Source organism: Onychostruthus taczanowskii, unplaced genomic scaffold (genome assembly GCF_017590055.1).
Source record: "Onychostruthus taczanowskii isolate IOZ18803 unplaced genomic scaffold, ASM1759005v1 scaffold40, whole genome shotgun sequence".
Taxonomy (NCBI): domain Eukaryota; kingdom Metazoa; phylum Chordata; class Aves; order Passeriformes; family Passeridae; genus Onychostruthus; species Onychostruthus taczanowskii.
Window position 1 is genome coordinate 4,718,353 of NW_024501460.1, and position 58,360 is coordinate 4,776,712.

General features: G+C 41.7%; 1 protein-coding gene across 1 annotated transcript; it reads right to left on the minus strand.

Moving 5' to 3' along the window:
• Positions 1–3,983: 3,983 nt before the first annotated feature.
• Positions 3,984–30,455, minus strand: LY86 (lymphocyte antigen 86). Its single transcript, XM_041413184.1, has 5 exons — positions 30,146–30,455; positions 16,273–16,359; positions 14,741–14,869; positions 7,720–7,772; positions 3,984–4,731 (listed from the first exon to the last, which is right to left on the minus strand). The coding sequence occupies exons 1-5, from the start codon at positions 30,264–30,266 to the stop codon at positions 4,636–4,638; spliced, it is 486 nt and encodes a 161-aa protein (XP_041269118.1). The 5' UTR covers positions 30,267–30,455; the 3' UTR covers positions 3,984–4,635.
• Positions 30,456–58,360: the final 27,905 nt, after the last annotated feature.

Consider the following 58,360-nt stretch of genomic DNA (forward strand, 5'->3'; position numbering starts at 1 on the left):
TCACTTAGTGAATGTGGTGTTCTTGTTCAGTCTCGCTGGTTGGGGAAATACGTGAAGAACTTCTAGGAGGAGGTACATGGGTGAGAAACAGAGTAGTCTCATGAGAGAAACAGAGGGAGGAGAAGGTTTATAAGTCCTCAGGGATGGGATCATGGGATCTTTCGATGCAAACGTCTTGCATCTCACTTTGTGCTAAGGGTAGAACAAAGGCAGCTTTTCTTCTGACTTTCTTTCCGTGTTTTTTTTTTTTTGTTTTTTTTTTTTTTTTAATCCTTACCTGTTTTGTCCATTCTGTATTACTTTTATGTATTACTTTTATTTATTTTGTACTCTGTTGGGGAGATTGTTGTAGACATCTGCATGCTTGAGTTCAGATTCATTTTAAGGCCAACTCATAATGTGTTTGCACTAGAGAGGCAAGAATGAAGCTGGGCTTGAATGTAGCTCTCATGATATGAGCAGCTCTCCTTCCTGGGTCAGGGCAGTGCTGAAGCGCCAGAGAGAGTTCCTGCCTCCAAGGGGAGACTAGGCTGAGCAGCAAGGGAAGAGCAGGCAGAAGGAAGTTAATGCTGTGGGTGTTAGACTGCAAAGGATTGCTTCATAATACATTTTGTTTTTACAATTCTTATTTTTAAATAGCTCCACATTATCCAACCAATGCTAGGCCAGAGTACTTGTTTTTGAGGCCTCCTGGCGGTATGAGTGTTGAGGGGAAACGGAAGCAATCTGTAAGGCTGACAGAGCAATTCAAACAAGACTTCCCCCTTTCCTTCCCAGGGTAAAATGTGTGACTTTCTGCCCTCATATCTGCCACAGTCAGCATTCTTGCACTGCATGAGGAAGGTCCTGCAACCATGTGTGAGGTCTGGGAAGACTTTCCTGTTCTCAGCTGCTTGATCCCTGTAGCATATGCCCCATCCTACTGCTGCACAGAAATGAGGGTCTCAGCAGCTGCAGCCCTGTAAGGAGGCTGGGTGAGAGCTGGCTTTGTGGGTGGACCTTCACACTGAGCTAGGGATGTGCTGGTATGAAGGAGTGGTGGGAGATTTGTTCGTGTCTGGCAGTTTGGCACTTTGCCTGCTGGGACATAGAAGTCCCTGTTAGTGGGGTGTGCATGACTTGGTAGAAACATGTAGTAGCTGTTTTATCTCAGCTTTAGCTGATCAGTCAGTGTATTTGTAGCACACGGATCATTGTGTTTGCCTGAGCCCTGTGTGAGCTCCAGGGGAGCAGACTCCCATCCCATCTGTCTCACTGAAGCATTTGTCAGTCCTGGGAAGGTTACTTCAGAATGATCCATGAAAGAGATTGGAGTTTGTGCTCTAGGTGGATTCTTCCTCATGGTCCTTTACATAAGAGCTGAGGGTAAAAATAAGATACTTTACCTTCCCTTGTGTCTTTTGGGACAAAAACTTGATTTCAGTTGGAATAGCATCATTTAGATGTTCCTGCTCTCCCTATTCTCTTTTCTCATGCTGCAGAACACCATCAAAATAACAAAATGCAGCCACACTGGGATTATTTTAGGGTTGCACTGGAGAGTGTAGGAGACTATATATGAGAAATTTAAGCATAAGATGCTACTCTTTCCATAAAAATGGATTTTTATGGAAAGAGTAGCATCTTTCAACATAACAGAAGTAACAGCATAAAGACACTTCCAATTCAGGCAATCTTCCCAGCAAGGGCTGAGATTCTGGCCCAGAATCTGACCATGGGGTTCACTTGTGCTTCATACCCCTCACTTCAACAAGATCTCTGTGGAAATGTGCAGACCTTTGTTCTAGCAAAACCCCACCACCTTCTTGCTCAGGCTGCACATCCCTGGAGGATATTGCTTTCACCTGTGCACAGCTGAGCTGTGTTCAGAGCCTAGTTCTTGCTACAGAGCCCTTACTAAGCTTTTTGAGGCTCCTTCAGAAAGATAACTGCAGTTGCTGCTGGGTGTACTAGAATTCAGGTGTAATAGCGTGAATATACCATAGATCTTCTGGGACAGCAAGGGATTATTTTGCTTTGCTGGGATCAGTGAAGATGAACTTTGGTTTTGTTGCTTGACTGTGCCAAAATGGTGTCTGAAACAGGAATTCAAGAAACAGGAATTCAAGAAAGAAACCAAGGCAATTCTTAGGCTGAAGGAGTAAAGGTCTTTTTTAATTTAGAGGACAACAGAGATCTTGAGCTTCCAACCCCTGAAAGATCTTTAGACAACAAATCTCTCTGTCTCTGTGATATGACAAACATACCTTTCTCCTGCTATGGAGAAAACCTCACATTCCACCACTTAACCTGAAGCTAAGATGTAGTGTTGTTTTTTCAATTTAATTCCCTAGAGAAAAAAGGCAGGCAGTTTTTGTGATAGGAAGCCAAATGCTGTTCAGCTGGTGCTGGGAGTGAGGCTCTGCAATTTTCATGTGTGAGATGGGCAGTGAAGAGTCAGAAGATCTCAAGGGCCAGAAGTTTGATGCTTTAGAGATCGAATTCCTGTTTTTTAGTCAGCTGAGACCTCTTACAGCAGATTCTGCTACAGATGCTCTTGGGGAGCCTCTGTACTGTGTGGAGGCAAAAGCTCATGTGTTTGCTGTTGTGGGCCTGGGGGCTCCTTCAGATGTACCCAAGGCTATAAGGAGCCCGTTGAATTTGGCAAATGAGGATCTTGGCTAGTATGGAATCAGTTTCAAATACAAGTGCTTGAACTAGCACTGTGTCTGTTTTTAATCTGCTGAGTCTTTCATCAGATAACAGACCAAGAAGCTTGGTGGCAGGAATTTGGGTTTTAGTCATGCTTTTGTTGTGTGATTGCAGTGAAACAGAGCTGAGCAAGTGGACTCTGTCATGAGTGCTGCTGCTGAATGGAATTTTGTTAGCTTCTCCTCGAGGTATGGCTCTTTTGTTATCTCATGGGAATCATGGGGGTCATATGAAGTTAAAGAGCTGCTGGCCTGAGGAGAAAAAAAAAGTTCCTGTGTCTGTATAGTGATACTGTTTTATTGTTTATGTGGACCTAAAGTGCAGCAATGATGGTGTCTTGGATTGTTTCCAAAACAGCATAATTTGAAACTTGATTTGGGGAGTGGCGATCAAAGCTGTGATGATCACCTCGGCCTTCTCTCTTTCCTCTTTTCTTCTTTTTTCCCCTCTCCAAACCAGGGTGTAATAGAAATGGGCTGAAAGAGCAATGTATTTAATGTGCTCTATCCCATCTAGTGTGCTTGCTGGGTCGTGTTCAGCTGTGGTAAGCCTCCCTGTGTGAGCAGGTCTCAGACTTGCTCTCTGTTGCTGGGATAGCAGGTGAGAATTTTGCTGCACAAGAAGAAAACAAGAGACTCTTCCTTGCTGCTAGCTCTTGGCTGCTGTGAGGTGTTGGTCATCTGTGCACCAGGGATTCTTTCTTTGGCTGCTCAGGAATTTGTTTGAGCTGCAGAATGTGGGCGTGTAGGATGGAGGCCATATGTCAGAGCTCCTGGGTGGCCAGATGTGAGCCACAGCTGCCCTAGCTGTATATATTGAACCTCTCCAACATGAGTCATGCAGCCCAATGCTTGTGACCAGCCTTTTTAAACTTGTGCTCAGCTCCAGGAGCCTCCTGTGTCTCTGATTCCTGCCTATACCTTTCAAATCATAACTTAACCCTACTCCATGGCAGGATCCCAAACTGGTCTCTATACTCTCCAAGCCAAGATCCTAATCCCATGTGCTGCCCTGTGCTTGGTTATCTATCTACCCATCAGCTACATCACCTACAACGGCTCCTGGAATGAGACGGTTTGGGGATGTGCTCCACTTGGAATATAATTTGTGTTACTTCTCCTGGGGCTTCAAAGCAAGGAACAGTTTGTCCTCTGTGAATATAAAATATGTGTTAACATGACTGATACTTCATATTTAAAATGTGCTCTTTGAACCTGTTTCCTTCAGCATCCTTTTCCCCCCTTAAACTTTGGAGAGATCCGAGAATCATGACAAAAAAAGAGAAAAAAACAGTCTTTCATATGAATTTATTGAGAAGTAAGAAGAGCACATAGCCTAACTACAGAATGATTCACGCATCACTTAAAAGACATTACAGAACAAAAAAATTCCAGGTAGACTCCAGAAGACTAGAATGATATGAATCTTATGACATGACATCGATCACTGGAAAAAAGGCATGTTCATCTTATTTCCTTTTGTTCTGTGGTTATAGCAAAAGCTGTGCTAGTGGAATCTCCAGACAGGCTCTAGAGAAGATTTAAGATGTTGAGTTCTGTAACTGCATAATATGTGATATATGTGAAAGTCATCTTCTAGCCTGTGTTAGAAATGGATACCTCCATAACTTACTGCGAAAAAGTGTTTAGGCTCTCGCCTGTTCTGCCTCATGCTATTTTCATCCTAAGATGAGAGTGTTGGTATTGGATACTTTCTTTTCACAGCTGTATATATTAGAAGAAAAAAGTAGGCTACAGCGTGCATTTAGAGATAAAATTACCACTAGAGAATCTAGTAGCTTCTTGAAAATAGCAAATTATAAAGAGGAACAGCATGAGAATCACCATGTGAGGATTATTTTCTTCAGAATCATTGTAGAATGCAAGCAGCCTATTGACTTGAATAGTTTTGGTAGTCTGTAGCTTTCATAAAATTGGTTTGTTGCTAATAATAGTCTAAATAATTTTTCACAGTAAAATCGGCACAAGCGACAATGACGTGATCTTGATTAGTCAGCTTTGCTGAAATAGTGTAATCTCCCTGTATGAGAAAAATGCAAAGCAAGAGATTAGCCCGTCAGTACTATATAACTGCTTAAATTTCTGACTCCTCCTTTTAGAAACAGAACAATTCTTTTCCCATCAAGTTCCTCCAAAACCTTCCTGGTCCAAATGTTTCAGAGGTGGTAAATGATGTGCCCATATTTTCTGCCAAAAAACTCTCCTCACTGACATCAATGCTGACAGCACAAATTGAAAATTAAACAGTACAAGGGGAATGAAATGTTTTGCTGCATTAAAAAAATCCCTTCAAATCTGTAAATTCTGTAAATCTGTAAATTCTCATGACTCTTATAAGCAAACACAATATGGCCTGTGTTGTTTAGTAACTAGAAAAAGAGGTGCTCAGTTCTCTGGCACTTCTCTTACATGGATCTTGTTGTTCAGTGTTACTGATATGAATTTTTATAACAGAGCACGCGGGGGGAAGTGTGTGTATTGATGACTCAATCTATAATGAATTCCTATATAATGAAACAAGAAGTAGTCTGATTTCCAATTGTGTAGTTGAAAATATGAATTCAGGCTTTGGGATGAACTTATTATCATTACAGTGCAAAAAAAAAAAAAAAATCTGAACTTTAAAGAAGCCATGGCTAACTCAAAAGGTCAAAATGGCTCTCTCCAGACACTTGGAGAAGCACTGTACAGGGAAGTGACCAAGGTGGCTTTAACAGATTTGGAAGAAGAGGTGAACTAGATTTATTCACTGTGTATTGCTGGCACTGCAGTAATTAATTCTGGGGTTTTTTTGCTGGAGCATGGAGGGGAGCAAAATGCGGGGTAGGAGAGGTTGACAGCAGTGATCTCCTCTCTTTGAACCACAGAATGCTCGTGCCCTGTTTAGAGCCCTTCTGGTTGTGGAGTAGAAGAAGGCATGGATAGAATGAGTCCGGCTTCTTGGCATTTGCCTTTTACAATGGGATTTTTAAAGCAATACCTGGCCTGTGTCCTCACAGAGAGGTTCAAGTTAAGAATAAAATCTAAATTTAGAGAGAGGCCCAATGGCAACATGCTCTTGAGAATAGAGCCTGGTTGTAATTCCTGTGTGGAGCGTGCAAACATCCCTCAGGCTTCTTGGATGAGGCTCTTCTTTGCAACGAGCAGAAGATGATTGCTGTATGGAATTGTTCCTTTTTGTCAGCATGGGAGGATGGTGTTATTTGCCTGATTGATTAATTAACAAAAGAGGCTTCCTATTCCTTTTCTCACAAGCACATTAACTCTCTAAAAGCTTATAGTCTAATTAATGGAAGAGACTTCATAATAACTAATTTTCATTGCTTATTAGTGATTCGATTTCTTTTTTCTCCTTCAGAATAATTTTTTGCTTGTGGTGAAAACTGTTATTAAAAGAGGCTTGTGATCAGTCTTGGAGTTTCTGGCTCCAGAAACTAGCTGAAAATTCAGCTAATTTGCCCAGAACTGCAGTTTTACTGGACTGTGTGCATGTTTCTATGGCTTCTTCTTGGTTTAAAGACCTATTCTTCAGTTTGTCTTGAGGCTTTACTATGTAAGTATGTTAGTAAAGCTGCTCCTGGAGCAGCATGATGATTGATGTGAGCTCAGGCACTCCTGTGTGAGACATCAAAAGGCAGAAAACCAGTGTTCAACACAGGCTCTGTAGGTATACCCTTTAAGGAAGCAGGCTGGTTACAGTGGGATAACAGCCTGCATAATGGGGGTCCAGCTCCCTGTGTGAAAGCTTTGGGAAAATGAAGGTCCTGGTTGCTGCTGTCACCAAAGGAAGATTGAGAAATATGAGATGGTAGCACTTATGGAGGCTCGATCCTCCCAGAAGCCAGCTATCCTTGTTATCACCTCTGCAGGTCTTGGCAAGCTCAGTTCTTTGGGACTCATGTCTTTGTTCTTATCCCTGTTCTGATCCTGTTTTCTTTTCCTGCCTGGAGCAATCCAGTGTTGAGCGGATCCCAGACCTCATCTTTGAGCCTCTGACACATATTTTATGTCTGTTGCTGAAGAACGGAGAGCTCATGCTGTGCCTCTCCAAGTAAATCTAAGGGGTATTTGACTGACCACCTGAACTCTATGCTTTTTCAGTGGTAACTGTGATCCTTTCTTTGCTACATTCTCAACAAGATGCCTTGATAATCAAAGACTTTGCCTTCTTCTCTTCAATCCAATCTCTTCATTGTATGTCTCTAAAAAATCCTTTGTTATGTACTGATCAAATATATCTTCATGCTGTGCCCAGTTAAGAGACTGTTGCATTCAGCATTTGAATCTATCTTTTTTTTTTTTTTTGCAGTATGATTCAGTTGAGCTTCTAGCAGGCTTAGCTGTGTGTGGAGAAGGCTGCCAGTAAAAAGCATCTGTAATGGATGACCAGGAAATTCAGAGCAGTGCCTAGAGTACTGCCTGTTTTCTCACCTTCCTAAGAAATTATTTTCTTATTTTAAGGCTCCGTAAATCCAGAGAAAGTGTTCTTGGCCTAATAACTTGTACCTTCAGTTGCCACCTAGAAGACCTTGGTCTCTCTGTCTGACACCATGTACGTACAGTGGAATATGTTCAATTGAAATAGTATCTAAAATGCCTTTATAGCCAGAGAGGATGAATGAGATCCTCCAAATTGTTCAGTTCACTGAGGACTGAGCAAAATTGCAGCCTTGGTCTCTTGGGAGTCCCCTGGAACTGCTTTTTTTCTTGCTATTTTAAGTGTAAGAGAAGGGGAGCCTACTAAAGAACTCTGTGGTTGTCTGACTTAATGCTGGTACAGACATCTGCTATCCCGAAAAAAAAACTTTGTCTCTGGATAGTAGTGCCTCTGTAACTCTTTATAAGCAAAGCCACTTAATTTCATATTGAAAAGGATTATTCATATGAAACACTATCAGTGTGCCAGCTGGGGAAGCCTGGAATGTGCTGGGGTGATTGCTGGTAGTCCTCTGACCATACCTCATCTGGGAAGCCCTTCTGCTTGGGAACATAGCTGCAACCAACTTACCTGAGGGATTTCTTTGATTCCCAGTGTGACTGGCCCCTCATAATAGAGATGTTCTGGAAAGCAACAATGGTGATGGATGGTTAGACATGCAGCACAGGACGGAAAAAGTCAGCTGATCATAGATTCTTTTTTGGTAGTGGCATTTCAGAGCCTCCAGTGCCAAGTATTATGGAACTGCAAAATGCTCCATACGCAGTCCTGCAACAGCCATCTTGAGGGAAGTATCAGGATGAATACTGCTTTATGGGGAAACGCAAGGCAGAGCTTGGGCTCAAGGAGTGTCTGCAGCCCTTGTGAATGGAAAAGGGGGGCACGTTTTTGCACAACCAGGTGGCCATTCCTATGTCATCACACATCCTGAAAATGAAAGGGGAGGGAGGGACTGCCAGGTTCAAGTCTTTTAGGATGAACTATTAAACACCTGCAGCTGCAGCAATTGAACTGTACTGTTTTGGTAACTTTTAGAAAATCCAGTCTGAGCTGAGCTGTAGGTATGGACTTCTGACTGTTGCTGAACATGACTTTAAAGTGAAAGGAACATGTCTGTCTCTCTGGTGAGGGAGTGTACAATAAGAAGTTACATGAGGTATTAAATTCATCACAACTGTGTTGGTGACTGGAATAGAGCCTGGGAGTTCCACCTTCCAATCCTCATCTCCCTAATTGTACGAGGCATGCCTGCTTTTGGCTTTTGAAGAAAGGGCAACTTTGGCATTAATGGAGAGAATTAGCAAGCTGTTCTGCAGTTCCTCCTACTTTTTCATAGCTTACTGGGCCAAATTGTGCAGACTTGACTGAAAATAAAACTTGTAGATGTTTCAGTACTTCAGAATTTCTTGTACAACTTGCCCCACACAAGTCATGGAAAAGTCTAAGAACTGTTTAAGAATTCTTTTTTGTAGGTGTCATGAAATATTCCTTACTTTGACAGTGACAGAGGAGTGTGTCATCGTGTTTATGTGAGTATGTGCTGGCATTTTGATGCTTGTCACTTCTAGAGAGTTTTAGTCTAGTCTCGCTGTTGGTTTAAACTGTTTCTTGTGAAAGGCTGGATAAAAGCTTTGTAACATCTTTAGATTGTATGGGTCCATCTCACAATGCATGGACTTGGAAAACAGTCCACAAAAGTTTTTCCCACAAATGACATGAAATGTTAGTCTTGTAACAAAATTATATGAAACAATGATGACAATAAGATAAACTAGGAAAAGGAGAAACCTGAGATATCACCAGTGTTCTGCATCTTTGCATTAATGAGAAGTTTGTTTAATGTAATGCCCTAATGATCGTGGGAGGTGGAGAAGATGCAAAACAACTCAGTGTTGCCATGAAAAACCTAATCCCAAAACAGAGAACAGAATAAGTATGTCTTGGTTTGTCAATCTCAAACAGATCAGCTATGCTACAGCAATTGTACTGTACTCATTCCCCTCTGCATCCCTGGCTAATTCATGTGGACAGCAAAAAGTCTTGTTTTCAGAGAGCAGTCACCATTGCCTCTCGCTTCTGTGCACGAAGCAAGAGCCCAGGAGTCTGACACATCTCCACTTCAGTGAGTGGTGACTCAAAAATTTTAAAAATATAGTACAGCCTACTTCTCAGTTCACAGCTTTAATAGACTCTAAATGGGAATTAAAGGCACTGAAGACTGCATAATGATGAGTGACTCCCCTGGGACTTGAGCTGTGTGTGTCAATGTGATCTAAGGCACATTGGGAGCTGCTCCCTCAGGGAGGTGTGGACCATGCAGTGGTGGGGCTTGTGCTTTTTGTGTCCTTTTGTTCAGTAGAGAGCCTTGCAGGACTACCTTTTCTTCAGTCAACTCACAGCCTAGCAAATCTTGGAGGACAGCAGAGAAGAGGGGAGAGGAAACTAGGCTGTGAACAATCACCCAAAGTTCTTCTGCATGGGGACATGGAAGCTTCTCTTGGATCACGTGGCTTGTTAGGATCTCAGTTAGGCTCCCAGAAAGCCATCCAGAATCTAAAAACATAGATGCAGCATTCAGGCTCTGCAAAGCCTGTATTTTAAAATGAAGTAGGTGTCATCAGGCCATAAATTTGCTTATGAAATGATGGCAATGCTAATCTCTCATCTAGTGTAGGTAGAAGCTATTTTTCCCCACACACTTCACTGTGATAAAGTAACTAGATGAATGCAGTCTCAGGCCTCTGCCTCAGCCCACTCTGAGAAGTTTTCCTTGATTGCTCTGATATGTTGTAGCTATGCCTTTGCTCAGTTATCAAAGAAATCACTGCCATGGGCTGTATCAACTTTTAGGGAGCCTTCAAAAGTGGAACAACAGGTGCTGCTTGTCCAGTTTGAGGTCCACATTTACTGCTTTATGCTTCAGCTTTACCCTTATTTAGCTCTTGGTAACCAGGGGTCTTGCAGTGGTTCACAGCTGCATCATATGGAGCTACTGGAGAAAGTCCAGTGAAAGGCCACTGATATAATTAAGGGACTGGAACATCTCTCCAGTGAGAAGACTGAAGGAGCTGGGACTGTTCAGCATAGGGAACAAAAACATTAAGAGACAGCACATCAATATGTACAAATACCTGAAATGAGGCTGTAAAAGAGGATGGAGCCAGGCTGTCTCTACTGGTGCCTAATGGCCAGGCAAAGAGGCAGTGGGCACAAACTAAAACACAGGAGGTTTCTCCTGAGCATTAGGAAAGACTTTTTTTGCTGTGAGGGTGAGTGAGCACTGGCAGAGGTTGCCCAGAGAGATTATAGAGCATCCATCCTTAGATATATCTATAAGCCTTGCTCTGGTCATGGTCCTGGGCAACTGGCTGTCAGATGGCCCTGTTTGAAGTATGTGGAACTGGATTAGATGACCTTCAAATGACTTTCCAACCTCAACAATTCAGTGGTTTTGTAACCAGTCCTTTGGAAAACTCCTGTAACCTTCCTTGCTTCAATGGGGAGGGGGAAACTATGCTGCTTTGAAATAGGAAAGCAAGAGCAGCTTTCATTTTCAGCTAGTTGAGACCTGTCAGCAAATACTATGGATTCATAAATCTGCTGAATTTTATCATTCATATTCACTTTGGACCATGGAACCCTCCTCAGTGGATCAGGCTTTTCAAAGACCATTCAGTGTTCTAGTTGCATGGGGATTTCTACTATAATTCTAGAAGTGTAAACATCCTCCAAGGCTTGAAGGACTGCAGTTTATCACAGCATCCTTAATATGCATTTTTTCTCCACATATTCATACATTTTTACATTCCTCCATTGAAAGAGGATGAACACATCTGCTGCAGTAAGTATAACTGTCACAAACACTGAGCCTATCTTATTGAAAGAATTCTATGGTCTTCCTAGAGAAAAGCCCAAATATGGTCGCAAAAAATGCGCACACATTTGGAAGAGCACAAACCATGAGTGTATTTTTCCAATTAAATGTTCCCCTTTTTCTTTTTTGTCTGCTGGTAATTTATGGTACCTGTCAAGCATGCTGTCATCAGTGATTTGCTTTCAGCCCTTTTTCTTATAGATTTATCTGAATTTTTCTGCCTAGAAGACATTTCTATTGTACTACTGAATCAAGGTGATACGACTATAGTTATACGACTATAGCAGCTTTTCACTGTTGTTTCTACCAAAGGGGACTTAGTCCTTTTCATTGCTAGTGAGCATGCCTTTAGTAGTTTCCAGTCTGAGGCAGAGCTTTCAAATGTGTAAGTAAGAATTTCCTGAGGATTACTTCCAATTACTAGTTATCATTTGTCATGAAGATGCCTCTCCTTCCTGACTAAACACCTATAATGAAATTCTCACTCCTCTTTCTCAAATCTTCCTTTCACTGAAAATCTTTTTGCGTTCTCACACTCTTATACTATATAAAGGCCCTGTACATCTGCACCCACCTCTTCCTTTTTCTATGTTTGAAATATCTTTAGAACTTCAATGCTCCATGTTGGAGTTCTTCTAGGACACAATCTTGCACTGATGCAACTGACACACAGCTTCTGTGCTGTGGATATAGGAATGATGTGAATAACTGCCAGCTATAGTTGTATAGTTGAGTGGGGAAAAACATGTAAATACACGGCCAGGTGAGAAAGAGTCATTCTTTTTACTGGTGAGGAAAAGGTGAGGTGAAGGGGCTAAGCAAGATGGCCTTGCGTGTCAGCCCAAAGACCTAGCTTTGTGGTATAGCTGTTTTCTCAGAAACAGCTACCTACATTCTCAGTGTGATAGCCAGTCTTTTAATTCATGTTATGTTCTCTACTTTTATTCACAAATGCTGTTTTAGAAACTTGCTCACTGTAACACCCACTGAAAGGGACAATAATGTACAAGAATGGAGGTCTGAAGCAAGATGGGGAGTTTCTTTATAGTCTGGGGAGTGTGCACAAGGAATTGTACAAGTGCTGTGATGGTGCCTATGTCAGTTGAGCCCAAAAGAAAATTTGCAGAGGAGGCAGCTGTCTTTCTGTCAGGTAGCTTTGCTTAAGCCTCCAAGCTGTGGTTGGCACATTGCTTAATATTACCCTGACAGATCTTCCACTCTGATTTTAGTGAATGCATTGGGAAATCTGTTAAATCTTACGTAACTGTTTTCTTTGGAGGAAATGGAGAATAACCAGCACATTCTACTAAAAAAGAGGAAGGCCTAAGTTCACGTTATGCCACAAAGAGTTTAGCAATTTTGTTGCTGTTCCTAAATAGGCAATGGCAAATTTCCTTGCAAACTTTGAGCTAACAACTTCACAACAGACTTATAGCTCAGAGAAAAAGATCTTGGAATCCTATTTATGAGTCTGAGTGAGCAGTGCCAGACATGACCTTTGGTTAGCAAAAATAGTAAATACTATATGATTATGACGAACATGAAATCTCCAGCTATTTTAAGTCTTTCCAGCACAGAGAGTATTTCCAGTCATGAAAAAATGGTAGCATTATAGGAGAGCAAATATAAATAAAGAAAAAAAGTAAACTTCCCTCAAATAACTAAGACTTTGCCACATCCGACTCTTAAAAGTCTCTTTTTATTGTAACTGCTGCTCTGCTTTTCCCCAGAAGTAAGTAAGTGGATCAACAAAACCTGTAGAAGGATGATGTTCTGTCTAATTTTGGGAGAGGGAGGGGCAGGCAATTTTTGGCCTCCTTGTGAAAGACAAGCAAATTCTGTGTGAGACTACATTTAAACCCAGGTTAGGTCTGGCCAGATGTTGGAAATGTTGCCCATAGATCAGGGAAAAAGGGGCTCTCCATGAAAAGCTTCAGTTGAAAGGGCTCTCTGCTCTCCTCTGTTTTAGTAGTCTGCATACTTGGTCATTCACAAGTTATCCTTCCTCCATGGGCATTAGGTCAGATTTACTGCTGTGCTAATATGGTAAATTATGCCCGAACTGCCTTAAATTGGTCTTCAGCTCAATTCTCTGCCCTAAAACACGGGGTAGATTTGACTGTCAACTAATTAAGAAATACCCCATTTTCAGTTTGAACCTGTCTGAGAAAGTTCACTTCTTTCCCACTGTGACTTAATTACTAAATAAAAACAGCTACTGAACGAGAGGGTGTGTATTAAAAAGTGCATGGCAGATATCTTTGCACTGAAGTAGGGGTACTTCTAAATGAAGATATATAGTATTATTTAAACAACCAACTATGTGCTTATATCATAATGTACTTCAATTAGCAGAAACAATCGCCTGTCAGTTTAGGATTAAGAGACTTGGAAACCCCAGGAGGTTTTGGCTTTGTAGCTTAATGAGTGAATAGCAGTTTGTGCTCAGCTCAGGACTGACTCTACTTCTCCTTAATGTATTCACTGAAGGATGTTATTAAGTGCTTCATCAGAATAAGATAGTTTTTCAGTAGGTCTGTGGGTGGGTTTACTCCTCTTTTAATTCAATACACAATTGAAGAAAATTCTGAATTTAATTTTTTTGTCTATCTGGCTTACAGGATTTACATAATTGGTTGCTCATGCAGCATTTCTCTATTATTATTTGTGATAGTTTTGTGCAGTATGAAATGTCTTAATAATTTTCCAGGAACTGTCTTAGCAGTAGTGCTGTGCATGGTCTTTAAACTCATGGCCCTCGCACATGAGTTATTTCAGGGTTATCATCTTGAAGATGTGAGTGAGTCAAGGAAAACAGAGCTTCTGTAACTATCTGGTGCTCTGACAATTCAAACTTGTCTGTGGCTCTACTTGTTTTTATAAAATCAGCCTAAATAGATGATCATGGTATGAGGGGGATTTAAAAATTAATGGATATATGCTACTGCAGTCCAGAAGCAATACCACAGCTCTTCCAGACATGGCACAGCTAACTTGGCACTACCTAGCCTGGGAGCCTTGAGGAGCCCAGGCTCACCTGGGCCCAGAGATGCCTGGGGGGGGATTTCTGGGGGCAAGCAATAGCATTCTAAACCAACTAGAGCAAGTCTTTGCCAGCCGGCAGTGTGACTGGCATGAGCTGAATTCATCTGACTGCTGCATAGGCACACATTGAACTGAAAGAAGATGCAAACCATAATGGTAGCAAATAGTATCTGGTTCCAAATATCCTTATTCAAGCATATTTCCTCATAAAGTGATTAAAGAATTGCCTTTAAGGACAGGAGGTGTGACTTGCTTAATAGTGAAGAACGTGTTCAGAATGGTTGTTTGTTTGCTCAGCTATTTCTTTTACAGAACTAGCCTTTATTTTTGTCATACTTCTTTCTCACATGACAAGCACATGCTCCTAAATAGGGCTTATGAACCTCCCTGCTGGTGGATGGGGGTCACATAACCACAGTAATTTTTAATGGACTTGAAATCCCATGTGCGTGCAATATTTTGTGATTAAAAGTAAAGCAAACAAACAGGTTGGGGGGAAAAGCAAGCCCTTAAATTAAGATGTCTCTGTCCTTCTGCGTTCCTGTCACCCACTAACATGCTGCTGAAGTAAACAGAACATTACAATGTATTGGTGCAGTCAAGAGCACAGCGGGCACATCCTGCTTGGAGTATTCAGTAGCCATCAAACACTTAGAGTGCCACCTAAATTACCTCCTTTCTTCTTTCCACAGAAAACAAGCTTAGCATGACCCGGCCCGCAAAGCGTCTCGGAGTAGGTTAAGACAGTCTTGCCATTTACGATCATGTCCAGCTTGACATAGAGTTCCTTGATGTTGTGCCCTACACACAAAGCAGAAAGAGAGCTCAGAGAAAGCACAAGAATAAACAGGTTTACTACTTTATTTTAAAAAAAAGATTCTGGTTTTTCCTCCCTGCTGTTTGAGGCATTAGATGTTTTCTCTTCACGGAGGACTCCTGATACACAGAAATCTGTGCTTCAGGCCCTTCAAGGTATATGACAGGGGACATAGTAGCCGTTCTCTTGATTGTTAAATAAACTATACCCATGACCATTTTCTGACTCTGAGGTCAAATGGTGTAGCAAATTTCATGTCCTTACATCTAAACTTTTCTTGTGTTCTTAGCAGAGGGATCATACCCAATGGACCCCGGGAGCAACTTGTGACCTGTAATCGCTGCCTGGGAAAACAGTGACTGGCCTGAGCACAACCTGTGCCAGGGACATGCTTGGCACTGCTAGGAGGATGTCTACTTGTGCCTGGCTTGTTGACACACGCAGAGCCAGTGAGGCTACTGGATTTAGATGGAGGTTCTGTACTCTGACTTGTGGGAAAAGCATTTGCAATATCTGTAGTGTGATTTTTTTTTTTTTTCATGCTTGTTTACCTTTGCAGCCACCTGAAAACTGATGCTCCCTGGACAAATAGCCCACATGTCTCACAGGAAGGGAGAGCTTTTTCATGCAAGGAAGCATTCCCAGGTGCTAAAACAAACTTGGCACACAAATTTCTTTTCAGCACCAAGAGCACACAGCAACACTTTCATATTTATGCTCTGGTAGTACAGGATCTAGATGAGCTTGGGGCTCAGGTTTGCAAGAGGTGCCTTTCCTGTGAAAGAACCACAAAGCAAGCTATGGCTAATATTAAATTGTGCACCCAGTTTTTACCTTTTATTGCTGATCAGTCAAGTGCTGAAGGGTGTAATTTCAGCTAGTGCAGGTGGCAAACTGATGGTGTGACTGTTGCCTCAGGCCAGCACTTTCCCAGAATGTATGCCCAGGAGGGACAGAGGGGTGTCCCCACATTGCTCTGTGTGAGTTCATTCAGACCCCTACCTGCAAGGGTCACAGCCTTGGAAATTTGGTGAGGTAGTGACACAAGAATGTGTGTGAGAGTCAACAATACTCTCCCCAGAAGACTTAGCTATGAAGATGATGAGCTCTAGAGAAGCCCCCCTTGGCTCTCTGTGTGTACAAATGAAGAGTAGAAGCTGAATAGGGGCTGAAAGCTGATATGACCTCTTCAGGGTGACATATGTAGTCTGAGGCCGAACTGATAACAGAACTGACATTTTTGTAACCCTGCACAGGTTTTGAAATTTCTAAGAAATGAAGCTCATTCATGTTTTATAGGAGATTGTCACCCTTGCTTACTTCTTAAGATCAGCACTCATTGTATGAATTACCTGTGTACAGCGTGAGAAAACAGCAATTCACTTACCTAAGACTGTTGCAGCTCTGATGTCAAAGGTGTGGGTTGCAATATCAGAACAATGGTCAATGCTGAGAGCAAAATCTTGCTGGGGATCTGTTTGAAGACACAAAGCAGTGGGTTACAAGTTGTATCTTTAATGAGATACTGAATGTATATATAGTATACAAAATATAGAAGTGTTATAAAAAAGAAATTACATATTTCTTAAAAGTTCTCCAAGAAGTGCTTAGAGCTCCCATACCCTGCATTCAATAGCTACTTCTGTCCTTCCTGCTCCTTCAGTCTGAAGTGCACTCAGATGATAAACTGGGCAAGGTTAGAATCTACTGTGTAGGAAAATTAACCAAGCTCAAAGAAGGAAAGTTTCCCACAATGCTGGGTGGCCAATACTTATTCAATGATGAAATCTCAGCACAACTGCTCTTCCCAGACTCTGCACATTGCCATTCCTTCCTCAGCACTGAGGAGCAATTGGTTATGAAGGTGTTTATTAATTAATTTACATCACAAGATGGCTTGGTGAAGCTGATTAGGAAACTGAATTCTGGAGTGGGATGAAAAGTCCAAAACTGAAAATAAAATTGTGTTTACTGAGATTCTGCAGCACTTTTTTTCTTTTTTTTTTTTTTTTTTTTTTTTTTTTTTTTTTTTTTTTTTTTTCCCCTGGGTCTGTCATCCTGTGATATTTCTAAACCAGAAAATATTCTACATTTCTCTTTTTCTGGGAGACTTCAGCAGAGCTGTGGGGCCAAAGGCAGCCCTTTGACTGATAATTGTAAAGAACATTATTCTTTCCAATTCCTGCAGTATCCCTTTCTCTGCAAAAAGCTCTAAAACTCTTGTAAAAGCATAATTGTTTTCCTACCACTTCTACCTTTTCCCTTGCTAGCCTCCATGAGCCTTGATGCTGTGCCTGAAGGCTTGCTGACATGTCACTCTCTGGTGACAGGCAGCAGCAACCACTGACAGCTCAGCTGCCACAACCACTAGAATGTGCAATTGTTTTCCAAAGCTCTGGCAGGAGGAGAAAGATTTGGCCTATTTGGAAAAATACCTTGAGCCTCAAACTTGCTTTAGGCATAGTTTTGTCCCTCATTATGGCATTCCAGCCAGCCTGTACATCCAATGTAGTTCTCTGTGGAAAAAAGAGAAGCAACTGTGGCATGTGCAGAAGCAGCCATAGGCTCCTTGGTTTACACAGACCTGGTAGTGATAAACATAGACTTGGGAACTGAGTTCTGTTTCTAAGTTATTGTTGCTTGAACTAATCTTCTCACTGAGTTGAAAATAACAGGTTGGGAGAATTTTCCTTTGATGCTGTGGTGAAACTTGAGTCACAAGTGTCCTCTGTGAGGCTGAGCCAGCATCCCCATAGTCTAACCCTGTTTTTGTGGCAGTGCCCCGCAGCTGCAGCAGCTGGCAATCAGCAAGCCTGTGTGACCAAAACCTGATTGCTTAGAGGAGATCACAGAATGAATGAAAGTGTTGAGAGGACATGGAGGGCTCTAACTAAGCCAGGCTTTGTGAGCCCACAGATTATCAGTGTGGTCTAACAGCAGAACCCTAAATTTTGGTCAATTAGAATGACTGTTCAAAGAAGGGAGATGAAAAGAACTGATATTTCTAAAGCTCTGTGTCCCTGTGCTGGATTTTGTCCTCCACACCACTAAAGCAGTCTCTGCAGTTGCATAATCTACTTGGGACAAAAACTTAGTGCCTGCAGTTGTTTATCAAGTGTGGCCACAGTCAGAGGTTGTTTTTCCTCTTTTTTTTTTATTCCTGTCAGTTCCAGCTTTGTTTTTGCAGCTTCAGAAGTTGTTGGAATCGGTTAGAAGAGCAGTTTCCTGCTCCAGCTGGAAAGCATGTCAAACTTCTCTTTTCTTCAGGACCGTTGCTCCTGCTTCCCCTCTGGTTTCTACCATCTCTCAGGGCTTGATTTCCGCATTCCTCTGGGCTTCTGCTAGAGCTCCTCTTGTTTCTGTTTTGTGTGTGCTGTGATGATAAGGTTGAGGAAGCAGCTGCTCAGATTCAGAGCAATTTGGGCATTGATGCCTACAAATAGTGCTGGTTGTCGAGTTACTAAAATGGTTGATTCTGCAATTTCAAGAGGGAGTTATGGTCAAACATGGCAGTAGAACATACATAATGCCCTTCTCTTTTCAAAGAGACTAGGCTGTACTTTAATGAACAAATTAAATTGTGGTGCTAGGGCTAGAATTTGAACTTTGAGTTTAAAATTTCTCAGCAGTAACTGAGTGGAAAGGGTATGCTCATGAAACCAAGATTTTTTTGAAAGCTTGGTCTTCTTACAACGACCCTGATCTCAGGGTTATTTTAGTTTGGATGTCTGTTTATTTCTATGGGTTGAGCTCCTTTGACAGATGACACATTTCATAGCGCATTGTAGCCATGGATGTCTTTTACTGCACTGCTAGTAATGCAGCGTAGGATCCTGACATATCCAGGAGGTGCTGTCTGGTCCTCAGAGAAGAAAGTGTGAAAACACTCACATGAGGAATTCCAGAAAAATTTGTGAATTGGAGCACTTGGGTATTGTGTTACTCTATTGCTGACAAATGTAAAATTTTCCACTGCCAAAAGAACCCCAATTAATTTTCTGACCATCCTTGTGGAAATTCCTGCTCAGATTTAGCAATCCAACTTTGCAATCTTAAATAGTGTGGCATATATGGGGACCTCCTGCTGAAATCAATTGAAAGAATGGCTGTGTTGCTAAAGCTACGGTGCCAGGGAGTCTGGATTCACAAACATGTAGGGACAAACGTTTCTACTATAAAGAAATTAATGAAACTAGTGGGGTTTAGCTGCATGATAAGTGAAGGATTCTGTAAATTCAGCTGGGCTTTATACACTAAGGGATTGTGCCATACCCCTCTTTCCTTAAATCGTGAGGAGTCCCTCCTGTGGCCAAGGCAACTCAAGGCAATTGCAGTTTTTGTTTTTCATCTCAGATGAACAACTGTGAGTTGTGTGTCTCCTGTGGAGGTTTAATACTTATTCTTCTGTGTTTGCCTCAATTTGAAGTGAGCTGGTTAGACTGAAAAAAAATACGTTATGTCTTTCACATGTGCAGAGCAATAACATTTACTGTTAGATCTCTAAAATACGTGGGGCTGCCCTTCAGCCTTCCACTTCCCTGCAACATTTCATGGTGCACAGTACTGTATGTTCCCAGACTTCCCTCCACCTACTCCCTTCAATCTGCTCCCTCTCCCATAATTAAAGCTAGAAACTCTTTAACTGGTTGCAGAATTTTGCTTTTCCAGTTCAGCTTTGATAAATCACCAACACTCATAATGTTGTTGGAAATTTTGCAAACACATTGAGGTTTATCAGTGAAAATCTGCTTACTGAGGGGGAAAAGGGCATTTTTTGTGTATCTAGTGAGAAGGACTTAGGCTGCAACATATTTACAGCTAGGATGAAAGGTGTCTGGAAGCAGAATTTTGACTCAAGTTTCTGTCTAGGCAGTACTAAATTTTGGGCAACTGCTCTGGGAAACGGGAAAGTCTTTGGCTTTGTAAACCATCAATGCACTCCAAGATCTTCCAGACCTGTTATTTGAACCTGATGCTGTGGCTGAGGCCGAGCTCCCAACTGTATCTAGTGCTGAATGTCCAGCTTTCACTGAAGACTGGCTTCTGTAGTACAATCCTGCTTTGTGAGAGGTGAATTTGGGATGTACCTGGCATCTTGCTACCCATCACCTCTGACATGGCTTAGTGCCAGCTGAGCCCATGCATCCCACCACCCATTTCACCCTTCCCCAAGCACCCTGGTGGAGATTTGTTTCTATAATGACTTGGGATGTGGTTTTCCATGTGCACTGGCACCACAGTGCAAGATTTCAGCCTGACTTACTATTCGAGGTGCTCACAGTGATGGGTTTGGCTGGGTTTTTAGAAGATGGAGCAGGAGCATGTAGTACAGCCTAGAAGCTCAGATGAGTTCCTGAACTTTTTTTTCTTGAGTTTTTTTCCCCTGATTTTTTTCTTGGCAGAAGGTTCATAGGTAAATTAGCTCAGCCATATTTGCAGGAGTGTAATCTCAGTGACAAGGACAACAGATGGGAGCTCCCTTTGGTGCTCTGGTTACTGCAATTGTGGGACCAGTGACTCCTGCCCCTGCTGAACATGGGTGTGCACAAAGGCACAGGGCTGCGAGCTGGGGCTGCCTTTACAGCCTCCTGGGAGGGGATCTCCAGAGCACAGGATGGAGTGGACAGCTGGGAATGATAATGTGCTAACCCACTGTGGCAATGACCCTCAGAGCCTGAGCTGCTAGATTGCTAACTGGGCATTACAGAAACTGCATGGCCAGATGGGAAGCACCTGTTCAAGGAATTTTGCTGCGCTGGTGTACAACAGGCTGTCTTTTATTCTTCTCTTTCCCTTCCCCCCTCTCCCCCCTCCCCCAGTCTTTTTAACTATGCTGTACTGGCTTCCCTCTCTTCTGAATCTGCTGTAAAATCACATTGTTTCCATATGACCATGAAAATCAGTGGTATGAGTGAATAGCAGCAGCAAGCAGATGAGCTTTTCTTGTAAAAGTCCACATCTGTAGGCCTTGGAGTGGTAAGAAGACCCTCCAAACTGGTTAGCTTGGGTGTTTCAAAATAATATTTCTAGGAGCAGATAAGCCACAGAATGGAATGAAATAGCACAACTGCACTTGGCTAGGGTCAGGTAAGGACAAGCTGGTGCTAGAGGAGATGGAAATTAGCACAAGGAAGAAACATTTAGCAATTACCCAATACTCCTCACCTTCAAAGCTCTTAATAAAATTAAATCATTAGTCTTTACAACATTCAAGGTGATGAAAGGAGAAAGAAAGAATGAGGAACTGTTTGGGATTTCAGACTTTATGTATTCGTTCAACAATTTCCCTTTAATGTCTATTTAAATGAATTAACCTGAATGCTCAAGGTTATATTTGACACTGGAATCTACTTACAGGATAGTGAGGAGGAAGCATCAGGTGAATTAGCAACTCTCTGGTTTATGCATCTGCATCTCCCTGAGCACTTTCAGTTTAATGAACTTCCCTTTGGGCCCGCCTTCACCACATGCCACTGCCACATCCAGACATGTTTGGGAGGGGCAGAGTGACCCTCTGTTCAGAGGAGAGCAGAATAAATTGTGAGACTTCACTGGCTGTGTCTACCTTATCATCAGAATGCTTCATCCCAAGACATTTTCCTTAGCCATGACCAGCTCCAGGCTTTTGCCTAATTCAGACTGGAATTCTGGCCTAGTTCAATTCAGTCACTCTGGCCTCATTTGCAGAAGTCACTGTATGTCTTATCACCTAAACTTTTCTGGCTTGCTTAGGCAACATAGAGGAGATGGAATAGAGAAGATTAGAGTTTGTGTATCCTTAATGTCCTGGGGTTACAGACTGTGGGAGTTCCCCTTTGCAAACAGTGCTATCAACTTGTGGTTTCTGAGGTTGCTTAAACCCAAACCTCCAGAGCTTTTGGAGATGTCCAGTGGCATGAATAACTCTACTTACTTTTTGATAAAACTTACATGGCTGTAGAGGGAAGCCTGAAGATTTGGTTTCAGTATAATCTATAAACTAAAAAAGACCAGGACACTAGCAAAAGAAATTTAAAATGTGACTTTAAAAAAAAAAAAAAGGTGTTTATAAAAGTTAAATAATCCCAAGTCGTCTCCCAATAATACTGAACACTGGTAATGCATAGAACATGTTTCTTGGTTAGATTAAGGCACAGGCATTACTGGCTGATGCTTATGACCTTAGTTTTGGAGCAAGGTAATTTCAGTGTCTTACAAAATTAGTTTAAATAAAAGACAAAGATTTTGTCTCTTGGTATTTCAAATAAAACTCATTGTGAAGTACAACTGTTGTTCAAATGTGCAAATATTAAGAAACAGTAAATTAGAAGGCTTCTCCAAATATCAGATGGAGAAGAGAGGAAGAGATTTTGTGGCACCAGACTGATGTGATGAGGTGGAGGGAAGCCCCTGTGAAGACAGAAGTGTGAGGGGCTCTCTGCAGGTGCAAGGCTGTATTTGGGGATGGGGGTGTCACTAGCATGCATAAGGCAGCCTTGTCAAAGAAATGCCCTGGGTCTCCCTGCCTTTTCCTCCCTGAACCACCTTTCCTGAGAGCAAGCTTTTTATGGCTGTTGGCTGAGGCTTGAAGTATGCTCAGTATCTGAAGGCTCTTTCCTTTCTTTTGCCAGAGGTGGTATTTGGAAAGGGGGGGTTTCTGTGCTTTGTGTGGTATGACAAAGCTTTATCCAAGCCTGTTTAAGAGGACAAAACTGAAAGATGCAGGCTTTGAGAGATAGCACATACAGATCTGTACTTGATAATCCTGATTTGTCCTAGTTAGCTTGAGAGAGAAAGGCAGACAGGGCAGGCTTCAACTACAGCAGTGTAACAAGAAAATACTGCGTTAATCTGAGCCCAGCAGGGACTGTATTAGAGAGAGAAAGTCTTTGTTCTTCTGTTGGTGAGAAATCATGCACTGGATGAAGAAGATGCTTACAGTAACTGCCTGTATTCCTAATCAGAGTTGTCTCTTCCCTCTTCAATGTGTTATTTTTTTAAACAACTTTTTCATGGTGCCCTACTTGAGACTGAGATCTCTGGACATCAGTGCTTGCCAAAATGACTGGGGATTCACAACAGACTTTCAGAGTTGTGTCAGAAATAGAACCAAACGTTGCTGGAAACTGCCCTGCTGTCAGACACATGCCATGCTCTGGGATAGCAGCTATACTGCTGATTATACAGAACAGTAATCAGCAGCATATAAATGGGCTAAGTGTTCCCATTTTCCCATGATGGGTTTAAATCCACTACAGAAGCATGGCAGTAAGCTACAGCTGGAATGGCATGCACCCTCTGCTGAGGAAACTAGCTGGGTTCCCACCTGCCTGATCACCTCTGGATCATTTGACAGGAGCCATCTATCTTCAGGTGAAGAGGAAATGGAAGCATTGAATTAATTTGTGGTAGTTTTCAAAATGCTAGCTTTTGGCAACTAGAAGCTCTCCTGAGTCTAAAAGCAGCATCTGGAACAGACAAAGGGTTTTGATTCGGTATGTGGTGAAACTGTCAAGGGCATTTGGACATCTTGTCTAAGCTGGCCACTGTTTCTCCCTACTTTTAGGTTGCCTCCTTAAAGTTGGTTCAGTGACACCAACACACAATAATGCTGATGTAGTTTTTTCATTTTGAGTTGTTAATTTTTCTTAGAGTACTTTGGATGTTTTTCCTGATGGATATTAAATTAGTGTGAATGTCTGATCTCCTGCCTCTATTTGCTAAACTGTAAGAATAGTAGGGTCCAGATATATTTTGAGACCTTGATGACAGCTTTAGGTGAGATGATGTGGCAATGTCAAGAAAAGTGTAGCAATGCTTTATTGCTTAGAGGCTTAAAGAGAAAGCTTTGCATAGGAGAATATATCATCAGCTGTGGTTTGTTCTTGCTCCTGACTTTATGCAGTTAATGTGCCTTTTGATAATTTCTGCTTTATGTAGTACAGGAGCTAATCTCAAATTTTTATCAAATTGTTAAAATGGCTGTGACTCACCTGTTTAGTGTATTAGAGTGCTCCATCCATAGACTCAGATTCAGTATCTAATAGCGAATGACAGTATTGCCTTGCTCACAGAATTTCATGACTGTAATGTAATATACTATTTTTTAGGTATGTCTCTCCTATATGTTTCCAAAGGGGAGAACATATTTTTCTATGGCTTGCCTTCTGAGCTGTTACTGCTCATCCTTACATTTATCTTAGTGACTCAGTGGCTACAACAACCAAAGATGTGGCAAAAGTGAGTAGGTGTAAAGCATGCCAACCAGTTTAGATTTATCAGCTGGAGATAAGCAGGAGAGGCTGTCACACATAAACAACCCTCTTTTGCAGTCCATGGTGCAGGACCTTAATTGATTTGGTGAAGAATTTGGCTCTGTGAGGAAACCACTGAGAACTAAATTAGATGGGAGAATTTAAAGCCTGGTGGGAGAAGTTCAGCTGAGGTTAATTTGCTCCACTACTAGTCTCACTGAAAGCATTAATATTGATTTTACGGAAAGATTTAAAGTCTAGGTACTGAATCTAATGTTTTTGCCAGAGTACCTTGGAGGTATGAAATTGTCTCCTGCTCCTCTATGTCATTTACTTTTTAAAACTTACTAAGTACTCTCTCCTCTGAAAGAAGGATAAAATGATGTTCAGAATCACCTCAAGAGTTCACATAGAAAAAAGAAAGTTTAAATCCTCTAATGAGATGTAGAGAACGAAATAGATGGGATAGTTTTAATTCACGGAGGGACCAAAATTTTAAAAGAAGATTTGCATGTGCACTCATAACTATGCTACCTTGATTCTGATGATAGTTTAAGTTTGTTAGTATCTGGTGCCAGAAATATACATGTACACATCTGGTCTTCCCCTTGGAATAAATAAGTTATACCAGATGAGTTCAACAGCAAAGCTATGACAGTAAGATGGCTCGGACAGAGTAAACAAACAAAAAAATTGTTTTCAAGTGGAATTCTTAAGTTCTTTGATTGTTTGCCCATTAGCAATCTATGCAACAAAAGATCAGAGGGGAGTGAGTGTCATGTGGCTTTAAATAATTTAGGAGCAGAAGCAATTGCTGGAGACTGTTTGAGGGAAATAAATAAATAAGTCCAAGAGAAGCATCTGGCTCAATCTGTCTGCCAAAAATCCAAAGAATAATGGAAAAAGAACCTCTTTTTACCAAGTGTCTAGAAGAATTTTTGCCCTGAAGAGGCAGGAGTGAGAACTTTTTCACAGACCTTTCTTTCCCAGCTGAAACTATCAGATTACTTACATCCTTTAAGTAAAGAATACAAGTGTGGTCAGGGAAGGAAAAGGACTAGTTACATTGGTTGACATAGAGAACAGAAGGTGATATGCTGTAAAATTAGTGCTGCAGTGATGCCAATTTAACAGTACTGTTTACAAGTTGGTATGGCTGATTGAACAGGTGTATTTTTAAAAAAGGAACAAGTGGAATTTAAGAAAAATAGTATCTTTGATCTCTCAGTATGTAGGAGAATGTATAATGAGTGTGTGAGGGGGACCCTAGTGAGCCTGAAATGCTTCAGAAAGGACAGACAAATCATCAGGAAATTGTGAGCTAATTGGTCTCTGTCTCCACTTGTTTTATTTTAAGCACTGAAAAGTTCCCTCAATACAGACTTTAATGGGAGCATTTCTGTAGTGCACTATCTGACCAGAGTGGGTTCTACACCCTGTTGAGTTCAAGGGGCCATTTTAACAAAGATCCAAATCTGAGCTCACACATTTAAAGAAAAGCCATACAAATGAGAGTTCCTCTATCCATGGATGCAATTTAATCCAAGTGTGTACTGAAGTGGGCAGTGCTACTCTCTCCTATTGCACCACTGGAGGCCAGGAAAAAGGTTTATAGAAATGACACTGCTTCGAGTGTGACATAGAACTATGCAAGCAAACATGGAGCTCACTGGACATAAGTTCAGCATGACCTTCCTCTGTTTTGGAAGAGGCATTGTCATGTAAAAATAATTTCCTAGATGACCAGATTGCCCTGGTTCTTTGTCTAGCAGAATGAGTTATAACAAACGTTTACCCCTATTCCTATATATGTTTTATTATTTTAAAATTTGTAGATATACAGATATAAAACTTATGAAGGGTGCAGCCAATTTCATATTTAATTCAGAAGGTTGAAATGAATACTGATTGTTTGCTCCTTCTCCTGAAACTTTAATGGCTATTAACCTTGCTTCAAATGAAAAACAGAAGAAAAAGAAAACAAAATCAGATATGAATTAGGGAAAAAATGTTTGTCTATATTTAAAAATCTCATGTGGTCTAAGCAGTGTTTTATATAGTCCTGGGAATATTTCTGAAGATGTCATCTTTAAATACTACTACTTTGACTCTTCTGAAGAGCTCTCTGAAATTCCTTGTTATTTATTCCAGTGCATAGAAAACAGACTCCTTAATAGTTGATGGTGTCCATACCCTTTTTTAGAGCCTTCTGTCTTATCAGTGTTTGTTTCTGAACTGTAAAGAAACCTACAGTTTCAGGCAGTCGGCAGCTCTAAGGTCTCCCAGGTCCTAATCTATAATAATTAAATAATAAATAATCTATAATAATTAAAATAATTTAATTAAATAATCACCAAACTTGCTGGTCAAAACAAAAGCAAGCATTCTGAAGCACTGAAGTGTTAATATAGGCCCACCTAACATTACAAGAAAGAGCTGTAAAAATAGTTGGAAAATATTCTTTGTGTGTCTGCAGGAGCAATCACGTGCTTTCCCTTATGAAGGGGGGTCCAATTTGAACACTACATACTAAGAATGTTTCCATGGCTAATTAAGACAATTAGGCTTTACATAAATGATCTAGAAGCAGGTGCTGGTAGATGTGTTAGGGAGTTATGTTCTGTTGTCTCTGACTGCATTGCACTTTGCACTTCCAAGTGGATGCCTATTACTCAAATAACACTGGAATCTGCCCAAGGCACTTTGTTACCATTGCCTACCTGCCCTTCCCTTCCCAGACAATTGCCTTTTATAAAGTAGCTAAAAAGATCAAAAGCATTATTACAGTGAAATTAAAAGGGGTAGAAATTGGTCATTTATGTAGCAGGTTCTTTTCATGTCTGTGCATAGACTTGCCAATTACTGTTCTCTTTTCTCAGTCAGAGATGTTAACCTGTGCTGCTTTTATCTCAGGATCTCTGCCCAGGTTTCTAAAGTGATTTGTGGTCATTTGAAATCTTCCTTCATTTTTGTCACTTGTTCCTGGGAGGAAGAGTGGCCCTAATAGGAAATGTCTTGCTATTTATAGGCTGTCTCGATGTTATGTCTCCTGCGGTTACATGGAGGAGGCAGCACGCTGTCTATTTACTCTACTTTTAGACCACCTGCCTCTCAGCTTGATTTTCTTACCATGGACTTGCTGCTGAGATGTTTTGTCTGATTACTTTTTTACAGTTGCATTATACTGATCACTAGTATCTTGTCTAGCCCCTTCTTTTGATGCATGACTCGGAGTCCTGGTTACAGAATATTTAGTCTGATGTAGCTGAGTGGGAATGGGGATGTCATCTATAGGATCCAGAGCATAGGCTGAGGCTGGGGGCCTGATGCATGCCTGTATCTTATGTGCTATAGGAGCAGGATGCAGCTAGAGCTGAAATTGCTTGTGACCAGCAATTTCAACTTACTCCTGGGTACCGGAGATGGCTTAAATTTCTCAGTTATCCACCTAAACTTCTCTGTTGCATTAATCACAGTTATATTAGCCCATATTTTTTAATTTAGTCAGATTTTTACTGTGTTATAGGAGAGGATTTGGTAAACAGCAAAGCAAAAATGTGTACTTGTCTCCTCTTTAAATTCTCAAACTGAATTCTAATAATTTGTTGAGAGAGGTCACTGAGCTCCAGAAACAAGTTGTGAAGTACTTTGTAAAAATTCTTTTAACATCCTTATATTTTACTTGATTCAATCCTAATTCCCTGGTAGCATCCTAGAGTCTATAGTAACAACATTAGAGGTGCAATTGTCACCCTTGAAGCCAACAGGGCAATCCTTTACCCAAGATTTTGTACTTGTTACCTCACTGTGGCTCCTGTTATCCCCCAAATGGGACATCTTCTGATGTCTTCAGCGGAGCAGGAAATACCAAAAGGATTTCTCAGACTGGAGGGACATATAGGGCAGTATTCCTCTGAAATAGCTAAAGGGTGTGGGCAGTTGCCTAATATTAACTCTGCAGTTGCTGCCATTACAAATTTGTTATGAGAAGGTTTGATGGGAAAGGGTCTCATCAAACACTAACAAGTCTGTGTCCTCCTGGGTGAGAACAATTGGCAGGACACACGAAAAATTGAGTTATGGTTTATAGAGAAATAAAGTAGGGACAAAGCTGCCCTTCTCCTGAAAGGGTGATCAGCACTTTGTGCACCACTGTGAGCTTGCCAGTGAGCTCAGTAAGGACAGGCCCTTCTCTGAAGCACATGTGCACTAGTGTACTTGGATTGATCCTCCTGACCTGTAGATTTTGGGGCTCGACCCAAAGCACCTTAAATTCTTCTCCGTTATGCAAACTGCTGGATTATGAACTGCATCAGCAGCATTGCAGATGGTATATCCTGGGGTGATGCTACACATGTGGTAGCCTCTGGAAAAAGGCAAGGCAGGACATTGTGATGGCAGTTGTGAGTTGCCTCAACTTGAATCTGACAGAGCAGTAGGGGAGAAAGGAACCTGACTTCAAACAAGGCATCTTATATAATTCTTTCATTGTTTCCACATCTATGTAATCTTTTCGTTCCCATAGCTGTGCCCAGGAGAACAGAAGACTGCTCTAAGTGGTGGGACCTGACCTTTATGATCTCTGGCTCGTGCTTCTCAAGCTGTGAATTCCCCCTGAATTAATGTATCTCTTATCTTTCTGTTCATGGCAAACCAAAGGAAGTGACAGAAACAAATGACTCTAAAGAAATGCATATTGTTAGCTAGGCCAGTGATGTGCACAGTAAGAAGCAACATTTAACTGGCACATGCCAGCGGACAAATTCATCATACTCTGAATTCACTCAGACTGTAGCTTGTGTGTCTCTGTGTCAAGGCATCTCATGATGACTGAGACCTGTTGAGGGAACAGAACTCATGCAACAAATTTTTACTAAAATGAAGGCAAAACCAAAGTCTGTATTCAATATCTAATTAAATATTTTCTTAATGCATTATACCCATTTATAGAATGTGAAGTCTGACTTTAGTCCCCCTGGGAGCAGGCCAGTAAAGAATAGCATTGCAAATATTTATTTACTTCTCTTGTCCCTCACTGGCTTTATTTTAATGGGTGTGCAAAAACGCATGAAAGCTACAGGCGAGGAAAAGCCCCCGGGAAAACCCTTTGTAACTGGATGAATTGGAAAAACAAACTCTAGGGTGCTCATTTGCCATGAATCGCTTTTCAAATCACGTGCGGAAAATGAATGAGGCGTCTGTGAATCTAATTCCCTTTGTCCCAGTTGTAAAGCAGATCAGCACAATAGGCAAGGCACACGGCCAGCAAAGCAAGAGGTGGAAAGCAGGCACGATTCAGTGAATTCATTTTCAGTCAATTCCAGTGTCGCTTGCTCCTTTTCTTTTCTACAGATTTAAAGAACAAACAAAACCCTGTGATCCTTGGGAAATGCCTCTGGTAAGGGCCGCTGCTGAAGTCTCACTAAGCGCAGTGGCAATGGCAGAGAACATGAATCCTTCCCACTGTCACACTGGGTCCCTTGTCATTCCTAGTGGGAGGACAGGAAGCACATCACCACAGCCTCATCGCACATTAGCAAAGCAGCAGATCAGTGCATTGAAGAGCCTGTTTCATCCCAGGGGTAAAAAAGTTAAAGACCTAGGGTCTACTTATTTTTTTTTTTAAACTTAACTTCAAGATAAAGATCTTAGTCATCTCTTTCATGCTAAACTGGGTTTTTCACAGCGGTTTATTATTCTGATCTTATTTTTTTAAACTTAACTTCAAGATAAAGATCTTAGTCATCTCTTTCATGCTAAACTGGGTTTTTCACAGCGGTTTATTATTCTGAATTGTTACATTATTTCCTCTTTATTATCTTCTGAATACAGTTAGGTATGTGTGTGTGTGTGAACCAAAACCAGCTGTACTTGAAACACGAAAAATATTTTAGATGTGAAACCCAGTGCAGGTTTGGGAGTGTAACCCTTCTATCCACTGCCTGGCTTTATAAGCATCTCTCACTGCATATAAGAACAACTCTGTTGAACAGCTGAAAGGAAAATGGAAATGTAAAAAAATCTCACCGCAGCTTTTGTAATATATTTCCAAGTTGTCCTCTTTGCAGACTGTGTGCGTAGGCCACTGTGTGCTGGCATTGATGTAAAGCAGGAGTAAGATGAAAAGAAGAGCATTTGATGTCTTCATGGTGGTGGTGGTGGTGGTAGTTTGCAGGTTCACTTCTGTCTCTTGCTAACACTCTGGAGGGAGGTGTTCCTTCCTTTCTCCAAGGGACACGGCACTTACAACATTCGTGCCTGCAAAAAGGTTAAGTGAGCCAGTGCAGCCTCAGCTTCCCACAATGTGGTATAAACAAGAGGCTAATCAGAATTGGAGGGTGTTATTTCCGTGTACTTCGACTTCTGCTTTCTGCTTGATGTTAAACTAATGACAAATGAGCTAATCACACCTACTCACTGCCCGGCATAGTCCTGCCTTGGTGCCTGCTGGAACAATGCGGCAATGTGTTTATTTCTGCCCTTGCTGCCAGTTTCTTCTCTTGAAGTCAAAGCATTTGGGACAAAACTTCAAACAGGCTTATTTTGCAGCCTTCTGGCTGAAAAAAAGTTGCAATCCAAATTGCCCCATCTTAATCACACAAAGTCAGCCCAAATTTTGGAAGACGAACAGTTTGGTCTCTGTGTTTTTCCTAGTAACAAATCTGTCGTCTGGAGGGAAAGGAGGTGTGTCTGATAAAGCTGACACCACATAAGCAAGTCTTGAAACTTTTAGGAATGAATTCCTTCTGCTTGACTATGCTAAATCCTTCATTTACATTGATTTTGTTCAGTGGTTTTTGGGAATATATAATTTAGCAGTGTACCCAGTTGGACAAACCTAGACTTATTTTTTTTTCCTCCTGTCTTCCTGGTTACTTAATGGCCCTCTAGTAAAAATGTGCATTTGTTATTTGCAGTAGCTCTTTTAAAGCTGTGCTTTATGCAGAAATTAGTGGCTGGTGCAGATGGCAGGGAAGGAGTAAGGGAAGGAGGGAGAGTTCCTTCATCTCCAGTAAAATTCTCTGATTCAGTTTTAAGATCCAGGGCTGGAATAGAATTTCAAACTGCAGTTGCCAGAAAGGTCTTTTTCTGGACAGAGCACCAACTGGAAAAATGCTACAAGCTGAATTCAACCCTAAAGCAGATGTCTGCAAATCTCTGAGCTCAAGACAAGGAGAAATTGCCTCTGTAGTATAACAGAGTTGGGTAAAAGATCACTTTGGCCACCTCAGTCTTTCTTCCTCTGAAGGCTGCAAGTATCATTTGCTCTGCCACTGAGTAAGCTGAACAGGGGAAAACTTATGTTGTTTAGTAAACAGGAAAGCACCTAACAAGATAATTATGAAATAATGCTAAATGGTAGGACTATTCTTCAGGCAAAATCCTGGCTTCAGTGAAGGTAATAAAAGTAATCCCACAGATTAAAGAGGCAGCCAAGATTTCAGCCATGATGTATTATATTTAAAAGCCAATTCAGTGCAATTCTAGAGACCTTGCTTTAAATAATGAGGCTGAAGCTAGCTTCATATTTTTGGATGCTATCATAATGGTAAATTTTATGTCCAGGGCCAGAGTGAGAATCCAGGCAACTGTCCTTAGGCATGGAACATATATGAGTCATATAATGAGATCTGAATTACAGATCTGATTTGACTGGACTTGGGTTGTACCCTGCAGATAGTTGACAAAAGCAAGAGCAATTGAAAAGGGAATAGTAGGGAGAGACAATGTCTAGAATTACTATAATACATTTAAACTAAAATCACATAAAATAAAAGTCTCTTGCCACAAAAGTCTATAAAGATAGTGAAAATTGTATATAGCAATATAATACAAAACACAAAGTACTTCAGATCAGGACCTTGAGAATGTAACTTTCAGATTTCTTTTTTTTTTTTTTTTTTTTTGGGAAAGATATCATCATGGTCTTTCACTTAAAATGTTAAGCTAATGCTCAATAGCAATGAACAAAGCAAATGAAAAGATAGAATAAATGCTTCAAACAGAGACCTAGTGGGGATCATTCAATAAACAAACCAAAGCAGGATCAGGACCTCTCCTGAGATAAAAATCACTGAAAGTTGCAAGAGTACGTGGGACAAAGCAAATGGGCTTGGCCTGCTTTTATTCTTCTTTGCATGCCTGTTTGTCCACACTACTGGGAACAAGTTAATAGGTTGAATGGAACTTTGATCTGGACTAGAATGATTTCCTGGACAATGGGCTTTTCTTTACCACCCTTCCCTCTGCCTGCCCCATCCTGTTGGAGGAGTGTTGCCTTTGGTTTTGGCTTCGAAGTCTGACTGCAAGCAGTCCTCTTGGCAGAAGGCAGCCTCTCTGCATCTAAGTCTCTTTGCTTTTCCTTGTAGAGATTTTGGTCTAAGAACAAGTAGACAGCCTGCGAACATGAAACAACACTGGACTTGTGGGATACAAGTCTTCCTGCTTCACTGGAACTAGGATGCCTGGAGTAGATCTAGCAGAAACCAAATACAGCTTTGTAGCTGAGATTGGGAACTCTGATATACACAGGCACTGTTTCCCCGTCTGGTGCATAGACTCTCTCTTGCTCTTTTAAAACAGCTTTTTATCCTTGTTTTTTGGCAGTGCTTCTGACACTGACTCAAAATGACAAGTCACAAGATTTTTTTTTTTTGTGAGTGTGAGGTTGGAATGTGTGTCTCAAGAAGGTTTTGGGTAGCCAATGTTCTGAGGGGAAACAGCCATGATATCGCTAATGTTTTGGAAAGCCATGCTGTCACTTCCACTTTGTCCCACCATGTTGTTCTTTCTCAGTGGGAAGGGAATTTTACTTGGAGTGGAATTTTACTTCAGGTTTTACAGCGTGTACTGCAGACACTGTTTCGTCATTTCATTCCCTGTGTAATCCTTGTATCTCCTAGAAAGAGCTTTATTACCAACTCCATATGTTCTGAGAACTACTTTCCCTTCAAACAGCCGAAGCCTGTGGGATGAGAAACTACATCTAAAAGAAATGGTATCAGTTCTGGCAGAGGGAATTCTGTTTTGGCACATTGCTTATCTGGCCAACAAGTGTGTTTCTTTATCTGCCTGACTGAAGGTTTTGACCATGGAGGTAAACAGCTCAAAAATATCTGCAAAGGAAGTTGAGGGGTGGTGGGTTCATATACCTAGAAGACACTTGAGCTTGATCAGATTTTTTTGACATACTAAAGAGTGAAAAAATATCTTGCTCCCTATCAAGAAGGTTATTTTATCTGTAATGTAATTGGGAAGAGATACGAGGCCCATTGGTAAGTAGATAATGTTACATTAATGTCTGTAACTTCTTAGGTTGTCTAAAAAAATATTGCTGATATAGCAAATCACCACCCCCCCACCTCCAAATGGATGGTTTGTGCTCACACAGCATCCTTGCCCTTGAATTGTTTAATTACTCTCCGGGTTCCCGTCATGGGGCTTGGTGGTCTAGAGGGGCCTCTTGCTTGCACTCATACATCTGCACCTACACTGTGACTTTTGCCAAGATAGTTAGAGGGATGTTGTGTTTCCTATCCTCCCAGCCAAGTACTTGTGTTTGCAAAACTTTTTCAAATGTAGACCTGGATAGTGCTTCACCTCAGCAATGGGGGTTTCCTCTAAAGAACGTGTTTTATTTAAGGATTTTTTTTCTTTATTGAGTAAGTCCAGTATCAGGTGAGTCCTAACCAAAGTTTAAGTTCTTTCTTTCAAGAAAAAACACTTTCTTTTTTTCATTCCTTTGGCATCTTTGTATGCCTGTATCATACAATGAAATGTTGCCAGAGGGAAAACTTCATATTAAAAACTTCACTGACTTATCTTCCTTTCTTGTTTAATTCACTCTGAATAAAAGCTTTCTGCCTCATATTTCTTAGCATGGATCTCCTTCTAGTCAGAGACAATGAGTGAAACTTCCTCAGCAAAGAGACAAGACTTTCCAAAGGTGATACCTTTTCTCTCAATAAAAGTAAAATTTTCCTACTGTGCCTGTAATAGTGTATTTAATATTTTAGTTAAAAAAACCCCAGGACCCCAAAATGCAATACAAGCTAAAGTACTGCTCTCTCACTCCCTTTCCAGCTAAGTTTTGTTTTCTGTGATTTCCAGTGCTGGGGATGTTTGAGGTGCTATGCCCTCAGCAATGTGCCTGATGGGGCTCATGCACTTTGTAAGCCCTGCCAGGAGCAGAGACCAGTGGAGCCTGAGGCCTTCGAGGCTTCTTCCTTATGTAGGGCATGAAAGTTTCTGGGATCCACCAGCCCTTAGCTGCCAACCCAGCATCTGGGGTGGGAACCCAGCTACTCCAGTCACCCCTTGTCTTTTCAAGTGCTCCAAGACCAAACCAAGGGTCTGAGAGTGTTGCAAAGTCACAAAATTTGATGCACGCAGGAGTTGCAGATGGGGCTGATGTTCTGTAATTTTTGTAACCACTGTAAAGCTGAGCTTTGCTGAGTCCTGGCATGCTCTCAGCACAAGCCCTTAGTGGCTATCTGGGGCTGAACTGCTTTTCAGGACTGTCTGCTCTTCATGGAACACAGGTGCTGTTTGGAATATATAGCATAAGTCTACATGGTTTTATACAGGTCAGGTTTTAATTTCAATATACACTACTTTATACTACTTTACTTTATACTACTTTATACTACTTTTCACTTTATACTACTACTATATAGTAGCAGACTACCGTGGTAGCTACTTTTTTAATTTTAGCAACTCATTTTAGAATTAAAGCTTTAAGGAAAGAGAGTAGTCAGTAGTATGAAGAAAAGAACTTTCTTATCTTTATAATTTATATTAAATGTTCAGTTGCATGTTGTTACAACTTTTCAGGACTCCATCTGGAGTCTACAGCCTGTGTGACAGATTAAAGTTTCCTGGCTCATCTGCTGCCAAATGAAGAGTGTGTGTGCTTGCACCAACATACACACCTTAGGCTGTGCAAATGTAATAGAGGTGTGCAGTGTGAAGCCTTTCCCTCTTGCTAAAACTAGTCTTTCCTGGAGTAAACTGGTGGGCAGTCAGGGAAAAATAGTGAAATTAGACTGCTGTCATGAAGCAGCTATGTTCCTCATTTTCAGAGGAGGGACACAGAAATGATTAGAGGGATAGAATACCTCTCCTGTGAGGAAAGGCTGACAGAGTTGGGATTGTTCAGCCTGGAGAAGAAAACTTTCCAGGGATATCTTATTGCAGCCTTTCAATAGTTAAAGAGGGCTTACAAGAAATAAGGGGGCAGGGTTTTTAATTAGGTCTGTGGGAATAAGATGAGAGTTATTGCTTTGAAACTATAAGAGTAAATTTAGATTAAGTATGAGGAAGAAATTTTTATGATGAGGTTGGTTAAACACTGGAGCAGGGTGCCCAAAGAGCCTGGAAACAGGTTAGATCTGGGTCTGAGCAACCTGATCCTGTTGAAGATGTACCTGCCTATTGCAAGGTGTTGGACTGGATGACTTTAAACTTTCCCCAAACCATTCTGTGGTCCTAGAGCAGGAAGGTGAGTTTTATATACTATCCCTCGGCCATTTGTTTGCATTCAAGGAGAAAATGTAGGATAAGTTTGTTCTGGTGCTGTCTGGAGAGGACAGCCATGCTTGTGATGCTCCTAAGGTGAACATATGTCCATGAAAAGTGAGATTGACTGAGAGTTTGGGATGTTATTCTTGGACTAGCGTTGTTGTGTTTGTCAACTTGTCCTCAGTGTGCACCTTTGCATAAGGGAATGGGAAGGAGGAAAGCAGACTTAGTAACGCAGAGCAGAGACAATGACACATACCTACATTTATTTGGGGTTTACATCACATGCTCATGATGCAAATGTATGTGGTCTAAGTCTGAAAAGGAATTCTGGCCTTGGAGCATGTGGGCTCCAAAATCATAGTCAGGAAAAAAGTGGCAAAAACAGCTTTGGTGCAAAGGAAATATATTCATTTACTTCTGCCTCTCCTCTCCTCAGTTCCACCAACCAGTCTCAGTAGCTGTGCAGAATTAATGCTGCAGAGTTAGGTTTTGAGGTGGGTGGGAATTTTCTAGTGGATACTGTTCTCCTTAGAAAATACCACTTCACTGAATTCCAAGCTTCTTATGAAAGAGCTGTTACAATATTGTGGAAATGTTCCTTATCAGAAGAGGAATTTTCTCAGCACCAGGATCAAGCACTGCAATTAGAAGAAAGCTCCACTTTCAGAATAGACTGCTTAGATTAAGGGACTTTTTTACTTCTAGAGAGTTGGAGCTTAAAAGGTGGGGACTTCTCCTGGGCTAAGAGCTCTGACCTGCCTTGGAGGTGACATCCTGTTCAGATGAAGCTCAGAATGGGAGAAGCTTTGAAACCTCAACTTCAAAGGAGTGAGAAAAGGTGTTTCACAGTGCCGTATTCTCCCTTCTGTGAACTGTCTCTCAGTGGATGGCTTTGGTGAGGCATCTTCAATTAGGTATGGAAACAGCCTTTGGTTCAACATGAACTTGGCAGGTGTCATTATATCAGAAGTCAGTCTCTCATGTGTAACCTCATGACAGTGCTCGTGAGTGGGTCTTCAGCCAGGCAATATGTTTAAATTGGTGTTGAATCAGGATCACAGTGGATCAATGGCCTCTGTCAAAACCCAGTGGCCCTCCTGGACAGACTGAATTTGTTTGCCAACACTGAGGTGCCGGAGTGTAATTTTGGATCAATGCAGATCAGAGCATGTTAGGCAGTAAGGAACAGCACATCAGGACTGTTGCATTGAGTCATGTGGTATCCATCCATTTTTGCAACTCTGGTGGAAATGTTTCTCCATTCCTGGTTGAAGTGTTTCTCCATCTTGGCTAATGCAGTTTCCTCTGTGTTCAGGGGGAAGTGACTCTGTAGAATAAGCTCAGTTTCCTGCCTAGGAAATGCTCAGCAGTGTCCAGACACTCCTTTCATAATACGCCCTGGGACCTTGTGACAGAACAGACTCGGCCAAGGACTAGTTAATGTTTGATCTAAGGAGCAGAGTTCCTGGCTCTACAGACAAATTCTGTTTGCAGGTGACTCAACAGGGCAGGAAGTGATATCTATGGGTATCAAGTATCTACAGCCAATGCACACAGTACAATGGTGTGGAATTTCGTAGTCGCACAAGTATTATGGGGAACTTGGCAACTCAGCAGGGTTTTGGATTGAACAAAATGGATTGATCTGCAAGCAGGGATAAATGTCTAAAATAGCAGCCCTTGTGCTTCTGGATCACCTGTCACTGATTGTCTTCCTTCCCTAAGATGATCTAATTGATTTCCACAGAGGCCTGATGTGAAATCTTTTAAAATGGTCTCATAATCATGTGCTGGGAGATATGCAAAGAAGTGCCAGTTCAGAGAGAGAGCTGTAAAAAGGAGAGCAACTGAAAGTGGAATTCTCTTACCAGCAACAGACATGGTGAACAAGCAGCTCGGGCCTTCCAGACAAGAAAGCAAGGCTTAAATTAGGCAATAATTTGGGATTTCATTGATGTACTATGCCATTTGCTCCCTTGTGGTACCTAACCTGTGTTTCTCTTCTCCTTTCTGACTGATGGGTGGAGATGTTGGATTTGTTTGGATGCACACTAAAAAGAAGGTAGAGGAGCTACAGCTAAAGAAAGACAAAGTTTAAACTGGATTCTCATGGATTTAAGGAGTGAATTTCAGACTGGTCAGCCTACTGCCAGAAAGTTGCGAGTCTGATGCAAATGAATTTCATAGCTTCTGCTGACACTCTCCCAGCTACATTCTTCAAGAAATGTGCTAAGGGAGCTTGCAGTTGCTCTCAGCAAAGCTATTCCTGAGTTTATCCTGCTGTTCTCTGACTGTAGAAACACAGGTTTTCTGAGTGTCGCCTAGCCGTCAGCACAATGCCAACAGGGAGGTTGCTTTCTCAGTGGCTTGTGCTGTTTCAAATGCTGCTTCAATGGAAGACATCACTCCCTACACATTAAACATTTTTGTAATTGTGCACAGAGAGCTTGGCTGCTGCAACTGCATCTAAGGTGGACAGAAAGGAGTGGGGGAGTGGGAGAGTGGAGGAGAAAGACATGCTAAAGCTATCCCTTCCTTGGGCCCTCAGGAAGCAGAGGTGATGCAGGGCTGGCTTCAGCTGAGGTGCAGGGTTCAGACTTGCTGAAGTCTAAGTTCTCTGTCTCCCAAGAGTGCCAGTGCAGTGAGCTGTTCTCCATCCTGCTGCCTCAGCCAGGCGCTCCAGCAGGCACAGTTTGGTGTGGATTGCATCTGATGTGAGGGTGGGATAGAACTGACTGCAATCTGTGACAGGAATTTGCCAACAAGGCAGCAATTATAGATATGGGATTATATGTGTTATGGACCATTGCCACTTCTGTAATGTTTCTAGAGAGAATGACAGGAGCCATTTTAGGATGAGGCTCAGACTCCCTGCTCTGTGTCAGGGATTCTTCCATAGCTGTACAAGAAGATTAAGAAGTCCAGAAGCAGACAGCTGTAATCTGTACATTACTCCTGGTTCCTGCTGAGACAAAACAGTGAGAAAAACAGCTTCCCTCAGTAGTGCCAAGGACAGAGGCAATGGGCAGAAACTGATATACAGGAAGTTTCACCTGAACATGAGTACAAACTTCTTTACTTTTTGAGTCATTCGGGACTAGAACAGATTGCCCAGAAAAGCTGAGGAGTCCCTTTCTCTGTAGATACTCAAAAGTCATCTGGATAGAATCCTGAGTAATGTGTAGGGAGTCGTGCTTGACCAGGAAGGCTGGACTAGATGACCTCCAGTGGTGCCTTCCAGCCTTAACCATTCAGTGACTGTGATATTTGGTCCAGGTCTTGGTCTCATATCCAATTACGTTGTAACACCGCTACTGTGCCTCTTCAGGGAGCCAAAATTATTTTCTTTAATGAGACTTTCTTAGGGATGGGGCAAGTAATATATTAAGGTAGGCTGCTTTTTCTCAATGGATATTCAGATATCATCATCTGGGAGAGTTTCCAGCTCATTCTAGCTTTTGTTTCCTTAATAGAAGTCAGTATGGATCAGACCCATATGGTATTTCTAGTATACAGATTGCCAGATATCTAAAATTAATGTATAGACCTCTTGTCCCAAGAGACCAGTGAACCTATGGATAGCTTTCTTCAGAAAAGCCTATCTGGCTTTGCCTGATAGCTTTCCCTTCCAAATAGGCGAATATAGGCTTTCTGAGTTAGCAAGGACATGACAGTTTGGACTAGCTAAGCCAGATTTGGATGCAGCTGAGATGAAAAAATGGGATTTTTTTTTTAGAGTTTCCTCTGGCAGAGGAAAGTTTCACTAGCATTCTTGGTCAAAGCCTGTCTGAATCTGTTTCCTAGCAGAAACGTGCTCATCTTTCCTCCCACTTCTGCCACAGTCTCTTCCAGAGGATTATGGTGGTGGAAGGAGCAATTGCATTGGTTTTGAGGACTCAGTTTGCTATGAGCACCCCAGCCCGCACTCCATGCTGTCTGGAAAGAATAACGCGAGGAAATAGGATCTCAGAGCCTGGGGAGAAGCTTTGCAGACCACCTGGCTTTCAAATTCCTGGCACTGCTCAAACTTGTCTCTGTAGGAAATCCATGTTCTAAGTCAAGCTCAGGTCACATGAGAAAATGAATTTGGCAGGAATATTATCATTCCCTACTGATCTGCCAACAAATCTACCCCAAGCATCTTGCTCCATGGCTCTACAAGAATAGAGCAGCACAACTGACAGCCCAGTGTAGAAAAGAGGTACTTATAGCAGTGCCTGGAGGTGGCTTGTGCAGGCTCTCCCATGATCCAGTGCTGCTGCAAGCTGACTTCCTCTAGCACTGCATTCTCCTTTTACCGAAAAATAGAAGGCAAGGGCTGAGGAAGAGGCCAAAAGCAAAGAGAATTAAGGTGGCAGGAAAAAAGACATTCCTTTGTCTTAGTTTTCTGTTCCTGCTGTCCTAGGAAGACCTCAGTTCTCCTGGGTGCTATTTAGCCACTCGAAAAGTGTACAAATGTAGGGATAATTCATACTTCTGTGCCCACCTGACCTCCTCTGACATCATTAGTAGCAACTGGTGAGATGTTGCCATTGCATTTAAGTATTGTCTTGTGCATTGTTTCTCCCAAAATATCTCTGCTTCAGAGCAAGGTGCATGAAGAAAATGAAATTCAAAACGACTTTGGCACAATTATAGTAGAAATAAGCAGCTATTGAGCTTAATGCAGATGCTATGATGGGAAATATAATCTCATTTCCTCTTCTTTTTTTGTCTTTTGTGATAGGTTCTCTATTATCAACTTTATATGGGATGTTCAAAAATTTTATTGCATTGAGCATATTTGGGAATTGGGAGGTCTCTTTATTACAGAAGGCAGAGGTTTTTGAGATGGGCTGTCAAAAACTTGCAATGCTTTGACATCCCTTCAAGGTGACTGGATGATATGTTTTGTACAGAAGTGTCCCTGGGGACAGTATAACTGGAAACACTGGATTGTCTCTTCAGGCCACAAGTTTTTGAAAATTAGAGGCCTGAAATTAGATATGTAAATCAGTCCTTCTGTATGCATAAGCACAAACATAACAATGGAAGGTCCTGATTTTCAGAGCTGTTGCTGTAAGGTCTGATCATGGGCACTCAAGGCTGAAACTGTGAACTGAGGTGTTTCCTAGAGGAACTGAGTAACCACACTTTTGAATAATTTTCCTTTAGGTTTGTGAATGTGGCTGTGTGAGTGTTTATGTACCTATTGATTTCTGTGTCTTATATAAATGTAAGGTATACATATATTTACTTAAAGAAACATGTATGCATAAGCAAATAAATATACAAAGAACTAAACATATTCTTTATATGCATTACTATTTAAGTTACCTTAATTCTGCTAGGAGACCATTAGAAATTTCTGATTATTCACTGAAGTGGAGAACAACCTGAAGAAAAATCTTTTGAAATCCAGGTATGAGAAAAGCAACTGAGACTGATGGCATAGGTCCCTCCTCTGGTAATCACAGAAATAGAACAGGTTTGGCTGCAGTTCACTGCAGCACTGTGGGTGCAAGAGCGTTTTGCTTTCCTTCAGATTGTCTTATCCAGCACTCTTCTCTATTTAGTGGGGTAGGTAAAGTGGCAAGCAGGAGCCTGAGAACAGAGTTCGTGAAATGGTTGAAGTCTGAATTCTAGAAGCTGAATCTGTTTTCCTTATGTGTGTTGGTGTGCTGTCTGCTGGGTGTCTCTCAGGGGATCAAAGCTACTCTGGTTAGTCAGTGGGAAAGGCTTCTGCTCCCACTTTGCACTGACCAAATATGTGAGCAGCAGGAGAAGGCAGCAAACAGGCTGAAGGAGCCAAGTTATTTCAAAGGCAGGCTCTGGTGAAAGGGCACCTGCCTGAGGCTGAACGAGGCATCCTCCTCCGTCCTTGTGCAGGTCGAGGGACATGGATGCCAGCAGTGCCCCAATGGGGGATGTACACCACAAAACCGTTTTCAAGGTGAAAACATTGATTTGCCAGTGCCCTCAAAAATTGAAGAGGCTAAGGGAGGGAATTAAGCCTTGTACCATGCTCAGATGTGTTCTCTGGATACCTGGTGGCCTGTTAAGGAGTCAATTAAACCATGTAGTTAGAGCTGGGATACACACAGCTGACAGCAATGGAAAGGACAAGTAAAGGACTTGCATGCCGGGGGAAAGGAAGCAGATCAAGAGTTTTCCCTTAACACTTTTTCTGGATGTGTCGTGCTGCCATTGGAGCTTTCTGTAACAATTTTGGACTTGGATTTTGCCGGGAGGGGCTGTGGGCCCTCCCTGCTGGGAGGGTTGGTAGAGGAGAGTGGAGGGATGGCCAGGTCCGCCTGGAGATATCCTGGGTGCTTCCGCACATCTATTTCCCGGAGAGCCACCTGATGGTGCTGTTTGTTCAAGTTCCCGGCCGCCGAAGCCCCACCGAGCCTGCAGAGCTGTGTGTGGACCTGCATGTAGATCTGCCTTATCACAGTGCATTTAATTAATAAATAAATGATAAAAAAAGGGCTACCTCGCCCACCTGGCTCTGGCGGTGGGAGCTCACCTCTCTGTGAGGCCCTGGGGCAGCAACAGATGGGGTTTTAAGATCAATTTCAAGAAAGTACCTTGGAAAAGGTCTGGGGGAGGCCAGGCCTGGGTGCCTCTGTGTTTTGTAAAGGCTGACGATGGCTTGCTAGGTTTTCCTAATTTATTTTGTATTCTCCTCACAGTTTCCATTGTGGAGCTTTCCCGTACAAGGATTAACCATCACAAGCGGTGCAGTGCAGCTCTGGCAACCTCCCTGGAAAACACGCATCCTGAATAATGATGACTGCTGAAAGCAGGACAGAAAATCCACCCTTCTGCTGCTTAAATCAGCACTGGCTACCAGCACCCCAGACAAAGAGCAGTGCTGAGTGGCACCCCCATGCCCACAGCCTGCCCCTTTGCAAACCTGGCTCGCTCTCTGCAGGGGCTCCCATAAAAGCACACAGGCAGGGCAAGAAATTCTAACTGTGGGGATACTCCTGCCCAGCATCACATATCTATTTATGGGGGGCAGGCTTCCCAGTTCCTCTGGAGGATATATGCTTGTGTTTTCCTCTTTAGGGACCATGACCTGCAGTTAAGGACTAGCAGTGCTTGAGGTGATGAACAATCAGGGTCAGCATGTGGGGAGAACAAGCAGCTCAACCTCCTGCCTTGGCTGGTTCACTTTCTGCTTGTGACACAGTGCAGGAAGTAATGTTTTGCCCAGGTTGCCCTACTCACTCCTGCCACCAAGAGCACCACAAGTGGGTCTTGCTGAAGCGAACAGGCTGGCTTCTCATTTGTTTCTCACCGTCAAGATGATGAGTCCAACTAGATTTCTTTCTGTTTGTGTTTGCTGCTTGTTTGTGCTGACAAAACACACGCATAGTTTGTAGTTCCCTCATTTCAGCTGGTTGCTGTTCCATTTTAATGCAAGGCACTTCGTTGGAGGTCATTTACTCAGTATGTTGCTGGGCCATTTACAAATATGAACTGATGAATATTTAATCATTGTTCACCAGGAATTCTGTTGAAGGGTAGAGCTTCATGGCAGTGAGTCAGTATGAGATGCACTCAACCTGAAATCATTTCTTTACAGCATCTCTCATCAGGCATGCTAACTGCTGATGTTTGGAAGAGGAGGAATACACATATGTATTAATACAATACTCTTTATCTCACCTTGATTCTACTTAAATATCCATGTTAATCAGTGTTGCTCGGGGAAGGGGTGCTTTCGATAAAATAGCAAGAGCAGCCATCTAATCCCATTCACTGTGAGTGCAATCCCCAGTCTTCCTTTCCTTCCCGCAGTGCCACACCTCCAGGAGGGAGGCTCTGCTGGAATCAGAGACTGCCTCTTTAGAATAGGCACTTGCAGCAGAGGAGGTGGTGAGACCAGTTAATCTTGCTGCAAAACATTCTAATAGAAGCAGGGCACAGTGTGCAGGGGACACATGCCTGTGTTAATGCCTGCTTGAGACTGCAAAGAGCCTGGAGCAATCGTTCTGCAGAGGGATACCCAAGCTATTTGTCTCAGAGACCAGTGATGATTCAGGCACCAGCATTATTAGGTGTTTTATTGCTGAACCAACTGAAAAAATCAGAGTCTGAGATAGAGTACTAAGGTTGACAGCAGGGTCTGTAAACGTAGTTTACCCTGCAGCTGAGAGGGAGGATGTTGCTCTGTTGATGGTGGAGTCCCAGAATGTCCCAGCTGCATGACACAGATGTGCTGATGGCAGTGCCTCCCTCCTCACCTGCTGACTGAGGAAAAGCCAGTGGGAAGGCATCCTCTATAATGGTGGTGTTTACACCAGTGTAAAACAGTACTGCACTCCTGGATTTTCTGGATTGTGTGGCTTTCATGGTGATTGAAGTCTGTGCACCGTGTTTCACTAGTGAGAAAGCAATCCAGCCAACCGGGCCCTGTAACCATCCATGCTTCTTTGGCCCTCTCCTTTGGTGCTGTTGGTGGTGAGTCTGAAGGAGCCTGAAGGAACAAAGGTTATTGTGACCATGTCAGATATAGCAGGGGGAAAGGAGGCCGGGTGTACCTGAAAGCCATCTCCATCCCTGTACACTCAGAAACCTCTCTCTGGTGCCTAGACCCCAGGGATGGGCTGCAAAATCTGCCTGCTCTTTATTTAATGCAGGGTGGTTTTCTGCTCTTTCTGAGATAGAGTGAAGGAGAGAAGCTGTGAATACACAAAATTTGGTAGCTGTGTGGGAAGTAGGGGGTCATCTTGACATATGCAGAGGAGAAAAGCTGGTAAATTGGAACCAAGCTCCACAATTCCTCTGAGTGAAAAATGAGATAGACTCCTCATCTTTTCACTCTTTCATCTCAGCTTGTCAATCTTAATATATCAATATTGATGTTAATATGTCAATATTGCAGTTTGCCTGGCACAGTGTGTGCCTATGCAAGAGGCCACCTGATGCTGCACTGCAGCAGCCAGGTCCTACAATCCTGAATGCTCTGCTTTGTGTGAAGCTCTTGCCATACGCTGTGCAGAACTGAGGTAGGAAATTTTTGAGACTGAGCAAGTTTTGTGCTGGTGATGCTGTCTAGACTGCTATTCAAAGAGGTCTACTATGTATTCTTGGTATATAAACTAGCCCACAGCACCAAACTACCTGGAACTAGCTTTAATTTTAATTATCTGTAGGCTTTTTGCTTTAGGGTTTTTTTTTCTTTTGTTCTTTTCTTTTTAAGATTTCGTGAAGTCTGTAGAGACTGGAAGTCTGTAGAGCATGGACAGCCCACCACTGTGCTATTCATATCTGTTTTGCATGTGTAGAAGCACAGTATGCCTTCTATTATTGCATGTTTTGGAAGAACCCCCAGAGAGGTCTGGTTCTCCTAGGTACAATGTCATAGTTGTTCTTTGTTTCCTTCTCCTCAAAAGGACCCAAACAGAGTGAAGGCATTTGGTGAAAAAATAGTTAGGTGGGATGTACTTTTTGTGACTGCAAACTTTAATCACCATTCTGCCAGACGCTTCACTAATATGTCTGGGAAAATAAATCTTTAAACCCTTTAAACCCCTTTGTGCTTCATCTCTACTTTTTATGAGTATGTTTTGGAAGGCTTTTGTTTGTGTTTTATTCTCTTTAAACCTGACTTATCTCTTCATGTTTTTTCAGGCTCATACCCTACAATACAAAGTGCTCAGTGAAAGCCAGCTTGTAAAAGGAGGATAATGTCTGGAAGTTAGATGTATGGGAACGTGATGCCAATATTCATGATATGCATTGAAAGCAGGCAGTGTGGAAAAGAATGTGAGGGTGTCCTAGACTCCATCATAGTCTTTATTGTTCTTGCTAGTAGATTAAAAAAAAATATACTTGGATTTTTAATTTGACAAAATGTAATGACAGAATGAAACTGATTCTGTAGTCAGTTTTTCCAAAACAGCTTAATTAACCTGTCGATCTTTAAAATACAATTAATAACTTTTTGTAGAGTGAGACTTCTTTTCTGTGGGGGTGCAGGCATGTGTGGGTGGTTACTGAGCATACATGGTACTCTAATCTCTCCTCACTGTCTCTCTTCCATTCTCTATTTTCGAGGCACACAGATATCATGGGCTAAAATTTGCCACTACTGTCAACGCAGAAATAAACAGAATGAGTCATAGGGCAAAACATGACTTGCTACAAATGCAAGTGACAGAAATTGTACCTGAATGGTCATTTTTAGTAATACTTGGTTAATTTCCAAAGTGGAGAGCAAATTAATGAATTTGTATTAGGAGAACAAAGAAGAATGTTTGCCATTCTTGAGCAACTTGGTGAAGCATTCTTGAACTTGGTGAAGGGAGGACAATGACAATGGAAATTGCTATTTAAGGCAGTGTCTAAATTTTGGTTCAGGGTAAGTTTTCTCACAGCATAGCTGACATTTCCCAGTATTTCACACTATGATTTTACAGTACTTCAGTTAAGTAAGTTCAGACTTTGCATGAAAGAATAAATATAGCAGATTTCACTTTTTTACTTAAAAAGTAGATGCTGCACCTCTCTGTGTCACCCATTAGTCACTTTTGTCACCAGACATGGTTACTGTATGTTCTGCCAGTTGATGTCTTTGCTTAATGTCCATCTCTTAAGGAAGTTTGGACTGCGAGAACCATCAAATATAGATAAGATTTCAGTGTAGCAGAGGAAGGACGAGAAGCAACAGACACAAGTTGCAGTGTGAGAAATTATAGCTGGATGTAAGGAAGAAAATGTTCACAGGTAAGATGGCCAAACACTGGAAGAAGTTGTTCAGAAGCACTGTGATATCTCAGATTTAGAAGTGGGACTAGACTACCTCCAGAGGTTCCTTTGTGCTTGTTATTCTGTGGTTCCATGAATTTGTGCAAGAGTTTGAGCAAGTGTCTTACACAATCCTTACTGCTTTTGTGAGGCACCAGAAAGACTCCCAAGCAAGTTTCTTTTTATCCCTTTCAGAAACAAAACTCCCTCAAGACTCTCCATACCATGATCAATTTTCCACAGCTTTGCAGCCTTCCACCTCTCACTCCAGGCACAATTAACTTCAGTTTTGCCTTTATCTTTCTGTATGTGAAAATGGCTTCTAGACCCATCTCCAAGTGAAAACATCTGCTTTAATGAAGAAACTGAAATGTATATGAAAACACACAAAAAATTAGGCTTACTTCAGCTAAAGAGCTTTCCAGGTATCTCCCTGTGCTCCTCAACAGACTCCCATGGAAAGCTTCTCCCTTTGGCAAGTGTTGCTAAGGGGAATTTGTCAGAGAGGGCTCGTCTCTTTTCACCAAGTGATGTAATTGATGAGCTCTCTACTCTTTTTCCCCACTAAAGTTTCACGCCACCAGGCCTAAACAGACTGCAAATAAGCACTGTACCAACATTCAAAATGAAACAGAGAAATTGGCTTAAGTTTCAAGAGGTTGAAATGAGGATCAATGTTTTGGATCAGCCAAATGTTATTTAGTCCATACCAACAACTCTGAGTAAGACACAAGGCATTTTTTCTATAAGTTAAGTTTTGAAAAAAAAATGACATCTCTTACTCTGTGTGAGAAAAAAAATTGCAGAAGACTATTTATCCACAGGTTTTCTGTGTTTTTTCAGCATTATAGGACAGTTCCGGATGGAATTGAACTTCGGAAATCTGTAGTCCCGCCTCTTGCTGAAAGTAGCATAGGCAGTGAGGTTAGACCAGGTTACTAGGGATTTTTCTCAGTCATGTCACTATAAGACATGAAAAAACACGATGCAAACACGCAGCTGTTCTCAAGGTAAAAAGGGGCAGTTTATTTTTTGACTCCAACATTGATAGATTTCCAAAAGTGACAGTGGATTGGAGGGTGACAGTGCCACCTCTTCAATGACACTGGACAAATCAACAGTCCATCAAATTTCTCTTCCTCCATAAAAGAATGCAAAACATTAATTTATTTACAGAAAGTGTGTGAGAAAGTTTCTTACAAGAATGTAAACATCAGAAGGCTTAGAAAATATTAGAAAATCAGGGCAACATCAGTCAGGTCCTTAAATCCTCAAGGAGAAAAACTTCACAACCCCCTTGGGCTACTCTTACAAAGAGATCAGTTCTTCCAAATTTTCTGGAAAAACACCGGTAAGCTGAAGCCCTAGCTCAAAGGAGTGTGTTACATTGTCAGCAGAGAACAACCTGACTACGGCCTGAATAACTCATTAAGATGTCCTCCAGCCTTCCCTCAGTAAAGTGGATCTGGTAGCACTGGAGGTGCCAGCAGGACTGTATCCTAGTTCGAGTTGCAGCTGAGCTCCAATGCCATCACTAGTGCTGGCACCCTCCTTGTCTCCAGCCCTGGAGCTCATCCAGTTCTGGGCAAAGTCACACCGGCCTTAAAATCCAGTGCTGAACTCTGGAAGAAACACGGGCATTTTTGTTAATTTGGTGTGAATGAGGAAAGCAACTGCTGAAGGGTACACCTTTATTAGCTGTTAGTGAAGACAGTTCAGGACTTCTGACTGAGATCTGATGGAAATATTTTACTTTTGAGTCTTCTTTGCAGAAGCAGCTGCAACCTGGGTAAATGGCAGTGTATGCCAGCTGAGAGGAAAGATGGCACAGGTTACTGGGTCTGACCGAGGAATTCCTGGTTGAGAGATTATGGTCAGAACTCTGTGGGAAGACTGACAAGTGCAGGGTGTAGGATCAGCAAAATCCCTGAGCACTTGCAAAGTCCCTTCTGCCAGATGTTGTGGTCTCAATATTCAGGCCACTTTCATGGGTGAAAACAAATGATCACTCTCATGAGTGATCTATGAGGGTAAGATGGAAAAGTTTCTTGCATCATTGCCCCTGTTTCCTTTCCATGGACTTGAACTTGATGAAGCACGTTTCCTGGGTCAGTTTCATCAGGACAGATGAATTTCTGGCATTTATCTTGATACCCAATGCCAGGAAAAAAAAAATCAATATTTAATAATTCCTTCTTAATAGACTTCCTGTGTCCCTGCTCAGAATATCCAAAGTCACCAAGAGCAAGTCACAAAGGCATGGGAGCAGTAAAAACTGTGCTCTGAAGGCTATCACATGCTGCCTGTTGTTAGGTTCATACGTTGCTTTCAAGGACTTCCCATGGCAGTGTGTATAGTAATCTTAACCTGACATACTCAAATGGCTCCTTTGTTAACTAAGCAAGGACAAGAAACAGCTTGTTTGAAGAGATGCATGTTTCCTTTTGATAATGATGCCCTCCATCAGCCTATTCATGGTAGAAGCAGTGCTTAATTAACAGCTTTCCTGTGGTCACTTGTTCCCCTCTGGTCTGGCTCAGAGCTCAGTGTGTGTGGCTTTCTCACATTTGTACACTGCCACAGAGGCCACTCTCTTTGTCCTGCTAAAGAAGAATGGCAAGATATAGCTTGTATTTTGGGATCAGTACAGAAAGAAACATGTAAGACGGGGCCTGACATGCTGAGCTTACTTCACTCCAAGGGAGTGAAGGAGTAAAAATCATCTGAACTGTGCAAGTAACAGAAGCTTAAGACTTTAGGAGGTTAGGGTAAGCAGAAGCCCAAATTTTACTCATAGTTAATTGAATATACACTTCCAGATTTTTTTCAGGATGTTGTACCCAAATAGACACATTTCCTTCACACTTTAGTCACAGGACAATTCAGATAAGTTGAGACTTGTTTCCACAAAGCAGAAAGTGCTTTTCAGCAGTCTTTTAATTTTGTAGTGCACACTAGATATTCTGTGGGGTTTTTTTTGTTTGTTTGTTTGTTTGTTTGTTTTGTTGTTTTTTGTTTTCTGTTTTTTTTTTTTCTGGTATTCCCCTTTCAAACTGTGTTGCTATATATCCTTTACAGCTCAGCATGTTGTTTGGTATAGGGACTGAATCCTTATGTGAGGAACCAACTTGCAATCCTTGGGTGGCTCCCTGTAAGATTCATGCAACTTAATGGATATGTAGTCATATTTACCTCCTGTTCCAATCAACTTTTCTGTTTTTTTCCTTTCTGTGCTGTGCTTCAAGTTTCAGGGATGTTTGGAAATTTGTATCTGTCCTGGCCCTATTTTTAACCAAAAAATCAATATGAAATTAGGTTGTCTTTTGCAACTGATCTGCTAGCAGAGCTATGCTTGACAATGAGTAGGTAAACCCTCTGATTCTACCCAGTGGCCGTAGGCTTCTGTTAATGGTTTCATGTGCAGGGAGCTGTGTTTCAGAACCAGCAGTTTCCAGGACAAGAAGCTTTTTCCATGTTGGCACTGCAAGTAACAACCGCAAAATTTTGGAGGCCGCGTCTTTGCCTATAAATACTCCAAATGAATCTTTCTTGACCCCTTATAAGGTCTTGTAACTTAAACTACGGGGTAAAATCCAACTACTGGGGATTTATGAAACTTGGGTAATGACACTTTATTGACCTCTGTGCTCTTGCTCATTTACAAAGAGAGCCAGCTGAAGGAAAGGCATCCATACTTTATTACTCTTCCTTGAACAATGACATTTTTATTCTCCAAGAATTGTTTTTCTTTTTAATTTGGAGGCAAAACAAAATTTCCCTTAATTTGACACATAACAGAAGATTGGCCTGACATGCTTTGAGTTTCTTTTCTAATAAATACAAATTTCACACTCCAATCTTTCTAGTAACTGCAAGATTAAAGTTGAACAACAGGCTGTTCAAGAGGAATAAGAGCAATTTCTGAGGTGTTGTGATTGCATTTTTTCCTACAGTAAAAATTAATATTTTTGACTGCTCCCTCACAAATCAGCCTAATTGCAGTTGATGCTCTACTATTACAAATACCTCAACAAAATCATAGAAAGTGTTATGACAATATCAGATATAATGAAACATGGACACTTAAGAGTTTGTCTCCTAAACCATACACTACTGCAAAACTACCAATTGTGGCAAGAGCAAATGCCAGCAATGCTACTCTGCCACCAAATGTGTATGCCCCAGGCTTGCTAGAATATATAGTGGCTGAATTTTGCCTTCTTTCCCTTGATAGAAAGCACTAATTTTGGTCTTAACTCTCTCTCCAGCTGTCAGATCCCTGAAACTTATAAAAATATAATTATCAGTGATAGTCCAGCTCTTCTTTCAAATCTGGTTAAAATTAGCTAAGGAGAAAATTCACTAAAGGGTGCTGGCAGACAGAAATCAGGCCAAAAATACATCAGCCATCATGTCAGTTGCATGTTTCATGGGTAGCTGCTAATTTAGTACTACATTTCTCCCAGAGCAGCCCTTGGTGATAGCTACTCTGGTGTCCAGGCGTTGAGATTCCTTGATGCCTGTTTCAGTGAAGAGCTACTTGGACATGTTCAGGTCTGTCCCCTCCAAGCACCGCTGAGTGTTGCTGCATGCTGTCAGAGGGGGCTTGTCATCCTGAGGATTTTTTGTTCCCTGTGGGTTTAGGGGCACACCAGGCCTCTGTACACAAGACAGTGGGGCTGCCCCTATGGGCTTGTGTGTGGCTAAGGCTGTAGGTAAAAGCAGCAACAAGGCTGTGGGACTCCTCTCTGAAAAAGACCTTGGCCCTCAGTGAGTACCAGCCTCTGCACGACTTCGTGTTGTTATGGGCAGAAAGAGCTTCAAGTCTGGAGCAGAGTTAAAGCTGTAAGTCTCTCTGTTCCAGGGGCATTTTTGGCTGGGCAAGACACAGTCCAGCTGTTCTGTTTTGAGCCTGTGTAGAGTAAGGTGCATTTAAGTGTGTGGCAGGTGCTGTATCCAAGGTAAAACATCCATTTGTGTGTGGCAGTGTCACCTCAATAGCACAACATCTTCTACAGGCTCTGCTGAAGGGCTGATTTTCTTTGAAATGGGGGTGGGGTTACTGGTCTTGGGCCATACTGCTGCAGAAGACCCATATGGATTTAACTTTGTGCCTGAGAGCATCTCTGTTGAAATTTGTAAGCAGGTTCATCTAGGCCCACTTAGGCTATGTGGGTTGTCTTGGCTGTGGTCTTTCTGCAAGGTGTTTTTAATATGCTAAGTCTGCAAGGGTAGCACAAGAACTATTCTACTTGTGTAAAGGACTCAGTAGTGTGACACCTGGCTTTTCAAGGTGCCTTGCAATGGTGAAGGCTAGAAAAAGTATTTCTCCATTGCACAGTGCAATTTGGTGAAGAGATTTCAGAGAGAGCCCTAAAATATTTAGATGTAAGTACAGTAAGCAATGTAGCTGCATTAGCACAGAGCTCAGCTAGGTAAATTAGCATTGTGCAGCACAGGCATATCCTAAATTTCTGGAATGGTTTCCTCAGTGACAAAACATGGCTTGAAAATAAATTACAATTTTTTTTCACCTCTCCAAAATACTGTGTTAGGAAAGCTTGCATAAATTTCTCTTGTAAAAAAATGTCATTCTCTTATCTTTTAAAATAAATTCTAGTCTGACTACCTAATTTAATTTAATTTTTTTTTCTTTTATTAGTGACATCCTCTCATTCATCTGAGCCTGGATCTCCTGTAACCAAAAGCTGTTTCAGCTGGGGCATAGAAGATACTGCTTCTGTATGTATTATAAAACTTATCATTTCAGTTCCCTCGTGACCTCATGACAGAAGGCTAGACATAGAAAAGGAATAGAGAAGGAATAGAGATCTAACATTATTATGTCCCTACATAAATCTACACAGTTCTGATCACACTATCTCAAATAGGATGCAGTAGGACTGGCAAATGCTCAGGAAAGGGCAAGGATGATAGATGTTGTGGATTATATAGTATGAGAGTAAGTCACATTCTCCAGCCTGTGGGGAGGTGGTGGAGAGCTGCCATGGATGTCTGCTGTGAGCAGAATGGAGAGGGCAAGTAAGGAACTGCTGAGGGCTGCTACAGTGTAGAATATGTGGTGCAATTCCCTGAAGGAATAAGTTTGGAAGTCTTCAAGGAAGAAGTCTCCTCTCAATGACTGATAAGCAATGGAACTTACTGCCACACTGTATGGGCAAGTCCAAATATTTAGAAAGATTTAAAATAAGGACATGGGTTACTTTGATGCTTGTTCATCAATGATTAAGGGAAATCAAGAAAGTAAGGCTGGGTTATTCAAAGCAAGAATAACAGATTATTATACTTTGTGCTTCTAGGAATGGTTGTGGCATCACTGGACGACCTACAAGGATATTCTAGGTACTAAGATATCTCTATCAGTGGCTGCAAATTCTACACAGTGTAAATTCCTAAGATAAGCTTTGAAGATCAAGGGAGAAAGACCCAAAACACTTCTGGCTGAGGTGTATTTTATCACAGAGGAAGAGTATCATCATAACTCTATCTGTTTGAAGAGACTGAGAAAATGAAAACTGCCATGGTGTTTCTATCCTGACACACTTCCCCTGCATTCTTTAAGTCAAGTGCTTTGTGAATTCCTGAGTTAAAGTTACACAAGTGTTGCTCTACTTAGTCAAGTACAGTGGCTATTTTAGAGCCCTGTAAATTGGAAATAAGGGCTGGGAAAAAATGAGATACAGCCAAGATGGTAAGAGTATCTATGAGACCTCAGTCCTGCAACTATTTAAATATCCTGTGTACAGTTCACTTTCAAGCAACATACTAAGGAGAAGGTGGTTTTGCAAGGAGACTCTTGGGTCAGTAGAGGATAAACTGCATTTAATATTTGCTGAAGTCTTATATAGCTAACTTTTTTTAACAGGTTGTAGCCTTCTGTCACATTTGTTCAGTGTCTGCATGGTGATTTTTTTCCTCCTGGCTCCACCATCCCAAGAATTTGATGAATGAATGGAATGAAGTCATGGACCATTGGCATTTTTCCATCCTCCAAAGTGATACGATAAAAAAAAAATTAAGCTTATACGGACTTTTGAATTGGTTTGATGTTTGGGGGAGTAAATACAAAGTTTCTGCATTCAGATTACTCCTCTGCCCATCTGGAGATTTATTCTAGGTCAGCAGGATTACCTGCTGGAAACTGAACTGCAAGCAGAATAACACAGGTCTAAATTTGCTGGCTCTAGGGTTGGCAAAGATATCATGATTGGTCTCTGATCTTGGTTATAAGGTTATCTTGAGATAAGTCAAAAATAGTGGTATTTTTGCTAGAAGGATTTGTTCTGTCTCTGCCTTTATACCTGGTAGAGAGGCAGTAATTCCAAGGCACAAATAAGAAACTCCCACACACAGCCCTTGGTTGCCTCTTTTTCAACTCACCATGCAATTGTCATATGTGAATCTACCAAGTGACACTTTCTAATCTAAAGCACTATCACTTTCCTAAAAGTGCAAGCTTAAATAAACTGCATGATCAGGCAAATTAAATCAGTACCAAGTCTAGAAAGTGAAGAAGATGGACTTCTAAATAGGACAAGTGCTCCTTGTTGGTACTGGTGGCAAAATGCCTAGAAGTTTGATGTCTCAAAAACCTGTGTTCCTTGTGTCCATGAAATAAAACCTAATGAATGCAGGATGTACTGAAATTCTGCTACAGTGGTCAAGTTGTATCCATCCTTTTTTATTTTCCTCCTCTGCCTGTTCTTCTACTGCAATAATTAAGAAATACATCAGGGAAACATAGCAGGTAATCCTACCTCACTCTTCACTTGGCTTATCTTTTCCAATATTTAAAGACCTATCTTTTGCAAATATTCTGAGCATCCCAGAAACATACATAAAACCCATAGAGGTTGCTTGCAGAGAGTAGAGGGGGAAAAAAGTGAAGCAATCTGGGAAATGTCTGTCTTAGTCTCATCCACATTGAAACAAAAGTGCTTCCTTAGAAAAGATCCAGATCCAGCACTGCAGGAGTAAGATGGATTTGAGTCTGGATCTCCAAAGCACTGACAGGTAAACTACAAAGGGCAGAATCTTCATTACTGGTGATTTAGGAGGCATGAAGAGATTCAACTTGATTTGTGGATCCCAAGTGGAGTTTTCAAGGCTGACAATTAATAATAGGAAATAGACTTGTAAACTGAACGAACCTGACACAGGGTCATGAGAGCAAATTACATTTGGAAGCTGTCGTGCCATTTTTTCTAGTTACTTGTAAGAACAGTGAATAGTGTGGAATTTTGTTTGCAGATTCTTTTTGATTTTTCTCCTTCTGTGCTTTTATCCTGCCATCCCCATCCCAAAATTTCAAGTCTTTCTTTGGGGATTTAAGTATTTAACTACTTAGTTTTGTAATTTGAAATAGCAAGACAGTTTGGTGACATTTTACAAGACAAAAGCCATTGATTCCACCTCTCATAACTACACAACTGTTAAAATCCTCATATGACTAATCACTAATTCCCAGCAGTCTACTGCAAATAAAATCATACTTTGAACTGTGCTACTTTAGTATACCAAATAAAGCTCCCACACGACTTCCAGATCAGCTCAGAGTTTGGTTAGCCTAAAACCATGGTAATGTTTATACAGATCACAGACTGTATTAAATAAAACTCTCCCTATAAATGTTTGTGGGAGATTATATTAAGCTCAACAGTCTATGAAATCTCTTTAAAAATGCAGGGTGCTTGGCCTCCTGTGAAATGGTATTCAGGAAAATTAAGTCATAGAAGTGTATCCTTTGTCCTTCACAACTGAAGGACTATTCTGACAAAAAGATTCCTGTGCCTATGCTGATTTTCAGCCCTGTCCTTTCAAACTTGCATGCAAAGGGCCCTTTGGGAAACAGCTTGCTTGGACACAGATTCCCAGGCCCAGAACATCTCTTTTCCTCATTTTCCTTTCCAAGTGGCTGCTCACAGGTGATGTTAGGTGTTGTATGATATTTGCACTCTTCCATTGTTTCTTCATTAGCTTTCAAAGTAATGGGATAATTTTTGTGTTGGAAGCAAATGAAAAGATGGCAAGATTCAAACCTGTGCATTTATAAAAAAAACCCGCAAGCAAACCAATCTGTGCCTATTGGTAATGCTATCCAGTCCCCAGGTGGGCAAGAATCTACTTCTGGCCTTGCAGGGAATTCAAATCATTGAAACGTAGCTCTTCTGCCCAGCACAGGAGCTGTCTTCTGTGATGGAGAGCAAAGTGTGGCTGCTGTCTGCTTTCAGAGGGGCAAGCAGAACCTGGGGTGAGTCCTGTGGCAAGGCTGGGGTCCTCCACGCCCTTGGGTGCAGAGGGGTTTGAGGATGGATCCAGGCTTTCAAACACAGAGGTGTTTGACATCCTGGCTGAGGGAGGCAGATCAAGCAATAGGAGGTTGGTACATGATAAATGAAGATTTCAGTATATGGCTGCATCTGGAAGTCTGACCCTTTCCTTTACCAGCCACTCAAAGAAGGGCAGGGTACAGTGGTGATATATTCTAGATGTGTAATACATCCTGAGCTTTCAAAAATGGCTTGTATCTTTGCTAGCAGATGTGTTTAATTTCAGCTGCAGTTTCAATACTTTGTAAAAGAACTCAAGTGTTAGCAATTACAGTGCCGAGGAAGATTCCAACATGAAGTCAGATGACACAACCATAGGCCTTGCCTGTTTTTCTTCACTTAGTAAATACTGTGACTTGGAGGATGACCTGTGCCACTGTGAATTTTCATAGAATTTTTATTGTGAAACACACAAAAGGAGATTTCAGAAATGCTGTGCGATGTACAGTCTGTGTGATTGCCGTCAGCAATTTGTTCCCAGTACCCAACGTGGGAAAAGGAAATGCAAATGAAACATTTTTCTCCTTGGAAAAAGGCTCTGAACTGCTTGAATTGGAGGGACAGGCAGAGGCTGCTTTGCAGATCAGAGCTGTCCTCTATTCATGCAGCGGAGAGCAGAATCTGCCTTTGCACTTCTTGACTGTTGGTACAAATTTGCTGTGCCTGCTCACCAGCTGGTGACATGAGGTGATGACTCCTGCCCCTCCCCAGGTGAGAGACCCTGAATAAAATGAATTGATGACTATAAGTTTGGCATCTTTCAGTGAAGAAGCTAAAGCACAGGCTCTAAATCTGACTCCCTCCTGCTGTGGTCCCTTTGCATCAGGCTGACGTGGAGGGGACACACAGCACTGCCCACTGTGCCACAGCTGCTCCAACCTGCAGCAGCGTGCTGCTTCAGGGCTGTCAGTCCAGCAGCTGTCACAATCCCTGCATGGATGCAGACTTTTAAAAGGAGCTGCAAAATATCAGGGATTTTATTTGTGGGACCTGCCCCCACTGTGCAGACCAGAGGTGATGCACAGGACAGGAATGTGGTTAAGATTATGGAAATAAGTACAGAGACACACACAAGACCTTCTGCTTTGTTTCATTATGACAGGGGATTAATTTTTAGGACTTATGTTCATTTCTGATGGCTGTGCACATGCCTGCACGCAGTGGGCTTCCACCTCCTTCTGACACAAAAGGCCACGTGATCTACCCTGGGTAAGAGTACAGTTTTCATTCCCTCCTCTGCACTGGACTACTGTTTTGTTGAAGCATCCTGCCTAGTTACAGTGTCCAGCTGGAATCACGCCGTTTTTTTGGAGCTGTCTTGCCACCACTGTTCTGTAGATGAACAAGGCAGGCAGCAGGACTACAGCCCATTATACCTGGAGAATAGCACCTCTTGTCCCATCCTATGTAAAATTCTTAGGAATAATTTTTGCCATGACACCATTCTCCCACATACAAATCTGACCTTCATGGCAATAGCAGTGAAATGCTGAGAAAATTGAGATGCACCCAGAGAAAGAAAGCAAAAACTTTGAAGGCTGAAGCGACATCTACATTTTTAATCTAGTCCTCTGTGTCTTTTCAGGTTTTTAATTTGTTTTTTCATTCACATATTTTTATGAGATCATTTATGCTGTCAGTGAAAATGTAACTTGATCTTTTTCTTGGAAGTAAATACAGCCATTTTGAGTGACACTGGTCAAATGTTCCTAGTTGGAACTGCAAAGAAAAAGGAAAACTTCTCTTTGTTTTATAAAACAAGTTCTGCTCTCCCCTGCCCTTTGGCTTTCTAGCAGCCAAAATAGTTTAGAGCAGGAATAAATGGCTTGTCATAAATTTATTCTTGGAAGAATACTACCCTGAGGTTTACTACCCCAGGTCTGAATTTAGTTTTTTGTAGTAGAGCTTTACTACATGTGCATCTGCTGTGTTTTGTGAGACACCAAGGCTTAGGTGTGTGTGTACATTTCCACTTAAGACTCAAAGAAGATAAAATTTTGTCCCTCACTTGGTGGCTTCTGGCTCTTGCTTTTAGTTTCATTGCAGTTGAAATTTAGGGGTCATGTGTATTGTTTATTTACCTCATGCCACTGCTGCAAAAGGTGCAGCTCATCCCCTGCACCTCCATGGGTTGCTCACGTGAAGTCACAGTTCTGCTCTTACCTGCTGGTTTCCCTACTCATGAGGGCAGAAATCTCATCCCACTGCTACCTCTTGTCTCTCCAATAAACAAGGACTGCCTTTGCCTAGTCCAGACTATTTGCTCTAGATTATTTCTTATCAAAATTTATTTAGATAATAAAGCATGGACTTCTAGAATCATATTGCTTCATGTGACCTTCACATGCCTGTTTTTAAAAAGTAGGATAATGGTGTTGGTGATCACATAGAAAAGTTTGAGAAGCAAAAATCATCAACAGAAAAAATCTGAAGAATTCATAATTTCTTAAAAAAACTGCTTTATTTCTTCAGCAGTCTGATGACAAACTGAGTCATTAATTTTGAGTGCTGAGAGCTAGGGAGTACTGGTGAGAAGGCTGGGTATGTGCTTCAGTGAACCAGACATGGCTGAGTTTAATACTGATAAGAAGATCTTGAAATGTTAAGGAAAGCTGCTGCACATTTGGGT

Bases quoted from the DNA above. Each gene is read 5' to 3' on its own strand.
- LY86 (XM_041413184.1), bottom strand. From the start codon at position 30,266: ATGAAGACATCAAATGCTCTTCTTTTCATCTTACTCCTGCTTTACATC. The intron at 16,360-30,145 runs GTGAGATTTTTT...GTCTTCAAACAG, and splicing joins AATATATTACAAAAGCTGCG to ATCCCCAGCAAGATTTTGCT. The intron at 14,870-16,272 runs GTAAGTGAATTG...CTTTGTGTGTAG, and splicing joins CAGAGCTGCAACAGTCTTAG to GGCACAACATCAAGGAACTC.